The sequence below is a fragment of the Astyanax mexicanus genome, chromosome 14 (genome assembly GCF_023375975.1).
Source record: "Astyanax mexicanus isolate ESR-SI-001 chromosome 14, AstMex3_surface, whole genome shotgun sequence".
Taxonomy (NCBI): Eukaryota; Metazoa; Chordata; class Actinopteri; order Characiformes; family Acestrorhamphidae; genus Astyanax; species Astyanax mexicanus.
In genome coordinates, this window is record NC_064421.1 from 34,005,524 (window position 1) to 34,077,612 (window position 72,089).

At 40.4% G+C, this 72,089-nt stretch overlaps 2 protein-coding genes across 2 annotated transcripts; one reads left to right on the plus strand and one right to left on the minus strand.

The window, feature by feature from the left end:
* Positions 1-221: 221 nt before the first annotated feature.
* Positions 222-49,080, minus strand: tbc1d12a (TBC1 domain family, member 12a). Its single transcript, XM_007238106.4, has 13 exons — positions 47,324-49,080; positions 40,886-41,012; positions 19,912-20,033; positions 18,258-18,340; positions 17,244-17,361; positions 16,159-16,265; positions 15,912-15,992; positions 14,925-15,019; positions 14,498-14,569; positions 12,836-12,964; positions 11,631-11,740; positions 8,800-9,058; positions 222-3,300 (listed from the first exon to the last, which is right to left on the minus strand). The coding sequence occupies exons 1-13, from the start codon at positions 48,607-48,609 to the stop codon at positions 3,229-3,231; spliced, it is 2,661 nt and encodes an 886-aa protein (XP_007238168.3). The 5' UTR covers positions 48,610-49,080; the 3' UTR covers positions 222-3,228.
* Positions 49,081-59,031: 9,951 nt separating this feature from the next.
* LOC103026670 (D(1)-like dopamine receptor) lies at positions 59,032-61,400 on the plus strand. The gene has a single exon (XM_015602686.3). The coding sequence runs from the start codon at positions 59,420-59,422 to the stop codon at positions 60,869-60,871; it is 1,452 nt and encodes a 483-aa protein (XP_015458172.1). The 5' UTR covers positions 59,032-59,419; the 3' UTR covers positions 60,872-61,400.
* Positions 61,401-72,089: the final 10,689 nt, after the last annotated feature.

Sequence of the window (72,089 nt, forward strand, 5' to 3'; positions counted from 1 at the left end):
GTAGTTATGTATGTATGTATATGTGTATTTGCATGTGTGTGTGTTGCGATACTACAGGGTATATGACATTGGTTAGAAACATATTTGTAGACTGCTAGTGGATGAGTGGGAATTCTTGTTACAGCTGACAATTATGTACATGCATCGTGGATATGAATATCATGGCAATACTGAAATTTTAAATGCCTTTATAATAGGAAAAAAAAAAAAACAAGAGCTGGTTCAGATGGTACACAGGTTTTATTTTTTGGAAAGGTTTCTGAAATCAACACTGTCAAAATTATACACAAACCCACTCAGATACTCAGAACTTGCCAAAACCAAGGCCTCCAAAGTTCTTGTTAGTGATCATGATTGGCTACAGCTGGCAGCTTCTTTGCGACCAAATAAAATGTGTGTTTGACAGAACTTGCTGGATTGACCCACACACACAGTACAATGGGAAAGTCCAAGGAGCTCAATGAAGAATGTAGAAGGATATTCATAGATCTACACTTGTTTATACATGGTCACTTCATGTCACAGGTATCTGAATTGATATGCTGATTAGATTTTAGCTGCATGCATTTACACTTGGTGGACAAATGCGTCTCTGGTTAGTCGGAATGACACCTGATTACTGTGTGGGATGAATTATGCAAATGCACCTGTGGCATAGCAATTAATATCTGTGATTTGGTTGTACTAGGACGAGTTTTGATTGTACTGGTAGGAGCTTTGGGTGTGGAATGTGTTTTGGAGAGAGGTGAAGGTGTTTTTACACTGTTATAAACTTGTGGTTCGGATGCATCTCAGATCACCTCCTGAAATGTTTTTTTTTTTGAATGATCGGATTTAAATTGGATTTAAACATGTCCGGACGGGATTAGTTTATCAGGGGGACGTCCGTGAAAAATATTTCACACTTCTACTCAGTGATAAATTCTTGCATCCAGACTGCAATTGAAAAAACAGGAGGACCAGTGAGTTTTTTGGTTTTCTTGTTCAAGTGACATTGCGTTCAGTAGCTCCTCCATCTCCACTCGCTGTTGTTTTTATGTGGATCTCTGTAGAAATGTGCACCCAAAGTGTAATTACAGTGGGTGGCATTGGACAAATAGCTATTTTATTAAACGTGAGGTGACGAAACTCAGAGATTTAAGAACGTCTAAGAAAAGAGACACATACATGGTCATTCTGGACAGGAATAAAATCACAGAGGACCCCCTATAAAAGAGAAAATCACCCCACAACCCCCCTGAGAAACTAATCCCTTTCAAATAGGGCTTAGGTTTTGAGGTCACCAAATCTAGATGAAAGACCAGGCCTACCACAAAATGGAAGCAGTTGGTACACCAGTGTCACTGTCTGCACAATCAAACAAGATTTACAACAAAGATTTTTGGTTGAGAAATCAGCCACATCTTTAACACCGATACATTTAAGCCTTCAGCAGGAATGTTTTATTATCAGAGGAGACTTGAGAGGAGATTGAGTTTATCTGGCCACAGATATGACTAGAGGTAGGTTTGTAGAAGTAAAGATAAAGTTTAAAATGTTAAAATTCAAAACGCTATACCAACTAGGGATGTGCCATATTGTATCGTACACAATAATGTCGCCATATCACCCACCCCTAATTATCACATCAGGGTACTACTTTTTGCTGTTTTTAGCAAGAGAAAAATTTACACTGTTCTCCATAATATATCTATTAGAAACAATAGATTATATCTGTCCAGAATCATTCATTTTACAGTCCTGGATATATGGAGATATTTGGAGTGCATTAGTATTAGTATTAGTATCAGGACATTCTGGATCATTGACTTCTGTTACAAATCTTCTCAAATTCTTCTCAGTTACAAGTGATAAAATATATATTTTTTATTTCGTGTTTTGTCATATCGGCAAGAGTACGGTTATCTCCAAAATACCGTAAAATATTGTGATATTACTTTAGGGCCATATTGCCCACCCCCAGTACCAACTCTTAAACATGGTGTTGGGAGCATTATGCTTTGCATTGGGGTGGTTTTGCTGCCAGTGAAACTGGTATACTGCTCTTCAATGTTGATAGTAAAAACATCAAAGGAGGGCTATGTCAGAAATCTTCAGCGCAACTCCAAACACACATAAAAGGAGGTCTAAAAGGTATCTGTATCTGGAATGGACAAAAGAGGCTAATATTAACCTTTTGAGTGACCCTCAGGTAGTCCTGACCTCAGATCTATCAGATGTATATGTGGAATGTGTTTAAAATAAGTTCTGTGCCAGGAAACCAACACATTTCTTTAATCTCTACTCTATTAATCTATTTTTGCCTAGAAGAGAGGTCAAATATCCAAGTAGAGTGCACTGTATAAATATTTTTAATGCTATATGTATAAAATTGTGTGTTGATTTCATATACCCACCCCCCAATATTGCCATGACATTCATGTCCATAGATGAGTGTATGTAGACTTCCCACCACAACTGTATGTAGGGCTGCACCATTAACCATGTATGGTGGCCTTTGCAATTCGTCTACTGCCAAAGGCCACAATGAACGTATTGCTTTTAGTACAACGACAGCCACACTTTAATCAAGCAATTGTAGTTATAAACACTGTGTTGAGAAAAGCAATCTCTAATCAATCCCCATCATTATGTTAGTGGACTGTGTCAAGAGGGCATATCAACCTCTTGCTGGCACTGGAGTGTTTTTCCGGGATTAGTGCAAAAAAAAAAAAAGAAGAAAAAGAAATAAAGGGGAAAAAAAAGAATCATGGGAGTGGGCGGTGACTATGTATTGCACTCAATTAATAACAATCACAACAGTCAAAATGACCTCAGTTACAGTCTACCGTAATCATGCAGCCCTACAGCTGCGGCTGCGTGGATGTGCTTGTGTGTGCAGGAATGTGAGTCTATGTAAGTGTGTGAGTGTTTTACTGAGAGCAACATTGAAAAGGCTGGCACATTACATGAGAACCTGACGCACACAACTCTCACTCAAACACACCCACACACACACACACACAAAGTTATTTTCAAAAGAGATGGACCATGAGCTGAGTTCATTCAAGCAGTCCAGATCAGCATGTCCTCACTCAGGCGTCTCGCTGCCACAGAACGACCGGTGGTCTGCCTCCTTAATACTGCAGAGCACAAGCTGAAGGCAGGCGACGGCCATCTCCCCTCGGATTTTAATCCATTGTAAAAACAAAGTGACTTTGTATGCAGTCCAAAGGCAGCTGTTAGCCATTAGCTTCTCAACGCAGGACTGGCTGTTTTATCAGTCTCTTTAGGTCCATCTTTTATCAGAGCAGAGAACACCTAAAAGAGAAAGAGAAAGATTTAAGGCACTGCCACTTTGATCAGTCGATCTTAAGATTCGTTCTGCTGCAGCCAGCGTACCATCAGCAGCCTGAGTCTGAGAGAGGTCCTCTGCACTGGTTGGTTAGATGGCTCATCACTGCTAATGTGATGTTGATCTCCACAGCACCAGTTAGCTGTTAACCTGTCTCTGTGTAACCCTGTCTCCTACAAGTGCACTCACTGGCTTCCAAGCAGGCATGTATAAAGTACTAGAGAGATTTGAGATTTGAGTAGAAGTTGAGTACAAGTGCTGTATTAAAAAAGTGACTTGAGTAGAAGTGTTCTTTACAATTAGAAGTTCTTTACAATTACAACAATAGTTGTACTAAAATATTTAATATCTGAACAAGATCTCGTCAAATAAGTTGAATATATATTAATTAAATTTAGGCCTGGACAATATTTCGATATCGGTATTTATCGCGATAAGAAATGTTTCAATAACGGTGATATCATTTTTGTGATATATCGATATGTATTATTTACAACATAGCCGGGCTACGTCAGTGCGTGATGACGCAATCATACAGGCACGTAGCCAGATAGGCTAGGCTAGGCTAGGCTAGGCTAGGCTAGACTAGACCTGGGTCGCCTCCTCTCCGCTCCGCACCTAAAATCTCCAGCGATGAAGCGAAACCGACTCTAACTGATCGGATCTCCGCTCCGCACCTAAAACCCGCCTGCGATGAAACGAAACCGACCCTAACCCGCTCGTTTTCATCGCAGGACATTTTAGATGAAGAATGAGCGGATAGTTGGGGGAGGCAGGTCTAATTCAGTGGTTCGGCGTTCAAAGGTTTGATAAACTTCAGACTTCAGCTTGCTCCAAATTGTTCTGGAGAGTGGAGCCGACCAGCAACAGTAATACATCCGTTCCTCCACCTCAAGCAGATTCACTACACACAATATCTTCCTTATTCTGGCTAAAACACTTTTGTAGTTTATGTTGTATATAAGTTATTTATAGTTGATATAGGTTTGTTTATTTGACAGGGATATCATGTTCCCTTCCCTATTCTGGTTGAAGCACTTTTGTTTTGATCTGTTAAATATGTTTACAAAAGAATAAGAAGCTCTGCCTCTGTTGTAATGTAAAGTTATTTATATTGGTAATTTGTATATAGATTATAGGTTTATGTTTGACAGGGATGTCATGTTTTTATTTTGCTACATGCAAATTAAAGTGAGTATTGATTTATTCTGATCATTTTTTATTTATAAAGTATTACAGTTTTTTTGTGAGAGGAGGCTTTAAAGACTTCAATTTAAAATTTCAGACAGTAGTGTACAGATTTCCATTGCAGGGATTCTTAGCAGTTTTTCTGAGGCCTACAAAGTATTTATATCGTTATCGAAATTATATCGTATCGACCGAAATTAAGGAATATATCGTGATATAAATTTTGGCCATATCGTCCAGCACTAATTAAATTATAATCCATATATTTACTTTTTAATCTGATTAATAATCTGTGATTATCAAAATAATAGTTACCAAATATAATCCGGTGCTTTGTATGTATGAATTTCATCAGTCAGTTTTGTAAGCAGCAGTAAAGCCACTCCGCTGAAGTGCAGAGTTATACAGGCGTTTCAGTTTAGTTATCCGGCATTATTAGCATTAGCCACTAAGCGCTAATAAAGGGCCGTCAAAGTCCCATCACCTCCTCCTCGTGGCGACGGCTGGTAACGGGACCCTTGGGGTCTCGGCAAACGGTGAGGGCTTCCAACGTCAGATGGAGCGACGCATCGGTTGGAGAATTGTCGGTCGCACCAAAATGGACATGCCAGCTCGAAATTTGGTAGCAACAACTAGGGCGTCCCCCGGAGGCGATGTGTGCTGTCCTCACCTGAACGGCGCGAACAGTAAGCGAGGGTCCCCCGCCCACGGGCGAGGCGGGCCAAAGAAGTTAGCCCAACTTCGAATTGGAACCATCAACATCGGTACAATGACCGGAAGAAGCCGCGAATTGGCCGCATCCTTGAAGAACCGCCGCATCGACATTGCGTGCGTTCAAGAAACAAAGTGGAAGGGATCAAAAGCCAGGGACATCGGCGAAGGCTTCAAGCTCATCTACAATGGCCACAACTCGGCTCGGAATGGCGTAGGAATTATCGTAAATGAGAAGCTCAAGGACAGTGTGGTCGAAGTGAACCGAACATCAGATCGGCTCATGTCAATCAAGATCCATTCAGGCGAGGTGGTCCTGCAAGTAATCTCATGCTACGCCCCGCAAACCAACTGCACCTGCGAGGAGAAGGACAAATTCTGGGAACAGCTGGATGCTGTGATCCAATCAATCGGACCCGAAGAGCATCTGGTGATCGGTGGAGACCTTAACGGCCACGTCGGATCCACGAGGAATGGCTTCCATCAGTATCACGGAGGCCAAGGCTACGGCACCCGTAACAACGATGGCCAGCGCATCCTGGAGTGTGCCGAAGCACACAACCTTGCGATCGTTAACACCTTCTTCAGGAAGAATGCGCCTCACCTGATCACCTACAGCAGCGGAGGAAGGTCAACCCAGATCGATTATATCCTCGTCCGGCGTCAACATCTCAAGCTCGCTATCAACGCGAAAGTGATTCCATCAGAATCAATTGGAGCGCAGCACCGCCTCCTCGTATCGGACATGCGCCTCGACCTCGGTCAACACCGTAAGCTGCGCACGACCCTGGGATCGAGAATCAAGTGGTGGCATCTACCGGAATGCAAGCAACAACTTGCCAATGCCATCAGTAACCTCGGAATTGACACCGACCAGCCGGCTGACGCCATGTGGAACGACATGGCGTCACGGATCCACTGCGTGGCGGAGGAACTTATGGGACGAACAAAACCTGGCAGAAAATTCATCGATAAGCAAATTTGGTGGTGGAACAAAGAAGTGCAACTGGCGGTCAAGGACAAGAAGGCGGCCAAGAAAGTATGGTTCGCCTCCCAGAACACCGCCGATCACCAGCGCTATCGTGCCCTCAAGTCGGCGGCAAAGCGAGCAGTCGCAGTGGCTAAGGCCGCCCACTACCAACGCCTCTACGACGACCTGGACACTCGAGAAGGGGTGAACAAGATCTATCGACTGGCTAACGCCCGCCACCAGGCGACACTTGACATCAGCCAAGTCAAGCACGTCAAGGACGAACAACACCAGACGCTCCGGGGGCCGCGAGAAATCTTGCAACGATGGGGCACCTACTTCGCCAAGATCTCTAACGAGGAATTTCCCCACCCACCAATCGAATCTGCTGATCCAGTCTCTGGCCCCGTCCCACTGATTAGCACCGCCGAAGTCGAAATTGCCATAAAGAGGATGAAGAATGGAAAAGCCCCAGGACCGGACGATATCCCTGCGGAGGCATGGAAGCTTATGGGCCGCCAAGGTGCTGCACTGCTCGCCAGCCTTTTTAACCGCACCGTCGAAGATGGAGCCGCCCCTAAGGCTTGGCTGACCAGCACCACGGTGCCCATCTGGAAGGGCAAGGGCAACGTCCTGGAATGCGCCAACTACCGACCCATTCGCCTCTTGTGCCACGCCATGAAGATCTTCGAACGAGTCATTGATGCCCGGATTCGCAAGATAGTCGAGATCACACCCAACCAGTGCGGATTCGTCAAAGGCCATGGAACAACCGACGCCATCCATGCAGCCAGGCTGCTTATTGAACGCCACCGAGAAAAGAACCTGCCGATCCACATGGCGTTTCTGGACCTGGAGAAGGCGTTCGACCGAGTGCCTCACAACCTCATCTGGCACGCCCTGCGGTCCCACGGAGTACCCAAGATCTACGTCCAGTGGATCCGGCTACTCTACCAAGACGTCAGCAGCGTCGTCCGAAGCCCAGTGGGAATCTCACCACCATTTCCAATCACGGTGGGAGTGCACCAAGGATCGGCCCTGTCTCCGCTCCTGTTCAACCTGTGCATGGACACAGTAACTGCTGATCTCCAACACCCGCACCCGTGGACGCTACTGTATGCCGACAACGTGGATATAGCTGACAAAGCCCGAGGACAACTGGAGGCCCAAGTGCAACAATGGGACGCACGGCTGAGTGAGAATGGAATGCACCTAAACATCGCGAAGACTGAATACATGGAATTTGGCGAGCAAACTGGTGGAACCATCAGCGTCAAAGGCGTGCCCCTCAAGAAGGCCACGCAGTTCAAGTACCTCGGATCCATCCTTAGCAGCGATGGCGACACGCTCCCAGATGCCCGTGCCCGAGTCAGCGCGGCCTGGGCCAAGTGGCGCCAAGTGACGGGCGTACTCTGCGACCGCAAGATGCCAGTATGCCTCAAGGGCAAGATATACAAGACCATCGTACGCCCTGTCGCCCTCTACGGTTGCGAATGCTGGCCCGCAACCGCACGACACGAGCAAGCGCTGCACGGCATGGAGATGAGGACGCTCCAGTGGAGCCTCGGCCTGACGCTGCATGACCACATCATGAACGAGGACGTCCGAAAACGAATGGGTGTGGCCCCGATTACCGACAAGATGCGAGAAGCACGCCTGCGGTGGTACGGACATGTTGCCCGAAGCGATGAGAACTCGGTGGCCAAGACAGCGGTGCGCCTCAGCCCACGAGGGAGGAGGCCCCGAGGACGGCCAAAGAAGCGGTGGCTTGACCGGATTAAGGAGGACATGAAAAACTTAAATGTTGCTCCTGAGGACGCCATGGATCGCACCAAGTGGAGACTGGCATGTCGATACGCGGACCCTGCGACTTAAAGCGGGAATAACGCGAGGAAGAAGAAGAAGACTAAGCGCTAATAATAATAATTATAATAATAATAATAATTAGCTATAATTTGCTGCTCAGAGATGAGCATTATCAGCATGTAGCCTGCTGCTAACCCCAGCTAGCACTGCTGGAGAAGGATTAGCATCAGTCGCTAGCTCTTTCTCAGTTCAGAGGTGAGTATATATGTTAAAACAAGCTACCTCAGACGATCCGCTAGCTACTACCTTCAATACCGGAACACTCAGGAATTCTCATTGTAGTGCTAACGGTTAGCATTAGCCGCTGATGCTTATGCTGCTGTAACAAGCCTTAATGGAATTCTGGAAATCTAAGCTTACTGTAAATCAATTGAAGCACTTTACTCACCCAAATAAACAGTTTACAGGAGATAAATCTGTGGAGATTAACATCCAGCACTCGTTTCACTTTAAAATATTATTATTATTCTTTTTTTTTAAGAATTACAGTTAGCTTTACAGATCTCGACACCCAGTGGTGAGACCTGCTGAATTAGAAGAAAAACATGGCGACACCCCAGAAAATAGTCTAACCAGTTGCAGCCCTAGTAAACTGTTGAATGTTCTTGATTGTGTAAACAGTCTAAAATAAACATTTGGTGTTGGTTAGATGCTGGATTTGGTGTGAAAATCAGATTTGGGCCACTTTTACCTGCTGTGAAAGATATGTGCATGTGCACAAAGTGCTCACCTGGTTCCACCTCCGGTTGTTGCTGATCATGTGTGTGTTGGCAATGCAGTTGAAGAGTGTGTGTGCTGGAGTGTTTTCTGGGAGACGGGACAGGAACTGTGCGCTGTGAATGAAGTCCATTTGCAGGAGTACATCCTGATACAGGCGAAGGATTCCCAAGCCGGTTCGGAATAATGCCTCTTCTCCGTCCCGGCAAAACAGGTCCCACACGCGGCAGGCCACGTCCAACGGCAGCGACTTACTGTACAGCGTGAAGATCCTGCGTGTGAAACACAGTTATGTATTAATATACATTAGAAAACTGATGTCAAAGTCTTCAGTGAGTGTGAACACACTGTGGAGGGAAAAAAAATCACAGTTTCTAGTAGTTTCAGTAGTAAACACTGTAGTTCACTATTATTAATTTCTTCTGTGTAAATCCTGATTCTGAAATTCTCAGTAGGAATACTGTATTAACCAGAAACAATAATCAATCAAACAACTTACCATTATACTAAACTTACAAACTGAAAATAGAGCGGGAAAGCTCCACCCAACATGTGAATAACAATTGGTGAAAGATATGACGACATGTATTGCTGTGTATAGACAAGCGTAAGTCTGTGGTACATGTGTTCCTGTGAAATGGCTTGTATATCTACTGTTATAATATGTCCAAAGTCAGTTCAGTCTTTTTCCGGAAAATCTTACAGCACTTCATGCTTTCCTCTGCTGACAAACTTTTTTGTAAATGCGGATTTCATTTTCCAGCAGGACTTGGCACACTGTCCACACTGCCAGAAGTACCAATTGGCCTTATATAATATTTAAATTTTCCGAGACACAGATCTTTGGGGTTTCATTGGCTATAAGCCATAATAAACAACAATAACAGAAATAAACGCTTAAAATAGATCACTCTGTGTTAGGCCTGTCGCGATAACTATGTTATCGATCTATCATACCGTAATTTTTTTTATCACAATCATAGACTGTATATAAAGATGGACGCTGTGTCGCCGTTCCCATTCATTCAATGAAAATGAAGCCAAAATCTTCCGCCATTTTGGCAATTCAGAGACCAGAGTCTGCGCAGTAGAGACCAGAGGAGGGAGAAAGGCTGTGGAGAGACCGCCTACTCATTTAAATAACCCCGCCCCTGAGGGCTGCATCGTGGTCACAGACTGCAGAGCGGGGCGGAGCGGAGCTGACGGTCTGTTATTGGTCCCGCCCATAACCAGCCCTTTTACAAAAACCACACCTTTTTTGAATAGAGCTGAATAACGTTTTAAAAAACGAATTCTGTGGGGATATAAAAATTTGACAATATAAGCAGAGGTTACACTAGCTGCTGCATTTAAATAATGGAGGTAGAATTACAGCATATTAGAAAAAAACGTGATTGAAAGTTGTCTGTTTTGCCATTGAAACCTATGGGGATGGGTGGAGTTACACAGCTTTCTGCAGCCGAACAGCAGGGGGCGCCCGACCTGTGGTGGCTTCACTTTTGAGAGACGATGCTCTGTCCAGCTATATACAGTCTATGATCACAATTATTTTGCCGACAGTCGTTTGTTTCCACATGGATTTGTTTACATGAGAGCAAGTCCCGCTGCTCTCTCGCTGGCTTTCGCCGGATCGGTCAGACAGCGACATCTATCGGTTAGGAACTGTAGTGCACGCAGACTTTATGCAGCAGTGAGAGAGAGCAGTGACGTGCCGCTACACACTCACACACGCACGCAAAACTAAACAGCTTTAGAGAACGTTTAGAGAAGTTCAGTCCGGGATGGGCTGTGTTTTTCATGGTTCCGGTGCGGGAGTAATTTGGCTTTGTGCCAAATGAGCGAGGAGAACCATCAGCGCAAATCAGACCGTATGTTTACAAGGTTTCACAACAGTGGAAACAAAAGCTGGCAATACTACTAACCTGAGATCTTATTTAAAGCACAACCATCCAGCCCAATTCACCCAGCTGAATATTGAATATAAAGAGAGATCCTGCCTCAAGCCCCACACGGTAAACAAGCTGGTGTTTCTTGCTCAGAATTTGTCTGACAGTTACATTGAAAAATACATTTATAGCAAGAGCTCTGGCCTGCTGAGCTATCTGTGTCTTTGATCATATGGACTAAGCTAATGTGTGTTTTACAGCATATACATATATGATCAGAAAAAGGAATCTGCAAGTGCCAATGTGTTCAGAGTTTTTAAAAAATAATTAATGTAAATGTTACTTTAATATATTTGTTGTTACTTTTTTTTTAATAAGGGTCTGTTTAATATTTAGTGCAGTTTTTCAGAACCCAGGGTGGTTGTACTTTATTTGTTTTAGTTATTTAGGATATTCAAATATTTGTATATTGGAAGCCCAATGTCTGCTTTTAATATTATACATTTGGTTTAACTGAAAAATGGTGTAATATTATTATGCTATTATATTCTATAGTGGTGCTTTAAAATGACAATATTATTGTTTATCGCAATAATTTCTGGGACAGTATATAGTCCTGAAAATTTTGTTATCGTGACAGGCCTACTCTGTGTGTAATACATCTATATAATGTATGACCTTTACATTTGGACTGAATTACTGAAATAAAGTAACTTTTCAATGATATTTGAATTTTTTGAGATGCACCTGTATATTATAATATGCTCTACATTCCATTCCACAGATATCTCCCTTCACCACCAGGGGACACTGCTGAACAACTTAGTTGTCGCATTCATGACTGGTGCCTAATCCTGTGGACAGCACTTCCAAAAAGGGACTTGCAGGGAGAAGGTGTAATTAAGAAGAACAGCTTGTCTCCTGTCTGCTCTGATGTGTAAGCTCTGTCTGGACTCACCAGTCTATGAGGTAAAAGTCTGGAGTTAGACTGTTGTTCTGGAAGTGCTGGAATAATTTGGGCAGATTCTCCTCAAAGAAAACCTCAAACGCTGCAAAGTACTTCAGCATCTAGAAGAAAAACACAAAAGCAGAACACAAAATCAGGAGCGAGTGTGTTTATATGCACGTCCAAAATGAGATTCAGTAATCTGTCTAAGCAACTGAAGCATTTACATTTAATATTAATAATCTTCAATATGAGCTGTACAGGGCTGGCATTGTAATGTTGGCTGATTAACTCTGCTGTAGCATCTTTAGATTTGTTGATTTGTCTGCTGGGATGTTAAAGTTCTCAATAAATTGTAGTTTTGTAATAGGTTTTTCTTGGTAGAGCACGGCAAAAAATATTTTATTCATTTAAATCAAAATGTTTCATTTTGGTGGATTCCATTTGCCTTAACTAAAAAGTTCCTTGCTCTTTAGACAAGTGCAATTACTTTATACTCAGATTACATTATCATTATATTAGTATCATACATTTTTTTACAGTCTTTTTTGCAGTTAACTCTGCTACAACATAATCGCCAAACTATAGAGCATATCATTATATACTTTAATAATATCGTGACATATTAATAAGTAGAAGAGAAGATATAATGTGATGATCTTGACATGATTTAAAACATTACTGTTGAGGGTACAGAAAGTTGTTTTGCCACGATTTGCCATTGTTTATGGAACAAGAAGAAAGCACATTATTTGACCATGTTGACACAGGAAGGAAAATGTTTGGATGCATCAGGGCACTCATCTAATATGATCAACTGAGCATAAATCTTTTTACATCTATACCACAAGTAATATAGTGAATAATTGTGCACTTATGTACAGAAAAATGTTATGGTCATACTGAGGTGTCATGCCTTTGAATGGATATTTTTAGTTGTAGAATGAGTTACACTATTCATTTTTATTAGAATTTTTTTTTACTTTAAATATGTTGTCATATTTAAGTTGAATCTGAAGCAAAATTAGAGCAAAAACTGTAGATTTAGTAGAGTTTAATGAAACACCTACCGTATTCACACACACAACTGGGTCACAGATGGCCAAAAACATGCTGACCACACACAACTTCACTGCTATTTCTGTGAGTGTTTTACCAGGGCATGGTGTAAGAGGTTTTATGAGGAGGCTAAGTGTGTGTGTGTGTGTGTGTTTTACCAGATCGTGGTCCACCCTGAAGAAGGCCATTTGGCAGGGTTTGTTGAGGAGGTTGGCAAAGGCAATAAAGGCGTCCGCCTCCTCAAGGTTCAAAATAAGGACAGCAGCAATGAAGGACATTCCCTGCACCTGAAATTAACATACAGAACGAACAGTCAACCCCTGACTTGCTTAGACGTATATTTTTACTAATATACGCTGATCAAGCATAACATTATGGCCACCTCCTTGTTTCTTTCTACACATATTATCCTTTTAATCAGTTCCACGGATGTATTACATTATAATATGTATAATTACTCTGTGTACTTTATTATTCCCCTTCTTTCACACTGTTCTTCAATACTCAAGACCCCACAGGATAGACCACCACTTAGCAGCTGTTATTTGATTGGTGGGTGGGGGGTCTCACAAGATTTCAAACAGTTTGGTTCGTTACAAACAGCAGAGATGTAGTAACGATACGATACAGGACGCAGTCACACATTACAAATATGGGCTTTCATAATAAAATACTTTGTGTTATGCTCTTTAATAAAGACAGACATATGATATGACATGTTAATAATTATTATTAAGTACACACACACACACACACACACACACTCGTAACAATAAAAAATAAACGTATTTGTAATGTGTGACAGCGTCCTGAATCATAACTACATCTCTGCTGTCTGTAACAAACCAAATCGTGTTAAATTGGGGTACAAATTGGTAGAGTTGTGATTATTTTAGGTGTAATGAACACCCCCCTTAGTTTAAATAAATGCGCTGGCTGCTGGCTGCTATGCCAGGAGGCAGGCTATGCGGAGTCTATGTATATATGTCTGTCATTATCAGTAAAATGATGGCGGCGCCCAGAGCTGAAAGCTAGCGGCATGGGATGTTAACAATGTTTTTTAAAAGCTTCTTATGCACTTTTTTAAGTTAATAATGCCTTGTTTTATATGTCAGGGCTCTCCGGATTCTACTCGAGCGCTGGGCAAAAAGCACAAAATTACCGGAATCTTAGAAAGCTGTGGGTGAACGGAGGTGTTCAACAAATTCAACAGTTAAGTACTTTTTATCATGTTTTACTATACTCTGGAGTTCTCCTTTAACATTATACTTTATCAACAATTAACATTTCAAAGTTAAAACATATATGACTGAAAATCTTTATGAAAAGGCGGTTTCAACCACATGGCAATTTAAATAAATGGTGCTTTGCCTGGTTAAACTGCATTTTAGACTTGAAAAACGTAGAACAATGTGAAACAAGATTTTCACCAATCCATGGAACCTTTTATCAAGGAAAATGAAAGCCTAAAGCTTCTAAATGGTACTGTGAGTTGTCATCTTTAGTTCATTATAGGCTTATTTAATTTTATAAAGAACATTTGAAAAAGAAAAAAATCTTAAGCTTGCCTCTAACAGCTAATAAGCTTTAAAATGAGACGTCTTTACTTAAAGAGACGCACCAACTGCCTTTTAGCCCCAGGGTTCTAGAGGAACAATCACTAATCGTGGTTACGTAATCATGGGCAGGACATTTTACACAAACCCCTCCAGGACTGCTGCCAGCCACTGCTGCTTTATCGCTTACATTCTTCATATTTTACTGAACTTCCTGCTTTAAAACCTGAGTACAGGGCTGGAAGGGCAGTACGAAATACTCACATATCCTACATCTGGTCTATAACAGGTGTACGCTCCCAGAACACTGTGCAGCAAGTCGTGGTAGGGTCCACCCTTCCGAAAGAAATAGAGAAAAACAAAAAGTTATAGAATAACTCAGATCGGCTCACGGTTACTTCAGGCAATGCTCTATAATCCATTTAATCGTCTGTAAATATTAACCTCAGCATTCATGCAAAAAAGCAGCCTGACAGTAGTAAAAGTATTTTTTTATTAAAGTTAATTGCAATTAAGTCCATTTATTATTTCTAAATTATTTATTAGTATTCATACCCTGAAGCACACCTCACCAGAAAGGAAACTGTGTACTTCACTACCATTGGTACCATAACATTAACTGATTATTAATTTATTAATCTCTAAAGCCTAAAGCCTACAGACCCTATATGGTGCCAACTTGTCCTCTCACCTTCTGGAATATGTAGAGAGAGGGGAAGGTCCTGAAGATGTCCAGCTTGATCAGGTCCAAACTGGACTCCCTGTCTGCCAGCGATGCACCACAATCTGAAAATACAAAGATAAATAAAACTGTGTATCAAAAGTGTAACAAGCTGGGCTTAACAATGGATTAAAAAAATAAATACTACCGTATTTTTTGCACTACAAGGCGCACTTAAAATCCGTTCATTTTCCCAAAAATCGTCAGTGCGCCTTATAATCCAGTGCACCTTATGTATGAATTTTACCAGTCAGGTTATAAGAAGCAGTAAAGCCACTTCACTTAAGTACAGCGTTATACAGGAGTTTCAGTTTAGTTCTCCAGCACCGGGTCCAGCGGTCTAAAGTGTTGCCACTAAGAGAAGGTCACAGGTTCGAACCTCCGCTCATGCAGCTTTGCCATCAAGCTGCCGGCGCTCAGAGGGAGCAAAATTGGCCCTGCTCCCTCCGGGTGGGTAGATGGCGCTCTCCCCCCACATCACTCCTAGGGTGATGTCTGCAGCACAGGGCGTCTGTGAGCCGATGTACCGGAACCGAGCCGCTGCGCTTTCCTTAAGCGCACTGTGATACTCGGTAATGCTGCATCAGCAGCAGCTTGAAAAGAAGCGGTGGCTGACTTCACATGTATCAGAGGAAGCATGTGCTAGTTTTTACCCTCCTGGTGTGTTGGGGCATTATTAGTGATAGAGAGAGTCCTAATGAGTGGGTTGGGTAATTGACCGTGTAAATTGGGAAGAAAATTGAAAAAATTAGAAAAAAAAAAAATACAAAAAAAAAACATACAAAAAAAACTTACTTACTTTTTTGTAAATATTAGGGATGCACTACATATTCAGCAACTGAATTGTTCAGGTTCAGTCAAATTATTTATTTTTGGGGCATCTCTAACTAATACAACCTTTAAAACAATCTGTCACTAAAGTGACATGGAGTAGTAATGGAGTCCATCAATACAAACCTTCATTCTCATTGACCGAACTTGTCTCGTTAAAACTTCGCCATTTCTCTTTGGCTCTAGACAGGAAGATCTCATACAGTTCTGCAAATACAAACACACAATTACACCAGTCTATCAATACAGTGTAAATCCAGCAGTCCCTGTTCAGCACAGTCAAAGTTTAAATCAATTCAATTCAACAGCTGTGGTTATTAAGAAAACTGTAGTGTGTAAGGTGTGTATAGTGGTCAAGTTCCGGCATATTTACCAGGAGTTATGTTGAGCTCGTTGCCAATGGCGAGGCTCCAGACCTTTCCACGAACGCTGGGGGGTAGGCCCTGCCACCACAGTTCTCGAACCCGCCGGGTGTTTTTCCTGCACATAAATACATAAATAATATTAAATACGTCTATAACCACTATTTGATTAAAGAGATCATTAAAATAATTGTAAATTTATTTGGTTGGTTTTCAAAACCATTATTAAAAGGAACAGTTGTTACGCTCTGGAGCCAGACTCGGTTCAGACTTCCAGATTCCTGACATATGCCCTGCACGTCCCATTAAAAACAGTGTTTGAAAACACTATTTGGCAAATTTTAATTTTCAGCATTCTGTGTCAAAGCAGCTTTACACTGCACAGATATACACTCTGGAACACAGAATCTTCTCACTATATTTTCATTTTCATGCTCCTGCACCAGGCAGCTCCGACCAATCAGAGGAGAAAACCTACTCGCATGTTTTTTTGCTGTGCATTTCCGTGCATTTAGGTTTATGCCTGTGTGAAACCAAACCAAACAGAGGCAGAAAACTCATCAATTGATCCGGACCAGAGAAACCAACTACAGGTGCTCTTTTATAAAAAAAAAAGTTTCCTCTATCCAATTTATCATGCATTCTTTATTCCAGCACCCCAAGTTGGCTTTATCTCCCCTCAAACCTACAAGTATATACTAATATTTTAATTACTCCAACTAATATAAATATAATTGCATTTTACATTTCTGACATTAATTTTTTTAATTTACATTTGAATATTCACTATAAAAACTTGCGTCTTAAGAACAAAAGCAATTAATTGTAGTTAATCACAGAATATTGTTGTCATTAATTTGATTCTTTTTTGAATAGATAACACCACTATACAAAAAGTAAACTTTCCTTTTACTTCGATTTTTATAAATATGATGCTGTTTTTCCACACTAACAGTATTTTCAAAATTTTGATTTAAACAATCGCAACACATCACCATATTGCAATATATTGAGATAAATTGAGCCCTGTATTGTATCACCACGTTCTAGCCAATACACAGCCCTAGCTAAGTTTGTTAGCTACCCAAACACTCACATGCTTTCCCAGTTGGGCAGAACCTCCGTGTTCCAGATAACCATGGCATGAGCGATGTTCTCCTCCTGTCTGTATCTCTCCTTCATCTGCCTCTTTTTACGCTGAGCCTCCTTCATTTCTGGCAAAGCAAGAAAAAGTATGACAAATAAATTAGCTATGAAATGCATGGTTAACTAAATTAACATAGAAAATGCCCCGTAAAAACCTTGTATCTCCATTTATGCAGTTTTCAGTTATGACATAATGGTAATCTGGCAGTTGTCCTTCACATTGTATAAAACAATTATGAGGAGTGGAACAACAGAAATGCTCTAAAATTACATTGAAAGTGTAGATTGAATTATATTAAAATGTTTTATATATAACAGCTTGGTAATAGACAACAATGTTATGACAACATCTATAGAATATGCAAATATTACGAAAACGTTAAGACAATAACAATAAGATACTGATACCAATTTTAAGGTGTTATAAATTTGGCTTATTTATATCAGTAAAATAATTTAAAATAGCCAGGAACTAATAAATAGCTTTAGTTAAACAGTGCTTTTCTGCTGTTCTCTCAGCTGTGAGAATTTGCAGATATGACCATCAGACCTTTAATGTGTAAAGCTAAAATAACAACCCTTACAATGTCAAAATCAAATGACCTATCTCAAACCCATATCTAATCTGTGCTCTCATAGATCAGCAAATTTAAAGGGTCACTCTGACCTTCTGCTTCTTACAGAAGGTGTTCACACTGCTCTGAAAAATATATATCTGGATCATAGTTCCCACAGCCCATCAAATAGGAGTTAACAATCTATATCATTATATCCCAACTATTCAGTTACTGATTTTAAATATGAAAGCTTAGAAAGTTGAAGGTGAGGCTGGTGACCTCAGCTTTATACAACAAGTTGACGGAAGAGAAAATGTAAATTTACCAAATTGTACCAAATTGAAGTAAACTGGGGATTTTAAGCAACATTATAACATTATTGAATAAAGTCAGTTGTTGACACTCACCTCTCCTCTTGGCTCCTGCCACCATCTCATTGTACTCCTGTCTGTGTCTCTGAGCTTCTTCTTCAGATTTTGCTGGCAAATTCCTGATACAGAAACAGTTAAATAAATAAATAAATAAATAAATAAGTAAATGCATACATTCACAGGGTTCTTGCACCATTAACAAAAGGTCAAATTTAATGCTTTTATATGCTCAATACATAGAATTTAAGACCCAAAAAATTTAGTCAAAGTATCTTCTCTGTAAATAATTATCAGTGTTCATTTTTTATCATCTGATTTTGCCATATCTTTAAAAATAGTGCCTTATAACATAAAACCCCACAAAAATAAACTTGTAAAGCGTGCAGAACTGCAGTTGTAAAATGCAGCATAAAATTATTTGTTAATTATTATAGTCTTAGTCAAGATTTATTTTGACCCTCCAGTTACCTAGGTCGCCACTAACGTTAATATGTTAGCATTAGCTAGCTTGCAGCTAATGTTAAGATGTTAGCTAGCTCACTGCTAATGTTATCTAGCTCTCTGCTAACCTATGTTCTCTCTCCGGTAACATTAGCTAACTCTCTGCTAAAGTTAGAATGTAAGCTAGCTCACCATTATTGTTAGCTAGCTCTCTACTAACCTTAGTTCATTCTCTTGGCTAACATACTGACTTTAGCGGTGAGTTAGCCAACACGCTACCTTTAGCAGCCAGTTAGCTAACTAGAGTTTTCTTACATATTCTTAAAACTACCACCACTCTTTTATGAACATGGTTCTTTATGAAAAGTTGTCCTTCTCTGGCATCACTCAACATTGTTTTTACGAGTGCATATTTCTAACAGTGAATGCGTTTATATAGTCTTTAAGGAGAAATCTGGTGCGAAATGGACTGGTGTGAAATATGAACTTTTGTGGTATAGCCCACCTCCTTTCACCCCCAGCTTTCCGAAATAAAGCACTTTTAGCAGATGCTCCCAACAGACTTACAATGCTAGCAATAGGGGTATAGCTTGAAAATTTATACAGATATTTCAACAACAGCCGGACCTATTTTTTTAAATATGTTCCCATATCCTACCTTTTGGTTTGTGCTTCCCAATGTCACACTCATCTTGCTTAAAAAGAAGATTTTTTTTGGCAGATATTAACTATTAACAGATCAGAACAGATCTCATCAGAGCTGCTCAAACACTTACATACTGCTGAATTGGCTACAGACCAAATAAAGATGTGTTTTTATCACTGAGGATTTTGGAGTCATGTGGACACCGGTAGCACATTCTTTCATGTGGGTGGAAGCCAAAGCTAGTTGAGAGTGAGAGACTGTGTGTTTGTGTGTGACAGAAAGTGAATAAAGAAATCAGACTGCAGTATTACATAACAGATTCTGAGGTTTGCAGCAAACTATTCAGCAGCTATCTATTTATAATGTAATTTTACATTGGCTAACATTTTTATTTTTATTTTTTTTTTAAATAAAAAGTATCTGGTTGTTTAGTTTACTGTGCTAAAGTGAGATTCGTAGGTCATCTGGTCTCTTAGGCCTCGTTAAAAACACACAGCATGTGTGTATAAATATGTGTCTATGTGGCACCATGCAGGCACGTAGCACTACTGTGTGAAAGCAATGAATCATGGGGGATGTAGTTTAAGCCTGCAAGACACTTACGCAGGTCTGTCCTCTAGGATGAGTGCAGTGGTGGAGGAAGGCTCAAACTCTAGATTCTTCCGTCTCATTGGCTGTGCCAAGGGGTTTGGTTCTGTCCCTGGCTCCGCCCCCACCTCACACTCCTTAAGAAAGAAAAAGGAGGAGCCGTAAAAAAAAAAAAAACACAACAAAAAAAACTAAACATCAAAAGAAAAGAAACTCAAAAACAATAGAACAGCTGGTTTGAGGCTTCACAAGATCCACGTCCACAAAAAAAAACAGCATGTGCTGGTCTGAAGAGACAGGATGAGAAAGGAAGAGGAGGAGGAGGAGGAAGAGAAAACGAGGGGAAGAAAAACGAGACTGGCATGTGTGAAATGTGTGAAATCTGACAAATCTAATGTTTACATAGAGTAGAAGTAGATAGAGTAGAGTTACATAGCGTTAAGACATTAAACTGTTAAGTATCGCAGATGGAATTCCTATAAGGGATTGGCCGATATTGTTAGTGGAAAAAAAACATTATATTCTTTAAAAAGAAGACAAAGTTTTATTTGACATAGAATCATATCAAACAGAGCGATTTATTTTATTGAAGCAAAAGATCAATATTCTTCAATATTTGAACAAGTTTAATGATGCAGATTTCTTTTTGTCAGTTTCTCTCCGTATTTCTCTCTTTAGCCCAATCCCATTTCACCCCTTGGCCCTACCCCTTACCCCTAACCCTCTGTTTTGGGTAGGGGTGTCACGATTCCTGGAAGGCTGGAAGGGTAGAGGAAAAGGTTAGGGCTTGTTAGCCATTCATACGGAGATTTTTTAGAGGCTTCAAACTGAGGTGGTATGAGAATCACTGGTAAGATGGGGTAACAAGCGACTAACGAAACGCACAAATTTAAGTATTTTCCTGGCTAAAAGTGACGATTAGTTTTATATACCATAATTTAATATGTAGTTTCAATGTTTATGGCAGAATTCTTCATAACAAGCATACAAAAGATAGCTAGTAGTTTGTCTCAGTAGCTAGCTAGCTAGCTAACTTTCACGTTCCACATTAAATGGCATTTAAGGCAGAACAGAAAAAAATAAAATAAAAACTAATAAAGCTAATTTCAGCTCCCCATCATAGAGGAATTAAGGAATGGACAATAATAATACATTTCTGCACCATCTCCCCCCTTTCTGAAGACATACAATGCCCTAAAGTTCACTAGTTAACCAGCAGCTAGGTTACTGAACTTTATCAGGTGCTTGAAGGGAGGATTTCACCCCATACCCCTGTAACTCTGTTCAAAAAGAAGGAGAAGGGGTAAGTGGTAGGGCCAAGTGATGAAATGGGATTGGCCCTCTTTCTCTCCATCTTCCGTTTTTGACGTGTTTTCCAGTTAAATTAATCATGCTAATTGTTACAGTGTGACAGGCTATAAATCATAAACATAACCGCAGTGGTTTTATTGTATCAGGGTTGATGTGGAAGAGAAAGTTGTTTAGGCAGTAGGATTTTGAGCTGCAGTTGGATTTGCATTTACTCTCTCCTGGTTTGCATGTTCGTGTTTAGTAGAATGTGATCATTTTCACAGACGGCTGTCCGGTATTTTAAGGTTCTGAGAACAGCAGAGTGTATTTCATTTCCCAAAATAGTGTATCTTTCCAATCTTAGTGTATACTTTAATTTTAATTTAAATGTCCTAATTTAGTCTGATTTTCAAAACACAATAATGGAGACATCCAGAATTATGGCTGCAAGATATTGGGAAAAAAAATGCAAATGATCTTTTTTTTCAACTATATACACATTGCATATAAAATTTTGCATGATGTCACCAGCCCTGCACCCACCCGCCCGGACCAATCAAGAGCTGATTCAGCACAGAGAACTCAAAACCCAAGGAAAACACAATCATAATCAGCCCTTTACTCAGGCAATTAAATGTTTTTTAAATAAGAGCATTTTTCTGAGATTAAAAGCCTGAATTCAGCTGTAACTGGAAATATCTGCGCAAAACTGTGCTGGACTGAGGTCCACAGCTTTCAACATGTGCATTTATAAGCACATGCCCAGCCATGTGGATGGAGGCCACGTGGTTACCTTGTGTTTACTCCTGCCCCCACCCAGTTGAACAGGTATAGGTAAGGGATTGAGGAGGACAAACACTTGTAGTAATACAAAAACTTTATTTTGACTTTTTACGGCAGCTCCACCTGTACAGGTCTTTATTCAGGAAGGCATTTATATGTTCCAGAATGATCCACAATGTCATGATATAAGTAGTATCCTGATGTGATGATAGGTGGAAGAAATGGCATGATATTTGTAGGGTATAATATCGTTCACGATATTCAAAAATGTTGGCGATATTATCATGTACGATACGATATGGTACACCCCTACTGATAAGTGGTTAATAGTTTCCATTTATTCCATTGCTAGACATGTTATCATGCTGTTTCTGTCACACAAAAACCTTTATCTCCAAAACAATTTTAAATCTACTCTGCAGCAAGTCATTGAATTCAAACATTTCTATTGGCCAGTTCATTGTGGAAAAACAAATCAAATGTAACAAACAATTGAATTCAAACTGAGTAAGAAAAAGCGAAAATCTGAGGAAGTGGATATTCTTTTAGCGTGACAGTGATGATACTCCTTCCACATTCTGCCAGAAAAAGACACTTTTTCCTGTTAGTAAGCAAAGCCTTTGACTCAGTCCTGAGTTGCAACAAAATGTGCTGCTCTGACTATTTCTAATGACTCAACCACAATCCCATTAAACACTTTCTCTACCAGTAAGGATGACCTACAGAGTTTTTAGGAAACTGGGTCTAGAACAGTATAAACCCGTTTTACAACTGTGACAACATTGTAGCAAAAATACTGTTTATATCGGCAACATGTGACATAAGCTTTAATGCAAGGCTCTAGAGAGTAACTAAAATGTTTGCAATTGCGACAACAAATAACAATTTGCAAGTAATACAATGAATTACCTCGTCTGTGGCGACACGTGGCAAAGTTGGGTTATTATTTTTAATAGGTAATCACTTATTTATTACTATTTTTAATTTTTTAGTTCAGTTAGGTTGTGTCTTAAAAGGTAATCGATACATTATACTGCAGTGCCCAATCACATTGACATGTGGCCAAAAACGTGGCAACCTTATTTGTCGACAGTTATTTAAAAAGACCACACATTTTTTCGTAAACATTAGATCTCAGCTATCGTTACTATTAGGGTTGCACGATATTGGAAAAAAATTACATTGCAAATGTTCTTTTTTCTGTGATATTTTGCGATATTATACAACGCAGGGCCCATGACGTCACCAGCCCCGCCCCCACTGTCTCGCGTGCGGACCGATCAAGAGCTGAATCAGTGCCGAGAACTCAAAACACAAAGAAAACAGCGAAAACAACAGTAATCAGCCCTTTAATCAGGCATTTAAATTGCTTTTTAAAAGGTAAATAATAAGAGCGTTCAGCTGTAATTGGAAATATCTGCTGGACAAGCAGACAATTGGAAAAGTGTGCTGGACTAAAGTGCACAGCTTTCGACACGTGCGTTTACAAGCACATGCCCAGCCATGTGGATGAAGGCCATGCGGTTATCTTGTGTTTACTCCTGCTCCCCCTAGCGCTTCTTAGGCAGCAGCAGCCAGTCACTCACACAGACACAGAGGCAACGCTGTTTATATTCTTGTATATCTTGTGTCAAAAATCAAAACACTGCAAACATAACGTGTTCGATTTAAGTGACATTGCATGTCCTGCGAGTATTGCACATGCGCACACGTGATGAGGATACTTAAACCATATATCGCGCAGCTCTAGTTACTATACTAGCCCTGTACAGCTTGAAAACAGACAGTTTGTGAAGAGAAAGAAACATATAACAAGCATGATGAGTAAGGCTGAACCATTAGTTTTATTTTATTTATGTGAGTAGAGCACAAAAAGGTATGAAAATTCATGAAAACCAGGTTCTGTTAATAACTAAAAGACTGACAAAACAACTAGCAAAGTTAATAAGATACAGCTTCGTCAAAACCCAGGCTCCAGACTAAAAAGTTTCCACCGTCCCAGGGACAGAAATCTGTGGGTGGTAAAACAGTTATGAGTCTTTATCCTCAAATGCTGAGCACAGAGGCTGTTTACAGATCATGTCACACCTTTCAACATAGAGCCAATCAGCATATAGTAAAGTCCAAACAACTGATTACAGCATGGCTATAAAAAAACATAAATAAATACAGCGGTAATGGTTGATTTCACAATTTCACATTTGGGACGATGCCAGAAAGCCTTGTGAGGTTCTGGGATGGTTGTGGGAAAAAAGTTTGTCTGGAGCCCTGCTGCTGAGGTGAAAGATTGCAAGCAGGCCTTCTAGCTCTTTTTTGTTGTTTACACTTAGCGCCATTTAGCGTACGCTAAGCTTAGCTATTAACATTGCTAACTTTCTAATGGCTTATAGATTAAAGGTGTCTTGTTGTATTACGCTCCATATTGTGTTTATCAATATTTGCAGATGGGCCACTGCACGTCCTCCATATGAATGAAAGTCATAGTATGGACATAGTACGGGTTGAGACAAGCACACTTACCGGTTCTCTCCTACTCGGTGCCATCAGTTCTTGGTACCACATCACTATGCTAATTTTGCCCCTGTTGCAAGCAGGCAACACATAAAGCTTCCAGTCATCACAAACCAGTAGAAGAGAAGGGGAATGCAAAAGAGAATGGAATGGAGAGACAACAGAATGAAATGCACAGGGGAGAAAGAGGACTCACTGCAGTGCATTATCACATGGTGTGCACATGCTCGAGGGAGTTATCAGTCTCTGTAGTGCATTCATGTCATCAGAGCATTCATTATCCTTTGTGATTTGGGCTCCAGTGGTACATTCTATCAACAGGAAGTTCTTCATAATTCAATTTAGTCAATACCAACTCCTTACACTGTGTGCAAAATACATACGATACATGAGGGTTATTCTATGAGATGCTTTATGCTTTAGGTCGGCAATAATGTAAAGCAATAGTTTGATAAATGTAAAAAAGAGGCTAATTTTTAAATGAATGAATATTTATATCTATCATGAATCCATATCATTATAATAGCTTCATTCTGTACTGAAAGCAGTCTATGTTGCAATTGTTTTGCTATGTACTGTGAGGCTTTAAGGGGATTTTTGTATGTTTTTATGTTTGTAGTTTGTATGCATGTATTAAATATTTGGCACTTTAGTATTAGTTAACTGGTGATGTCACGGGTCCTGCATTGTTTAATATCGCAATATATAGCCTTTTCCAATATTGTGCAGCCATATTATGTCACATTATCTTAATAAGTTACTGCTGTTAAAGCTGGGCCTAATTCAGCGAAACACTGACGAAGGAAGGTGCCTGCCTGATGACCCCTGAGAAGAGCTTGCACTGAAGTTTGTGTTAAAGTTTGGATGAAGGGGATTGGTGTGGTCCTGCTCTTGTAATAATTTGTCTCATGAGTTTTTGTAGACGTCTGAGTACTTGGCAGTTGAGGCACGGACCATGAACATAGTTCGCTATGCTTCTGGATTCTTGTCGAGCCAGTATCAGATGGTAGTGGTTGCTGTGTTCTGCTCACACAACTTATAATGTGATTTATTGTGTGTGATTGTGCTTAGGTAAGTGTGTTGTTGCCATAGTTAAAGGAAGTGATTAAGGAGGGATTCTATGTGTTCATAGGTTATTTTTTGGTAGGTCTGTTACTTGGCAGTTGAGGCAATGGACCATGAACATAGTGTTAGGCTGTGCTTCTGGATTCTTGTCGAGCCAGTATCAGATTGTGGTGGTTTTGCTATTGTTGTTAGTTGAGTGAGTAGTAGATCCTGGCTGAGCCCTATGCATAACCCCAGCTGTTAGGTGCAGGATTTGTCAATTTCCTGTATTATATTACTTGATATCTAGTTAAGCTAGTGACTGCTGTGAAGAGAACAGTTGACAACAGAGGAAAGACCCTGTGACAGCATGGAAAGACAGCTGACAAGAGGGAATAGACCCTAACGGTGCTGCCATGGGCTGGCAATCCATGGTAGCAGCCACCATGGTTAACCATGTGTGTGCAACCAAGCAAGCTACATTGAAAAAGAAAAAAGCAATACCCCAGGAGTCAGCGAGAGCAGGGGTGGAAGATGACTCACAGGCGGATAACATGGTTACGGACTCTGGAACGGACATGACTACGAGAAGTGGGTTAAGCATAGAGGCAGGTGGGATGGTAAGTGGAAAGGAGTTGCTGACCTGTGTGTGTGGGTGGAGCAAGGTCACATCAGTGAGAGGGCTGAGGATACACCAAGGAAAGATGAGGTGCTTGAGTGAAGGAGTGCAGGGGCCCCGCATTGAACAATACTTTGAACAGAATTGTTTGAGTCAGTCGGCTGAAGTCCAGCGGCAGGTTACGTGCCACAGTCCGCAGGATATCAATACCTTTGATACTAGGGAGGCTAACTTAAGCACAGAAGGAGTGGAGGATGAAGGAGGTGTTGATAGGTCAAAGGCTAAGGGAAAGCAGATGGGTAGGGAGAAAGGAATCGGTCAAAGATCCAAAGTTAAATGGCCAGGCACAGGAGACAAGATGGCATGGAGGAGTATTAATGATGATTTGAAAGGTATGCTTGAGGGTTTGAAGGGAACAGCAGAGAGTAAATTGAACAGGCTAGGTAAAGTCATTTATGATTATGGAATGGCAAGATTTGGTGTTGTGCAGAGGAACGTAAAGTGTCAAGATGTAGTTAAATCAAGGCGGCAGGTAGAAATAGAAAAACTGGTTAAGGAATCAAGGTTACTCAGAAAGAAGTGGAAGAAGGGGAATGAGGCAGAAAGAGAGGGCATTGAGTTATTGCAGGAGGAGTTGAGAAGTAAGTTGGTAAAATTGCGGAGAGCAGAGGCTATGAGGAAAAGGAGGAAGAAGAAGGAGCGTGCTAGGATAGAGTTCTTTAGAGATCCATTTAGGTTTGTTAAGAGTCTGTTTAGTAAGGAGAAATCAGGAAATCTAAAGGTCGGAAAGAGGGAGTTGGAGGAGCACTTTAAGAGTGTTTACACAGAGAAGGAAAGGTCTAGCGACCTGGACCTACCAGCAGACATGCCGCCGTTAGGTGATATAGAGTGGAAAATGGATGTTAACCCCCCTAGGTGGAGTGAGGTTCAGGAGGTGGTGAAGGCTGCAAAGGCAGGTTCTGCCCCAGGGCCAAATGGGGTTCCATATAGATTATATAAAAGTGCACCAGATGTTTTGAAGTTTCTATGGAAACTAATGGCTATAGTGTGGAAGAAGGGGATTATTCCAAAGGAGTGGCGCAGAGCAGGTGGTGTTCTTATCCCAAAAGAAAAGGATTCTGTGGCTATTGATCAGTTCCGTCCCATAAGCTTGTTGAATGTGGAGGGTAAGATCTTCTTTAGTGTGGTTGCACGTAGACTAGCAACGTACCTGAAAAGAAATAATTTAATTGATACGTCTGTACAAAAGGCAGGAATTGCAGGTTTTTCTGGTTGCATAGAGCATAATAGTATGATTTGGCATCAGATTCAAACAGCAAGAGCCGAGAAAAAGGATCTACATGTGGTGTTTTTAGATCTGGCTAATGCTTTTGGTTCGGTACCGCATGCATTGTTGTGGAAGGCATTCAATTTTTTTAGGGTTCCAGAAGAGATTTCAAGGTTAGTTAAAGCCTATTTTGAAGACATACAGTTTTGCTTTAGTGTAGGGGAGTGTGTCACATCTTGGCAACGACTGGAAATAGGTATAATGGCAGGTTGTACAATTTCACCGCTAGCGTTTACGATGGCAATGGAGGTGATTATTAGGGCTTCTAAGTGGGTCGTAGGCGGGGAGAGGCTGCATGATGGCACCCGGCTCCCACCAGTTAGGGCGTTTATGGACGATATGACAACATTAACGACCACGGTGCCATGTACCCGGCGACTGCTAGGGAAGTTAAATGATAATCTTAGGCTGGCTAGGATGAAAGTTAAACCGAGCAAGTCTAGGAGTGTATCAGTCGTTAAAGGGAAATTGATACAAGAAAGGTTTATGATGGAGGGAGAAGTCATACCATCTATATTGGAAAAGCCAGTTAAGAGTTTAGGTAGGTGGTATACTGCAGCACTGAATGATAAAGAGCAGGTGGAAGGGTTGAGGACAGAAATGGTGGAGGCCATTAATAGAATTGATAAGTCTTTTCTGCCAGGTAAATTAAAATTGTGGTGTCTGCAGTTTGGTTTGTTGCCTCGTCTAAGGTGGCCACTTACAGTTTATGATATTCCGATTTCTGAGGTTGAGAGGTTAGAAAGGGTTATGAGCAAGGCTATAAGGACATGGTTGGGGGTGCCGCGTTGCCTTAGTAGTGTGGCGTGGTGTGGGAGAGGGATGCTGGAACTGCCGTTGACGAGCTTGGTTGAGGAGTTCAAATGTGCTAAGGTAGGACGTGAAATGCAGTTGTTAGGGTCAAAAGACGGGCTGGTTAAAGCAACAGCACCAGTGACTAGGTCTGGGAGAAAGTGGAATGCTCGAGAAGCTACTCAAGCCGCAAGGAGGGCACTGGAGCACAGGGATGTTGTGGGGCAGGTGCAAAATGGGAGGGCAGGATTAGGTTTAGGTGATTCTTGGAAAGCATTCGGCAAGGCCACATCACCTGAGAAAAGGCGTATGGTTACAGGGTTTATTCGTGAGCAGGAGGAGGAAGCAAGGAGGGCAAAAGCAGCAGGGCAGAGTAAACAGGGGCAGTGGATGAGATGGGAAAGTGTAGAGAAGCGGAGAATCACCTGGCGAGAGTTATGGGGATTGGATACAGGCCGTATAAAGTTTCTTTTGGGAGCTACATATGATGTTCTGCCAACGCCACAAAACCTTGCTCAGTGGGTGGGTGAGGATCCAAGTTGTAAGCTATGTGCAGGAAGTGGCACGCTGAAGCACATTTTGTCGGCATGTAAGGTGAGTCTATCCCAGGGGCGCTACACATGGAGGCATAATCAGGTACTTAGATCTCTTGCAGGTGCACTTGATAAGAAACGGTTAGAAGTTAATAACATGCCCGTGGTAGGTTGCAGTAGGGTAATAACGTTTGTGCGTGAGGGGCAGCATAGTGGAGAAACAGCACAGTGCTTGAAAACTGCTGGTAAGTGGGCCAATGCACGAGATTGGAAGTTATTAGTGGATGTAGGTAGTAAACTGCAGATCCCACAGTGCATTCTGGTTACAACCTTGAGGCCGGATGTAGTGTTGTACTCTGAAAGTAAGCGGATAGTGTATTTTATAGAGCTGACTGTTCCGTTTGAAGACGAGGTAGATGGAGCTTATGAAAGGAAAAGGCTGAAGTATACAGACTTGGTGGCTGAGGTGAGAGAGCGTGGGTGGCAAGCGTATATTAGACCGGTAGAGGTAGGTACTAGAGGCTTTGTTGCGAAGTCTGCCACAAGACTGCTGTCTGAATTCGGAATTAGAGGTCGTGTGCTAAGGACTGTAGTGAAGGAGTTGTCAGATGTAGCTGAAAGATCTAGTCAGTGGTTGTGGTTCAGAAGGGCTGAGGCTGTGTGGGGAAGGGAGTGAGTTTGTGCTTCTACAGCAAGCTTGGAGGGGGGTGGGTCTGGGACGCCAGACTTCACTGTTGAGCCTTCTGGAGGTGTCGTGGGCCTAATTCAGCGAAACACTGACGAAGGAAGGTGCCTACCTGATGACCCCTGAGAAGAGCTTGCACTGAAGTTTGTGTTGGAGTTGTTAGATGTAGCTGAAAGATCTAGTTAGTGGTTGTGGTTCAGAAGGGCTGAGGCTGTGTGGGGAAGGGAGTGAGTTTGTGCTTCTACAGCAGGCTTGGAGGGGGGTGGGTCTGGGACGCCAGACTTCACTGTTGAGCCTTCTGGAGGTGTCGTGGGCCTAATTCAGCGAAACACTGACGAAGGAAGGTGCCTGCCTGATGACCCCTGAGAAGAGCTTGCACTGAAGTTTGTGTTAAAGTTTGGATGAAGGGGATTGGTGTGGTCCTGCTCTTGTAATAATTTGTCTCATGAGTTTTTGTAGACGTCTGAGTACTTGGCAGTTGAGGCACGGACCATGAACATAGTTCGCTATGCTTCTGGATTCTTGTCGAGCCAGTATCAGATGGTAGTGGTTGCTGTGTTCTGCTCACACAACTTATAATGTGATTTATTGTGTGTGATTGTGCTTAGGTAAGTGTGTTGTTGCCATAGTTAAAGGAAGTGATTAAGGAGGGATTCTATGTGTTCATAGGTTATTTTTTGGTAGGTCTGTTACTTGGCAGTTGAGGCAATGGACCATGAACATAGTGTTAGGCTGTGCTTCTGGATTCTTGTCGAGCCAGTATCAGATTGTGGTGGTTTTGCTATTGTTGTTAGTTGAGTGAGTAGTAGATCCTGGCTGAGCCCTATGCATAACCCCAGCTGTTAGGTGCAGGATTTGTCAATTTCCTGTATTATATTACTTGATATCTAGTTAAGCTAGTGACTGCTGTGAAGAGAACAGTTGACAACAGAGGAAAGACCCTGTGACAGCATGGAAAGACAGCTGACAAGAGGGAATAGACCCTAACGGTGCTGCCATGGGCTGGCAATCCATGGTAGCAGCCACCATGGTTAACCATGTGTGTGCAACCAAGCAAGCTACATTGAAAAAGAAAAAAGCAATACCCCAGGAGTCAGCGAGAGCAGGGGTGGAAGATGACTCACAGGCGGATAACATGGTTACGGACTCTGGAACGGACATGACTACGAGAAGTGGGTTAAGCATAGAGGCAGGTGGGATGGTAAGTGGAAAGGAGTTGCTGACCTGTGTGTGTGGGTGGAGCAAGGTCACATCAGTGAGAGGGCTGAGGATACACCAAGGAAAGATGAGGTGCTTGAGTGAAGGAGTGCAGGGGCCCCGCATTGAACAATACTTTGAACAGAATTGTTTGAGTCAGTCGGCTGAAGTCCAGCGGCAGGTTACGTGCCACAGTCCGCAGGATATCAATACCTTTGATACTAGGGAGGCTAACTTAAGCACAGAAGGAGTGGAGGATGAAGGAGGTGTTGATAGGTCAAAGGCTAAGGGAAAGCAGATGGGTAGGGAGAAAGGAATCGGTCAAAGATCCAAAGTTAAATGGCCAGGCACAGGAGACAAGATGGCATGGAGGAGTATTAATGATGATTTGAAAGGTATGCTTGAGGGTTTGAAGGGAACAGCAGAGAGTAAATTGAACAGGCTAGGTAAAGTCATTTATGATTATGGAATGGCAAGATTTGGTGTTGTGCAGAGGAACGTAAAGTGTCAAGATGTAGTTAAATCAAGGCGGCAGGTAGAAATAGAAAAACTGGTTAAGGAATCAAGGTTACTCAGAAAGAAGTGGAAGAAGGGGAATGAGGCAGAAAGAGAGGGCATTGAGTTATTGCAGGAGGAGTTGAGAAGTAAGTTGGTAAAATTGCGGAGAGCAGAGGCTATGAGGAAAAGGAGGAAGAAGAAGGAGCGTGCTAGGATAGAGTTCTTTAGAGATCCATTTAGGTTTGTTAAGAGTCTGTTTAGTAAGGAGAAATCAGGAAATCTAAAGGTCGGAAAGAGGGAGTTGGAGGAGCACTTTAAGAGTGTTTACACAGAGAAGGAAAGGTCTAGCGACCTGGACCTACCAGCAGACATGCCGCCGTTAGGTGATATAGAGTGGAAAATGGATGTTAACCCCCCTAGGTGGAGTGAGGTTCAGGAGGTGGTGAAGGCTGCAAAGGCAGGTTCTGCCCCAGGGCCAAATGGGGTTCCATATAGATTATATAAAAGTGCACCAGATGTTTTGAAGTTTCTATGGAAACTAATGGCTATAGTGTGGAAGAAGGGGATTATTCCAAAGGAGTGGCGCAGAGCAGGTGGTGTTCTTATCCCAAAAGAAAAGGATTCTGTGGCTATTGATCAGTTCCGTCCCATAAGCTTGTTGAATGTGGAGGGTAAGATCTTCTTTAGTGTGGTTGCACGTAGACTAGCAACGTACCTGAAAAGAAATAATTTAATTGATACGTCTGTACAAAAGGCAGGAATTGCAGGTTTTTCTGGTTGCATAGAGCATAATAGTATGATTTGGCATCAGATTCAAACAGCAAGAGCCGAGAAAAAGGATCTACATGTGGTGTTTTTAGATCTGGCTAATGCTTTTGGTTCGGTACCGCATGCATTGTTGTGGAAGGCATTCAATTTTTTTAGGGTTCCAGAAGAGATTTCAAGGTTAGTTAAAGCCTATTTTGAAGACATACAGTTTTGCTTTAGTGTAGGGGAGTGTGTCACATCTTGGCAACGACTGGAAATAGGTATAATGGCAGGTTGTACAATTTCACCGCTAGCGTTTACGATGGCAATGGAGGTGATTATTAGGGCTTCTAAGTGGGTCGTAGGCGGGGAGAGGCTGCATGATGGCACCCGGCTCCCACCAGTTAGGGCGTTTATGGACGATATGACAACATTAACGACCACGGTGCCATGTACCCGGCGACTGCTAGGGAAGTTAAATGATAATCTTAGGCTGGCTAGGATGAAAGTTAAACCGAGCAAGTCTAGGAGTGTATCAGTCGTTAAAGGGAAATTGATACAAGAAAGGTTTATGATGGAGGGAGAAGTCATACCATCTATATTGGAAAAGCCAGTTAAGAGTTTAGGTAGGTGGTATACTGCAGCACTGAATGATAAAGAGCAGGTGGAAGGGTTGAGGACAGAAATGGTGGAGGCCATTAATAGAATTGATAAGTCTTTTCTGCCAGGTAAATTAAAATTGTGGTGTCTGCAGTTTGGTTTGTTGCCTCGTCTAAGGTGGCCACTTACAGTTTATGATATTCCGATTTCTGAGGTTGAGAGGTTAGAAAGGGTTATGAGCAAGGCTATAAGGACATGGTTGGGGGTGCCGCGTTGCCTTAGTAGTGTGGCGTGGTGTGGGAGAGGGATGCTGGAACTGCCGTTGACGAGCTTGGTTGAGGAGTTCAAATGTGCTAAGGTAGGACGTGAAATGCAGTTGTTAGGGTCAAAAGACGGGCTGGTTAAAGCAACAGCACCAGTGACTAGGTCTGGGAGAAAGTGGAATGCTCGAGAAGCTACTCAAGCCGCAAGGAGGGCACTGGAGCACAGGGATGTTGTGGGGCAGGTGCAAAATGGGAGGGCAGGATTAGGTTTAGGTGATTCTTGGAAAGCATTCGGCAAGGCCACATCACCTGAGAAAAGGCGTATGGTTACAGGGTTTATTCGTGAGCAGGAGGAGGAAGCAAGGAGGGCAAAAGCAGCAGGGCAGAGTAAACAGGGGCAGTGGATGAGATGGGAAAGTGTAGAGAAGCGGAGAATCACCTGGCGAGAGTTATGGGGATTGGATACAGGCCGTATAAAGTTTCTTTTGGGAGCTACATATGATGTTCTGCCAACGCCACAAAACCTTGCTCAGTGGGTGGGTGAGGATCCAAGTTGTAAGCTATGTGCAGGAAGTGGCACGCTGAAGCACATTTTGTCGGCATGTAAGGTGAGTCTATCCCAGGGGCGCTACACATGGAGGCATAATCAGGTACTTAGATCTCTTGCAGGTGCACTTGATAAGAAACGGTTAGAAGTTAATAACATGCCCGTGGTAGGTTGCAGTAGGGTAATAACGTTTGTGCGTGAGGGGCAGCATAGTGGAGAAACAGCACAGTGCTTGAAAACTGCTGGTAAGTGGGCCAATGCACGAGATTGGAAGTTATTAGTGGATGTAGGTAGTAAACTGCAGATCCCACAGTGCATTCTGGTTACAACCTTGAGGCCGGATGTAGTGTTGTACTCTGAAAGTAAGCGGATAATGTATTTTATAGAGCTGACTGTTCCGTTTGAAGACGAGGTAGATGGAGCTTATGAAAGGAAAAGGCTGAAGTATACAGACTTGGTGGCTGAGGTGAGAGAGCGTGGGTGGCAAGCGTATATTAGACCGGTAGAGGTAGGTACTAGAGGCTTTGTTGCGAAGTCTGCCACAAGACTGCTGTCTGAATTCGGAATTAGAGGTCGTGTGCTAAGGACTGTAGTGAAGGAGTTGTCAGATGTAGCTGAAAGATCTAGTCAGTGGTTGTGGTTCAGAAGGGCTGAGGCTGTGTGGGGAAGGGAGTGAGTTTGTGCTTCTACAGCAAGCTTGGAGGGGGGTGGGTCTGGGACGCCAGACTTCACTGTTGAGCCTTCTGGAGGTGTCGTGGGCCTAATTCAGCGAAACACTGACGAAGGAAGGTGCCTACCTGATGACCCCTGAGAAGAGCTTGCACTGAAGTTTGTGTTGGAGTTGTTAGATGTAGCTGAAAGATCTAGTTAGTGGTTGTGGTTCAGAAGGGCTGAGGCTGTGTGGGGAAGGGAGTGAGTTTGTGCTTCTACAGCAGGCTTGGAGGGGGGTGGGTCTGGGACGCCAGACTTCACTGTTGAGCCTTCTGGAGGTGTCGTGGGCCTAATTCAGCGAAACACTGACGAAGGAAGGTGCCTGCCTGATGACCCCTGAGAAGAGCTTGCACTGAAGTTTGTGTTAAAGTTTGGATGAAGGGGATTGGTGTGGTCCTGCTCTTGTAATAATTTGTCTCATGAGTTTTTGTAGACGTCTGAGTACTTGGCAGTTGAGGCACGGACCATGAACATAGTTCGCTATGCTTCTGGATTCTTGTCGAGCCAGTATCAGATGGTAGTGGTTGCTGTGTTCTGCTCACACAACTTATAATGTGATTTATTGTGTGTGATTGTGCTTAGGTAAGTGTGTTGTTGCCATAGTTAAAGGAAGTGATTAAGGAGGGATTCTATGTGTTCATAGGTTATTTTTTGGTAGGTCTGTTACTTGGCAGTTGAGGCAATGGACCATGAACATAGTGTTAGGCTGTGCTTCTGGATTCTTGTCGAGCCAGTATCAGATTGTGGTGGTTTTGCTATTGTTGTTAGTTGAGTGAGTAGTAGATCCTGGCTGAGCCCTATGCATAACCCCAGCTGTTAGGTGCAGGATTTGTCAATTTCCTGTATTATATTACTGCTGTTAAAGCTAATGTCCATACTTTTTGGGATTAAGGACCCTCTCTGGTGAGAATGGGCATTTGCACCGAGCGTGCAAATAAACTGGGAGGGTGCGGTGCGGATGAATCCGATTCCATGTTATGTGTGTTTTTTTACTATGAGTAAATGAGCTATTGAGCTCTGAGTTTCCCCTTCTGAAGTCTCCATTGCTCCACCAGCCACTCATGTTCAGTAAAAATGAGCCTGATCCTCTTCCAGAAGCTGTACATGTGACGTAAGTACATAAAGACGTGTGACGTGGCCTGAAGAACTCCCGCGAAAAGCGACCTGAGACCCCAGTTTTTATTATTTTAGGAGGCATAACACCCACCACTATTCTATACCAATATTAGCATCTTTCCTTAAGTCATTTTATAATTTGCGACTAAAAGCTAATTGTCACAGTTAGGACAGGAGAGATATTAGATTTTAATGAAAATAGAAAAAGACAAAAAAGGGGTCATTAGGCCTGTCGCGATAACTATGTTATCGACTTATCATACGAGATTTTTTAACCGCGAGTATTTTTACCGACATCGATAACAGCCAACGGGCACGTGAGTTTGTTTACATGAGAACGAGTCACACTGTGCTGCTCTCTCGCTCACAACGAATCTGTGAGACAGCGACATCCATCTGTTAGGAAATCAGTGAAGTGCAGGTGGAGCTTATGCATCAGTGACGGGACCTACACACATGCACGCACGCACGCACCCACCCACACACACCTAGGCTAAACTTGAAAAAAGGGGGGAAAAAAGGACTGAAATTTGGTACACAGGAAAACTAGATAAGCACAACTGAAAATCACGAGAAACAAGGCACAATAGGGTCAATACACAACAAACACTGACAAAACAAGGGCTATATATACAAGGGAACACAGGTGGAAACAATTAGGCAATCAGAGCAGACTGGGGAAGAGTCACCTGACATGTGGAGTAAGAGTCTGGGGCATGCTGGGAAATGGAGTTCTTAGATAATAGTTGTCATGAGGTTGGTTCTGGCAACGTAGCAGTTTACAGTTACAGGCCATCGTTACTGGTCTGGCAGACAGAATTTACAAGCCCATTTCAAGAGTCTTCTGGGTAATATGCAGAGTAGAGTATGTAACGAGGTACTGGTAGTGAAGATAGGAGGCTGAATCAGCATTAGCAAACGTAGCCTCCTCCAGAGCTCTTCAGAAGACCGGATGAAGCTGCAGGACGCAGCGCTGTCTCCTTAACGAGATCAGCAGAAATAGAGCTGAGATTTATGTGCCGCACCTCTGGCTACGAGAAGAACAGAACACAACGGTCTATGGCTGTGTGTTCCTGTGCATGCCAGACGCCTACACCCCAAACAGAGTTCATTTAAGCCAAATCTCTGCTCAACTCCACACGAGACAGTCTGACTCCTGCGTCAACTACAGTTTATTGTCTGAGAAGATACTACAACGTTCACCAAACTGCTTAAAGTAAAGAAATGTAGCAAACAGTCAATCTGGTGGGGGTTGACTTGACATAAAAATAAAAAATTTGCTTGCCAGAGAATCTCAGAATTTTCTAATTATTATTGTTAGCATTACCCCAGGTTAGTCCTGCTAGTGATATTAGTTGATTACATTGCATAACGCAGTATTTTGTGGATTTAATCGCCATGTAAGTATGTCCACAGACAGACGTTAGACACTATTGTGTGTATTAAATGAGAATAGAGTGATAATAAACAGTAAAATACTACTCTCCTTTTAATACTGCGGACATGGGAGCAGTAGAGATGGGAATTTCTAGGCACCTTCCGATTAGATTTAATTATGATTCTTGGGGTGCTGGTTCGAATCCCGGTCTAGCTTGCCATCAGCTGCCGGAGCCCTGAGAGAGCACAAATGTCATTGCTTTCTCTGGGTGGGTAGATGGTGCTCTTCCCCTCATCACTCCTGGAGTGATGTTGGTCAGCACAAGGTCGACCAACACCAAAAGTCGACTGTGAGCGGATGTATCGGAAACGAGTCGCTGCGCTTTCCTCCAAACGCACTGATGCTATTCGGCAATGCTGCATCAGCAGCAGTTTGAAAAGAGGTGGTGGCTGACTTTACGTGTTGGAGGAGGCATGTTCTAGTCTTCACCCTCCTTGTGTTGTGGCATCACCAGTTATGGGGGATATACAGATAAAACTGAGTAGCAAATGAATGAGTGGGACAATTGTCCTAGCTTAATTGGGAGAATAACCGGAGAAAAATAGAAATTATTACTTCTATACATACAGCCTATACCTTTAGTAATTCAGCCTATAGTAATTTAGTAAAAGTAATTGGGATGCAGCCAGAGTCTTTGATATACCCATATATTACTTTTGTGTGATTTCCTCAGTCTTAAAGCCCCCCTTTGTGCTGGATTAGGTTCCACTGCATAAGTCAGTGTATTCTCCACCCAAACACACCTGCCCCGACACACAAAGAGCTTAATAATTAATTTACGAGGTGAAATGGATCAGGTAGCACAGTCAACACATGAAACCAGAGAGGGCAAACACTGGTATACAGTTGTGGTCATATGTTTAAATACACTCATCATTGACATGAATGTCATGACATCAGATCTGTCAAAATACTTTATTAAAATAATTATCATACAATATATGGACATACCTGCAATACGTTTAATTGACTGATGCTGCTTGCTGTGTTTAGTTTGCAAAAAAAAAATAAATAATAATAAGCCTATTAATGTAAATGAGACAGAATATCGAGTTTATCTATAAGTAGTATGATGTGCATAAAAACCAATTCTGGTATCGAACCAAAACCATTGCCTTTTACTTATAATCATAAAAGTGAATGAGACTCAAATACCAATATCTGATATATATATATATCAATTCCCTATCGCCCTGCGCAAGTATTCACGCATCCTAAAGTGCATATCACTGTATTTTTTTATATTCTGACGGTTTATGGTATATCACAGTACTTTTTTTTTTTTTTTGCATGACTGGGCTTTAATATAGGGTTGAGTTACTGTACTGTTAGGAGTACATATAATTTAAAACAAGGCTTTGACACTATTGGGTTTTACAATTTTAACACAACTTTTTTTTTTTTTTTTTTTACAAACTATTAAAAATATTTTTAATAGTTCCCTAAACACTATAAATTGACATAAAATACTAAATGTTTAAGTATTTAAAGAGATATTTCTCAAAAGCTCTATTGCACAAGTAAGACACAAGTTCAATATAAATTTACTATATGTTATTCCTGATGCCATTAGAGGCATTACAGTATTTAAATCAGCCACAATTCCCCTTTCTTTATTAAAAAAAATACATTCAAATCATCCTCCAAGCAACAGTATTAATATATTTAAAGGGCTGTAGTTACTGCTCTATTTTACTGAGATGAAACACTCATACAGTGATTAACAGAAGCAGGAGGTGTTCTGATTTCTCTGCAGGCAGGACGGCGCTAGACCAGCGTTTGGTTCCACACGGCTGCATGTGGTTCTCTGACACTTTAGTTCCACACGGCAGTGCCTCCTAGCAGTACAGCTGTATGAGAGAAACGTTTCTAAAGTACTCTAGGTTTCTATAGGTCTTCTCTCATTTTATCTCTGAAGAAGCACATCTCCAAGAAATCACAGTAATCAATGTGCTGTGTGTGTGTGTGTGTGTGTGTGTGTGTTTCCCCACAGGAATACAGAGGGACACCTGTGGATTGCGTGGGGTGAATCCCAAGCAGAGTGCTAATCCAGAGCGCAGAAGCAGACAGCTGCCGACAACAGCCTCTCTGTCAACTCTGAGGCTGAGGGGGGGATCAGAGAGGGGAAAGGGGGGGGGGCAGACCGCTGGTTAGACAGCAGCTGCAACACACACACACACACACACACACACACACACGCCCCCGCATATCCCATACTGCTGTGTCTCTAAGCTGACACATCCAGTGACACACACTTTCCAGTGTTTTCACTCTCTCTCTCTCTGTCTCTCTGTAGATGTAGATCTATCAGCTCTGAGAGCACTGCTGCGACTGCTGTCTCCATTCCTGTGATAACGATATTCTGGGCGATATTAATAAACACTAAAAATTATTGTATTCATTTCAAGGTTATAATACTGCAACGACTTTTCGTATCAACTTTTTAACCGCCGTATTTTTTGCACTACGAAGGCGCACTTAAAATCCTTAAATTTTCCAAAAATTGTTAGTGCACCTTATGTATGAATTTCACCAGTCAGGTTGTAAGGAGTTTTTGTTTAGTTTTGCAGCTCCGAGACTCGATACTGAAGCAGTATTAGCATTAGCTGCTAACCACGCTAAGCTATAGCTCTTTCGCAGTTCAGAGGTGAGTATTTCAAACTGCAGAACGTGGGAAGAAACTGCTAGCTAATATCGCCCCCCAGGCTTACCAGAACACTCAGGGTTCCTCAGTGTAGCGCTGTCAGGCAACATATATTATTTTTTATTTATTTTTTTTATTATAGTTTTGTTTACCGAACTTGGCTAAGCTTTACAGGTCTCGCCACTGGGTGCTGAATTAGAAGGAAAACATGGCGACACCCCTGTTCCATACTAGTGTCTCATAAAATACGCCTTAAAATCCAGTGCACCTTATGTATGAAAATAGACCAGAAAATTGATAGTGCGCCTTATAATCCATCACTTCAGACCTCCAAACTTCATGTAGAGCGTAGAGATCTTCATGGAATGGGTTTCCAAGAGAGAGCAGCTCCATCTAAGCCTCACATCACCAAAAACAATGCAGGCAAGTGGAGACTTTTGTCAATATACTCTTAACCAGAGTATTCTGGGAGGATTTCTCAGACTGTGCAGCAGTGAAAACAGACTGTGCTAGCAGAAATAAACGAGCAGTGTGTTTAACACAGCACCAGTGAGAAGTAGACCAAACATTTTTAGAGTGATTCTGAAACCAATGAATTTGCAAAATGCTTCTGAAATCACTAACCTGCAATGTTTCTGCAGTTGTGAAGAGGTTTCTAATCAGCTGTGCCTCTGCAGTATTAAGGGGGCTCTAAGCTGCTTTGTGAAGTCGGTGATGGTTCTGGAGTCTCTGAAGAGGTGCTATAAGTCATAAGTTATACGGAGCTATAAGTCATGTGAGTTTCAAGCTGCTATGCATTTCTGAAGTCACTGCTGAGGTTCTTACCTGTTATATGCGTCTAGATATATTTAAGAGCGTTTTCACACCAGCATCATCTGGTCCGTATAAAACTGACACTTGTTCATTGATTGCACTCAGGAGCAGATTAAAATAACCGCCTGAGGCCCACAAGAAGACGTCTGGTTCCAAACAGACTACAGAACGGTTTGTTTGTGGTGAGAACATGACCTGGTGTTGATCAAACCCAACTATCAAATATACACCTATTCGACAAATATTCAACAAAAACTGCTGTTCAGGTGCAGTTTAACCTCATTAATTACCCAGATAATTACCTTAGCTACATAATCAGCTTCATGATAAGTTTTCGCACAGAATGCTGTATGTTTGGTGCTCGTCGCTCACATCTGCGCGACACCGTTTACTGATGCAACAGCATAGACGTCACGCTACCCATCAAAAACTGTGCAGAGGCAAATTTTCTGCATGCAGTATTAAAGCCGCTTCACGTTGCACAGATATATGGGATGGTCTGGAACACAGAACCTTCTTGCTATATTTTTTATTTTCTTGCCTCCACTACAGCTCTAATTGCATAGAAGAGATGGTTTACTGATGCGCATTTAGGTTGTTGCCTGTGTGAAAACAAACCAAACTGAGGGGGAAACATTCCAAGTAAAGGAACTGATCCACTGATTTGAGAAAGGAACTAAGAAAACTCTGAGAAACAATTTAACCGGCTGAGTTTCTGCAGTTGGTTTAAAGCTGTTGGAAATTTCTGAAGTATTTGAGAAAGATCAAAGATGGTGTATGTTCCTAGAGTTTTTACATGAGCTGCTTTGGAATAACTGTGAGAGTACTAACCTGTGGTACAGTACTGGAGTCCTTGGGAGAGTTGTCCTTCGGGGAGCTTTTCCCAAACAGTCTCCAGCCTGGATTGCTCTGGGCAGCTGGAGGCTTGTGCTCTTTGGTCTTCCAGGAAAACAGACTTCTAAAGAGATCAAGCAGAAACAAACAGAATGAGGAACAGATACTTCTGAAAAAGGGCTGCTCTTAGACAAATCCTCTGCAGAGCCTCTAGTCTGGTTTCATAATCAGCCTACATCAGTCTCTCAGTCAACCTGAAACTAGGCCTGATACGATAACCATGTCTGTTTGGACGATAAGTTGCCCCAAGAAATAACATAACAATAACAGCAATGTAATTTCAACTTTTTAAACAGAAATAAAAAATAGAAAAAAAAAATAGACATTGCAATTGGCATACATTAGGGCTGCACAACCTATTGTTTGAGTATCGTAAATTAATTACTCACATCACAGCATGTGCAAGGTCACAACAAAACAAATGAAACCATACATGCCATGCTATAACTTAATACAAAATATTTGTGGTATGATCCAGATTATTTTTTCTGATCTTAGACAACAAACAGCTTGAGAATTAAACCGCATGTAAAATAGATTTAACTCAATGCGGAATTCAATAACGTAACTCACCACAACAGGCCTACTTTAAAAAGTGTTTAATAAATCAAGTCAGGAATTATAAAGACAATTAATGATCAGGCAAACTATTAGCATGCTGCTTGTGATTTATGATGGCCAGCATCCAGGATATCAATCCACCTGTCTGCACAGCAGCAGCTGCCTTCTGCTCATGAATAATACAGCTAATACAGTAGATACTTCCAGTTCGTCCTGGCATCTGTTCATCCAGAGACAGCTTATAAATAACCATAACAGTATAGTCAGCTGCGGTCTTAATTTAATTAAACATATAAATGAGTTATTCATTAGCCAATCAATATATCAGCTTTTGTTTGACTTAATTATCAAACCTGCTGGACCGGTCATCTCTAAGGGCACAGGAAGACTGTAGCAGAATCAAACACCATGACAAACAGGCTAGTAAAAAAGGGGAAACTGAGACGAGCGAAAAAGCTAACTCAGACTTGAGCAACACAAAAAGCTTATCGCAGCAGGACACGCTGTCGACCAGCTCATAAAAGCTGACATTAAAATTCCTTTGGATTCTTCAACAAGAGGAGCTCCACAAAAGCATGCAGTGAAGTACAGAATGAAGAGCTGAATGTACAGTTTGTAGAGAATGATGAATTTCAGACTGAATTAGGTCTTCCTGAATATGTTGTCTCTACTTTAGTCAAGCCTCTGTAGGAATTAAAAGATTCAGGTTATAAAACACATATTATAAACACCACATCCTTGTTTATACAGATATTAATAATTGATCTCCACTGATCATTTATGGGAGACTGTAGTCCCATATCAATTTTCTCTGCATCCATTATTATTATTATCCTCCTTTCACCCTGTTGCTCTTCAACGCTCAGGACCTCACAGGATAGACCACCACAGAGCAACTATTATTATTTGGGTGATGGGTCATTATTTTCAGCACTGATTAGCACAGTGGTGGTGTATGAGTGTGTGTTGTGCTAAGGCTAGCCACAGTTAGCGCTACACAGAAGAACCCTGGTCCAGTAAGCTAGGGTGATATTAGCTAGTGGTTCGCCCCACGTAGCTTGTTTTAACAAGGTAAATGCACAGACTACAGTCCGATATACTCACCTCTCAATGGCGAAAGAGATGCTAATGCTGCTCCAGCAGTGCTAGCAGGGGTCAGCAGCAGGCTACAGGCTGATACTACTCACCTCTGAACAGCGTAAGATAGAGCTTAGCATGGTTAGCAGCTATTGCTAATACTGCTCCAGTATCAAGTCTCATGCTGGAAAACTAAACTAAAACTCCTGTATAACGCTGTACTTGAGTGGAGTGGCTTTACTGCTCCTTACAAACTGACTGGTAAAATTCCTAAATAAGGCGCAACGGATTATAAAACACACTGACGATTTTTGGGAAAATTAAGAAATTTTAAGTTCGCCTAATAGTGGAGAAAAATATGGTAGGTTTTTTTTTCATTTGAAGGAAATACAAAAAGAGTAGGCATCAGGTAGAGTGTTTTTTTATATCAGTTTAAATAATACATTTATATGAGTTCAATTCTTATAGACAAGGTCTTTTAAACATCTTCCATAAGCATTTTACACCAAACCACTCTGTTTACAGCCATTTAATTGGACTGAAAAAAAACAAACAAAATATACAGTGTTCTCTTTACACGTTCACTTCTTCATTACAAAACCAATGGTGGCTATAACAGAAGCTTAAACAGCAGCTCAGCCACCTAGAGAAAGTGACGTCAAAGCCTGGCTGCCCTCAGCATGGAGAGTGTCACGCTGGAGCCAATTAAGGAAGGCCACAACACCACGACGCTGCCTCTATGGTAGAACTCCCAAACACAAAAGGCTGATCTAATCTGTGGGGAGTGTTTCACAGACAGAGCCAGGTGATCAAAAACCAGTTCAACCTAAAACCCTACTGTCCTCCACAGCAACCAAGCGAAATCTAAGCCTTTCAGCAACAGGGAAAGCTACATCTACACAGATCACACTGCTAACTTCACCACAACAGAGGAACTGGGAATTACTCTGGAAGTTCTACCACATACCGGGCAGGAAATGATGAGCGCAATTAGTTCTGCTGCTTATTTAAGACAACTCGAGTGCTGGAAATGTGCAAAACATCATGTCTATGGCAGCGACTGTGGAAAAGACTGAAAAATCTGGACCGTAACTCTGTCAAAACCCCTGAGAGACGCCTTAAATCAAAAACCCAGAGTCTGGAGAATGAGAGCGAGCTGTGGGCTGCACAGCTGTGGAACGAAACAATCAATTTCAGCAACAAATCCTCTACTATCTGAATTCTGCCCTGAACACACAGGCTATCAGCTCTGGCCACAAGGCCTTCCGGGTAATATAAGCTTGATAGAGGCCTGCAGGCAGGCAGGCGTAACTCACCTAACCAGCCCTGGCTTTGGCACACACTGCCAGGTCATGTGAGTGTGCCATAAGTCTATTCACACAGTTACAAAAAACCCATACCCTAATCTTTTCCACTGTATATTTCAGTATATCACGACATGGTCCAGTTCCAGAGGGCCCAAGGCGTGTCAGAAAATATCATTATATTCAAACAAAATATCTATGTTTGTCAAAACAGTACATTACCAAGACCAAGACTCAGTTTCTATAGATTAATAATAGTGTAACAAAACAAAGTAATGTAACAACAAACATCTACCACAATATTAAGATGCAGAACATTTGATGCATGCATATAAACTACTACAAACTAAAATACAAATCAGACTGCTTTCAGGAACATTGCTATTATTACTACCGTATTCGTTTTTTATGTATAATTTTTAACAGTCAGGTTGTAGGGAGCAGTAAAGCCACTCCGCTGAAGCACAGCATCATACAGGAGTTTTAGTTCAGTTCTTCAGCACAGAGAGTGGGGTAGCATTAGCAATAGCCACTTACCTCGCTAAGCGCACGTTTTTTTCCCCCCATTAAGAGAGGAGTATTATCGGCCTCTAACCTACAGCTAACCCCGGCTAGTACTGCTGGAGTAGCATTAGCATTAGCCCCTAATTAAGCCGTGTTAAAACAAGCTAAGTGGGACGAACCACCTTAGTGGAAATCTGAAAATATAAGCGGTCAATAAACAAAGGTGCTTTACTCACCCAAATAAACAGATTTAAACAGAAAAATCTGTGTAAAAGAACATCCAGCGCTCATTTGACTTGCGATGTTATTGTGTTCTAGTTCTAAATAACCAAAGCACCAACAAAAAGTCAAACGTCAACAGTTTTTTTAGTTGTATATTAGTCCTTAATACCATCATACCAGTATAGTCAATGTTATTTCGAAAGGAACCACTATTACTTAGATAATCACAAGTTTCACCAGTTTAGGATTTAATTTCATGGTAGCTGGTGTCTTTTTACAAGGGTAAAGTTGGTGAGCTCTTTATTTCAATGTTGTACTCCACTTTAAATGCTAAATTATTACTGTAGCTACATTTAAGGTGGAATGGAAAATAGAAATTAGAAGCTGGTGAAATGTTAGGAGCCTCTCTTTACTTGCACTTTTTTTCTTACTTCTGGTTCAGATTTGTCTGTAATCCTTGTTTGTTGCAGCCCCTAATCATTAGGAAAATGAAGGGCTTGGTTTCAACAGCTGGAGTTTGGGTACAGAATGGTGCAGCGTTGAGGAGGACATCTCAGGAGGTTTGTGAGTTTACTGTGGCTGGTGAGCAGCAGTGGCGTGGCATGAAGTTGGTAATTAAACAAATTCACGCTACTTAAACATGTTTCTGTACCACGTTTTTCCCTTCAAGCAAATCACAATGAAGGAACACAAAGGGGAACAGATATATGGATATAACGGATATATGGATATAACGGATATATAACAAACGATATGACCAATATTTAGGTCACAATATGTTTCTTGACTTCAGTTGATACGATAGAACACCGATATTAATATGAAGAGGTGTTAAGTAACAAAGTACAAACACTGTGTTATCTACCTTTTTACTAATATTTTACTAGAGTTATTATTTTTCAGTGCCTTTTATGTCTACTTATGATACGATCAATGAAAATGCCACCATACACCATCACACACTGGCACTGCCAGGATATGGTAGTCTATAGCCTTCTGCTGTTTCGGCTCAGCTTAAAATGCAGTGAACTGAGGAAAGCACTCTGTATTGAACATCAATCAGTAACAAATGCTGTAAATACCGCATATCTATTACAAGCTTAGACCAACTTTTTGTAGATGCACCTTCAACCGAAAGAAGATGGTCACGCAGGCAAGGGCTTATTTTCAAAACACAACACAACATAACAGCGTTTTTCAAAATGGGCAAAAGGCATGACTAGTTCTCTTAATTAATCATGGGTGTGTTTTGGGCGTGACCTATAGGAATGGACGATTAACTGTTGTCTAGGTTATTTTCAATCAGTTGCGCACCTGTGTTTCCACTGCCAAAATAACAACACGCCAGAAATTTACCTGAACACACATCCCCTCCAAACCACCACGACCATCAGTGTAGATTTATTCCTAAACTCTGACACTATTTTGATGCTGCAGGTGCAAGGTGTGAAAATAGACTGTTGACAGGGTGTAAGACAGCAAAAAGCATCGCAGCATCTCCTGCTGGGTGTACGATAGGGCACCATGAGTGCGGACAGGGTTTTTTGCTGCAGACTTTACTGCTAGTGTAAACTAAACAATATTAAACTTATCTATTTACAAGTCTATACATTCATTTCCTGTTCGTTTCTCAATGTCCCCTAAACAAAACCATTACCAGAGGAGGAGGAGGAACTGTTCACACTAATCTGTTCCTGCTTCCTGATTCAGAAACAAAGAATTACAATCAAATATTTCATTGTGGTTCGTTTTGAACAGAGACACTACTGTACTGTTCCTGCTCCTGCCCTCTTCTCTTTAAAGTCTCACAGACCTTCTTCAGCATCAACACTAGTTCAGCTCTGTGTAGGTCAGCGTTGGGAAACTCCAGTCCTAGAGGGTTAGATTCCTGCCATCCAGTTTTGTGTTTTATCTTCGCAACTGAGTGAACAGGCTGTTTGTGCTGCTGTGCCTTTAGGAAACGAGATATTCAAACAATGTGTGTTCTGACTGACAGCCCTATATTAAGCCTCATTCATAAAGCAGCTGAGGTTGAAACACTCTTTATAACTTCCATGCAAATGGGTGGGGCTTCTAACTTTATTAGAAAGAGTAGGTGAGTAGTATATGTTAAATTACATTTTTGTGACAATGGAAAAATGTAATGTTTACTTTTCATATACGAGCAGAAGTTAGAGGTGTGCCATATTTAGATGTACGCAATAACATTGCTGATATTTTGACACAATAAAAAAGGCATATTGTTGAAATTTTTACAGATTATTTTTCTACTGACTTTTTAAAACAGTTACATTGATACTAACTACAACTTATTTCTATTTATTTTGCTGTGGCAGTATATAATTGAAATTCATTTTTAAAAACTCAATGTCGTATCACATAAATACACTAAAATATAGTGTGTATATATATAATTAAATATATATATATATATATATATATATATATATATATATATATATAATTAAATATATATATATATATATATATATATATAATTAAATATATATATATATATATATATATATATATATATATATATATATATATATATATATATTTGGGGCCAAATAAACAAGCTTAGATTAACTTGACTCAAAAAACGCTCATATATTTGAAGAAAATCAAGATTTTTTTCTTCTTCCTAAGTACAACTATTATAAAAACAGTAAAGCATGCTCATGTTCTGGTGCTAGTGCAGGCCTACCTGGTCAGGAACTCGGCAATCCCATGCCTCTTGGCCACTTTCTGATCCGACGAGGAGTTAGGGTCACCACAGATGCCCTCTGGCATTGCGTCAGGGGCGCTCTGGCGACGGGTCACCTCGTAGGTATTCCCAGAGCTCAGACACCCGTCCACACCGCCCTCATCCCCGAAGAACCCTGCATCATCCTCAGGGCTGAGAGGGGTGGCATCACAGCTGAGCGACACTGTGTACCCAGGGTTAGTCCTAAGGGACTGTGGCCTAGCAGAGAAGCCCGTGTCTCCAAAGTCTTCTGGGGCATTTTCTGCCAAGGGGGACATGGACAGCTTCCCGCTGAGCTCTGAGAGGGTATCCAGTCCTGGGTCGGGGTCGCAGCTGATTGCGCCCTGCAGCTGGCTCGAATCGGATGCCTCCAGGCTGGCATGGCCGCTCTCCTGACCGGGACTCTCACAGGAACCGGGCGAGGAACGAGTGGTTTCTGGTGGACCTGGGTGTGCAACGGGTGCATCCCATAAGGAACGGGTGTTCACCACCAGGAAGCCACAGTTGCCCACTCTCACCCCTTTTTCCAGAGCAGCATTCGGGTGTAGGAACCCTTCAGGTGGGCATATCCGTGGGTCGTTCTCTAGGTCCATGCAGGTTCTGCGTGTGTGAAACGCAACAGGGCCTATATGTCCTACATTTCCATTGGGCACCTTTTTGGGCAGCTCTGGATGAGTTGAAGAAGAGCCTCTGTCTGTGTTTGTGTCTGTGTATGGACAGTTCATCTGGTTCAGTTGATGCTTACCAGCAGATACAAGAGCTGGGGCTGGAGAAAGCTGGACACACTCACTTGCCTTGGTTTCCATGACCATCTCTACACCACAGTCACCATCACCATTCCCATCCCCCATCCCCCAGTTCTCTGGACCCTGGTCTGGAGGGGCCATTGTGTCCATGTTCCCAGCAGTGGCAGGGGTCAAGCGACCATCCTCCACAGCTGCAACAATGGGTGGTGATGAAGATGGTGATGAAGATGATGTGATTGACAATGACGATGATAAAAATGATGGCTCAGGGAACCCATTTACCACCCCAACCCCACAGTCTTCTTCTTCAACAGGGCTGGTGCCCCAACTGTTGCCCACCAAACCCGGGCTGACCCTATCTTCTGCGCGGTCTGGTGAGATCCCCAAGCTGACGTCCGCCCCGGCGTCCAGCGAGCCCGGGCTCTGGCCGTTAACGGCTCCGTGAACACAGCCTGATCCGCTCACAGCGCGGGGAGCGCGAGGGGAGGTGTGGCTCGCCATTGTCCGCCTACTGCCATCTCCCTGCCCGTGGGACGGTGAAGGAAAGCCCGCTGACCCCGGGACTCCGCCGCTGCTGCTCTGATCGGTCGCGAGCTCGGTACCGGGATCTCATCTTACGAGCCAACGCCGCGCGCACGCGTCGCTCTCCACTGCCGCCGTTTGATCCCGCACGCGCTCGGACAGTCCCCTCGCGCCGCGCCGGGCGGAACGCATCGCTCGCGGCCGAACTGAAGCGGATTCAGTGCTTAGCTGGCTCCGCCGCAGGAGCACACAGCCGCCATTTTGAACTGCATGACGTCGCGTCTTTCCAGAGGCTTTTCCCCGGAAAGTGAATACAGGAGTTAAAGCGCCACCTGCCGGACAGAGGGAGTAACTACACCCACCCCACACTATATATAACCAATAATAAGAAAAACTCGCGATTTAAATACATAAACCGACTAAAAATACAAAAAAAAAAAAATGTTTGTATAAGACTCATCTACAAGACAATAATTCCAATAAATCCATTGTTAACCTTTATTTCTTTATTTAATGTATTTCAATTTACATTGTATATTGTATATTTATATTAATGCACACATGCAAACAATTAGGGCACACATGTGGAATTATGTAGTAAACAGCCAAAAAAGTGTTTGTCCTCCACAATCCCATGATCTACAGATCCGGAAAAATCAGTTTTTGAATCAGTTTCTCTGATTTTGCTGTTTATAGGTATATGTTTGAGTCAAATAATGGAAAAAAACAAACAAGTTCATATTCAGTTCAGAAATCATTATTTTGTGGAATAACCCTGGTTTTTGATCACAGTTTTCTCCTCCACTAATCTTACATACTATTTTTGGATATTCCTATGCCACTCCTGGTGCAAATTTTATATAGATTTTATTCCAGAGGTTTTTAATTTGGTAAAATCAAAGAAATTCTTCATTTTTAAGAGGTCTCATTGTTTCCCAGAGCTTTTTATCATATTTGGGTCAATATCAATATAACATGTTTGTGTTTGCAGCATAATTGTATACATTTCATACAAGCACTGTAAAACCACAAACCATTTACTCTGAATAAAAACGTTTTATATTATTGCAAATATAGAGGGATGTTAATTTTAGTTGTCTTTTATCTGTTTTTTTTTTCTTCTTTTTTTGCCATGTCTGCAGTGCTCTCTGGTTAAGATTAATAATTGTAATTTATTTAACTGAATTAAAAAAAAATCGAAGAAATTATGTTTTCTTAAAGTTTTGAAGGTGCTTGTGTTTTTTTAATTTGGGCATTTTAATTATTCATTTAGACACGTACTGTTGAATGTTCAGTAAATAATAATATTAATTTCACTTAATATTACTCATAATGTGTCAATATTCATCTTAAAGAGGTAAAGTTTAAAGTTTAACATGTCCACAATTCCAGGTCAACCACGTTTTCACCTGCTAATAATATTTGCTAATATTGTCCACCCTTTCAGGCAGGCCCGTGCATGCCAGGACGTAAAAAGTGAAAATATTTTTATTATTAAGCTGGGAACATATGATTTTAGTGTTGTCTGCAGTCTTAAAAATATATTAGTCATAAGATTAAAATATTAAAGTTATGAGGTCCAAAAAAACACAGTATTCTGTTAATGACCCATTAGGTCATGAAATAACAATTTATTTAACTGTTATGTTAAAATTACATAAACTGAATACTATGTACACAATATTACATTTTTTCACAATATTACATTTTGGGATGCTGAGATAATTTATTGAGTCTACAAAATAATAGAAAAAAATCACATTACATTATTCTTACATATTTAGGCCTTTAAATATTGTTTTATGGCCATGAGCTACAAAATAATATGCTTGTCTCTCTGCTGAAAATTCCAGCTCAATCCAGTTTTTGCTGGGAGCTGGTTTAGACGGTCTCAGCTGGTCCATATGACAAAACTCCCCTGTAGTCTGATTTTGATCATGCTTGGTCATGTTCATCCTGCTGGCCATACTGGTCCACCTGGTCCACTAGCTCGGTAATGCTGGTCATGGTTTTAGGCCACACTATGCGGATTATGTGAAAGGAAACAGACAGTTCAATAAAAATCAATAATTCATCATTACAGTCTTTATGACTTAGTACAGGCATGCCTTAGGGCTGTGTTCTGTCTCCATGGCCTTTTCCCTCACACTAATGATCTGATATCTCACAATAACTCTGTCATAATTATGAAATATGGTGCTATCACTGTAATAAGCCTATCAGAGATAACAATGATATTGGCAGGAGAAAAAGCACATCTAGAGATAAAACAAATTCATATATAATTATAATATACTTGTTTTACTTACTATACTATACTTACTATACTTGAATGTACGATTCATTGTATCAATGACAAAAAAAATACAATTTATTCTTATTATAATTGGATATCTGGCATTTTATGACCTATTTTTTTTTTTCTGTATGTCAAGATAAATAAGCATGCAAACTTCAGACAGTCAAAACTGCTATTTCCATTCTAGTAGAATTCATATAAAACCAATACTTAGTGTAGGAGTTTATTGCACAGATTTTAATTTAACAAATGAAATGCTTTCAATAGGCTTTATTACATAAGGTAGGAATTGTAAGTGTAATATTTTTGTGTTTTTATTATACTAGTAATTTATATTTTCATCTGTTATTAGTTTTTATAATAAAAAAACATTTGCTTATCAATACTTTGTGCTAAAATGAAAAAAAAAATCAATTTTTATTCTACTTTTTTCAACAGGTGGTATCTTTTTAGCATAGATGCAGAACTACGGAGTTCAAGTGCAAAATTGGAAAGTGAAGCTCTTAAAGTTCATTAATTCCTCAGATAATTTGTTAGCAGGACACACACCCCATCAGATCAGTAGCATGGGATATAATACAAAAAAACAGAAGCAAAAGCATAATGTAAATACTTTTTGCACATTTATAATGGATATTTCCAAAATATACAGGACAGACAATCAGAACAGAGATAATTTACATATATCACGTAAATGGACAGTATGAAAAACATCCTGTTCAATTCTAGAAAGAAATACAGAGAATAAAATACTTACAAAATATCCTATTAACAGTATCAACAATTTATTTAGACTCTTTTATATAATTTGGACTATTAAGATATTATTATTTATTTAAAAAACTCCAGTGCAGGTTTTGAGATGTTTGAAATCAGTTTTAAAGGCTTAAAATTTTAGGGAGTTTAAATACATTATATTTTGTTAAAGTAAAGAATTATCTTTGATCATATCATCAAAAATATTAAAAAAGATTCATACAGCTCTGGAAACAAACAATTATGTTTTTTCTTGATTTTACCAATTTGAAAACCTCTGGAATATAATCAGGAGGAAGATGGATGATCACAAGCCATCAAACCAAACTGAACTGCTTGAATTTTTGCACCAGGAGTGGCATAAAGTTATCCAAAAGCAGTGTGTAAGACTGGTGGAGGAGAACATGCCAAGATGCATAAAAACTGTAATTGAAAAACAGAGTTATTGCACCAAATATTGATTTCGGAAATCTTAAAACTTTATAAATATGAACTTGTTTTCTTTGCATTGTTTGAGGTCTGAAAGCTCTGCATCTTTTTTGTTATTTCAGCTACTTCTCATTTTCTGTAAATAAATGATGTAAATGAGAATATTTTATTTGGAATCTAGGAGAAATGTTGTCTGTGGCTTATTAAATAAAACAACAATGTTCATTTTACTATACCTAACATATACCTATACATAGCAAAATCAGAGAAACTGATTCAGAAACAGAAGGGGTCTCTTGCTGTGAAAATGTTTTTGTCCCCTTCCATTTCTTTAGTTTTTGCTTTTATAAATTTTTTTTAGATTGTGACTGGCTGATCCACATGGCAACAACTTTAGCTCAGTCTCAGTTTTAGCAGTGAAGAGAAGAATTAGAGGTCAAACGAGTTTAGAACTGCAGTAATAAAGTCATTGCTAAGATGAGAACATAAAAAAAGTATCTTGTCTGGGTCATACAGCACTGCATCTACTTGACTACTAAACAATAGGAGTGTTCTAAAATTTTTGACCAGTAGTGTATGTATCATACAGTCTAATGTTATGGAGTTTGGACTTTTGGACCTTTTGTATGGACCTTAGATTAATTCTTTTAGAAACTGCATTCAGTATGAAAACACATACACACTAGTGAAGCGTGTATCTGACTGGTTTTTTTTTTTCATCAAGGATGAAACACTTATGGTCTGTTATTGTTCATAAGGGGTCTTTGTTCATTGAATATCTATAACGGGGGTTATTTATTCCAGGTCCTGGAGATGTTCCACCCTGGAGATTTTGGATTTGTCACCACTAGAGGGTGGAAATACATCATGTTCTTATTATTATTCACGAGGCGTTCCTCTTGCCAGTGTAGAAGAGCAAAAGAAAGTGAATCAACATTATTTTTTTGGTTGCATTGCATCTTTTAATGTTGATGATGGAAAAACAACCATTATTTAACATTGCATAATATGCATTGGTTAGTGTTAAAATTCTGTCATTGAATCAACGTTCAATTAAATGCTTTGAATTAATGGTTCTGGCACTTCTACACTCCTAAACAATGCTTTTAGTTGAAAGGTGCTCCCCTTTCAATAATAAAAACAACAACATCAACATAGATGATACATAAAAAATAATAATAACCATATTTATTATTGATCAGTTGTCACACCTTAGCCTGTGTCTGTTTTGTTGTTTTCCTTTTTTCTGTCCACTGTTCTCTTGTTTTGATCTTGTCTCGGTGTTAGCCCCGCCTGTCTCATTTTTAACCCCGCCCCCTCATACATGAACATAAAAATAACAATATAGCCGCAAGCGGCAATCAGCGGGTTCAAGCACCAACTGGCACAATGGTGCCTACTAGAGCATTGAATGGTGATGTGTAAGAAGGTCTAATATGATTGGAGATGCCCTGTCACTTTTAGAAATTATCAAAAGTTTTTCACCTGTTATTAATGTTGAGCAGAGGCCTTTCAACATCAGTGCTAAAATTCAGATGCAAATCTATTGAAGTTTGTAGGATATTCATCAAGTGAGTCAGAACTAGTCAAAAGGTGTCTACATGTTATTGGTATTGATCAGGAGGCTTCAACCAGAATGTTCGCAAAGTGGTGTTCAGATTGACCTTTTGACCTTTGCAAAACAAGCTGAAATGTTTGACCAAACAAGTTTACATTAACACAAACGAGTGCATTGTCTGATATGCCGTGTAATTACAAAGTTATCCTAAATCTAGTTCTGAATTAAATGGCGCTTCATCAGAGTGATATTGTACAGAGGTCTTTAACATTGTGAGATTACAGCAAATACTGCAGAGTTACAGCAATTTAGGTCAGAAATTCCAAGTACGCACAGATAGCTTGATGCCTGGACACTATTGTATGTGAAATTTTCAGAAATGTTTTTAATGAATCTTTACCTAGAGACTCTGCAGTGTGCAACAAGACCGAAATGGAGGTGATAGGCCAAATATTTTCAATATAACTATTTTTAGGTAGGTTTCAATATAGCTATTTTTAATCAATTAGCAATTATGAATAAACAAAGCACTTTTTAAACATAGTTGTATTGACAGATTTGTCAGAGCCACTGTACTAAACAAACACTGTGCAAAAACAAATAGATGTCAAAATAGTACAGTATGAATGACACATACTAGATTTTTTGGAACAGTGCCCCCCCAGTGGTCGGATTGTTTCAGCACTTTGCAGGTCACTACAGTGTCTCCACATGAACATAACTGCTAAGTGTCATCCAGATTGGGCAAAATTCAGCCTGCCAAAATGTCTGCTGAATGCTGATTGGCTGATGGTGTTCAGCCATGTTGATTGATTAAGTTGCCCTTTGAACATCCTTTAGAGGCTGTATGATAGATTCTGCATGCAAAGTTTCAGGTTGCTAGGTTGCACGGTTGAACTGTTGGAGTGAATGGGGCATATATCCGGAAGGACTAATTTGCATATGGCGGCCATATTGTTTACAAATTTTAACATTTTTGATGAATATTGAAGGCCATGCTCTCACGAGTATTTTGATACCAAACATGCCAGGATTGGTCAAAATTCCTAGGACTAGTTCGCAAAAGTATGTTTTGCATATTATGCAAATTAGCAAAAAATCTATATAGACGGAAGTTATTGAGAAAAATGTGAAAAATGAATTTGCTTGTTTATAGCGCCACCACTTGACCAGTCGGTGCCATTTTTGTTGTCCACCGAGATGCACTGATCCTACATCTACCTACCAAGTTTCATATCTCTATGACTTACGGTTTAGGCTGCACAACTGCTTTTTCAGAGGAAAAAGAATAATAATAATAATAATAAGAAGAAAAATCTTAGCAAAAACAATACGCACCTTTGGTGCTTGAACCCTAAAAATAAGATTTGCAGAAAGACCACTGCAGTAAATACCAACCCTATGAACATGAATTAAATGTGTTTATTGTTCATTATAAACACTTGTACCTGTGGTGAGAAAATGTGTGTTGAAAAGGGGTGTAGATTGAAAAGAACATCATTTCAACTGTTAAGCAAGGTAGAGCTTAGCCCATGCAGGTTTTGCTCAAGCCCGACCGGCCCCATAAACTGTTTTTGTGAGCCAGAGCTCGAGCCTGATTTAAAAAAGAGATGTTTTTTTAGTAAGTAGAGCCCTAAAACTGAGCTTCAAAAAAAAAAAAACTTTTAGGGCTGTTTGAATGTGCAAAATCTGTTCAGAATGATGTTAATTAACATTGCAACACTGAAGAAGCATAGACCTATTATTTAAGAAAAATGTTTATTAGGAACCAATCTCTCCTTCTACTCTAATAGAATTAACAATGTTTAAGAATATAAAATAAAATATAAAAAAGAACATTTTACAATAAGTGGAAAGAATTAATTGAATTATATACCATTGTTACGACCCCTGGTCGTATTGTTTTTTCTTTGTATGCCCTCTGTGCTGTTTGTGTTTAGTTTTTGATTGTAGGACCATGATTGGCCACCGGGGGCGCACTCTGTAAAAGGGCAAGAGGAAACCTGACCTGGGAGAGACGTTCAGGGCTCCTCCCCTTTCCTGACCTGGAACAACTCCCTGCTCAGACCAACCCGGCACCTCCATTTTATATTCTGTGTGTTGCTTTAGTTTTTGCTTCAATATACATTAGTCTTTGGGTAAAGTAGGGGGTGAGTGCCATGTTGTTTTGCTACCTTTTTCTCCTGTTTTGGTGACAGGGAGTCAAGGTAGATTGTGTATTTAGTTTTCTTTATTTTCGTTTTCAGTGTGTGGTGTTTGGTCTGGCAGAGGGTCTGGGGAGAGAGCCCACTATCATTTTCTATTATGGCCTGACCCTACACTGGGTCGTAACACCATCAAATCCTGTTTGTGCCATTGTCCTTACAGTACATGTTTAACATCTGTGGATAAACATTAAACAGACCCAAAAACTAGAAGAACTTTCATTTTGCAAAAAGAAGAGGAAATCTCTTAAACAATATATGAATTAAAATAACTGAATGTCTTTCTGATGGCTGCTTCTTAGAATAATAGTTGACTCCTTATCCTTTAAGTACATTCAAGGCAATTACGCCTGTACTGTAAATCATGCAGAAAACAACCTACTTTTTGTTTCACAGCAGGCAAATTGGTCAAGTAGTTTGTACACCAATGATTAACTTAGTAAAAGGCTTTATATGTCCAATTAAACCATTGAGTTCTGAACAATATAAAGGAATGTGTTTTTAAATATGTTTAATTGGTACTCTGTTGGCTTTTAAAGTGTGTAGATGCCTCCTATATGAATTTATCATTGTCCTCTTCTCGAGTCCTTTTACATATAGTAATAAACTGGGTTTATTCTTAGCCTGTGGATTAATCATAAAGAACACAATTTCCTCCTGTGTCTGCACGATAATGAATGGTGTGCAATTTGAATCATTTACGTCACACTTTGTAATTCTGTGTTACATGGCTGATCTTGTTCACAAAAGACACAGAGAAGAAGCTGAGAACATTGTGTATTTGTTCTTCAAGACCATTATCTCTTCATTACACAAATTACATTAGGAATTAGGCATGATTGCCTATGAATATGCAGAAACCTGCTTGAGCAGCCGTTTTGATTTGGCTACTAATTTTCTTCCTAATGAAATACAGGTTTAGCATGCAGCTTATTCCCTAAAACAGAGTTTAAAATGTAGATTGTTGCTTGTTATGAATTTGTCTTTTTTTCCAGATTTCATGTCTTTTTATCTGTTTACCTTTACTACATTATCCATCATGCATTTCACCACGATCTTATACAACCACTGGGAATCCCTACAGTGCTCAACCAGACTTCTGGACAGTGACTTAAGTATAAGAAAAAACAGTAAAATGTTACAATTTTAAACCACCTTATTTACAAAAATTCACACTTTAGCAGTAATCTCAGTGTATTTTGACCCTCTAAGCTTAACACAATATTGCGCCAGACCTGAAGCTCATGTGGGTTGCAGTGGCAAGCAACAACAAGGCTTACTCTGTGTCTGATCAGTGAACATATAAATTTGCAATGTCCAAAATCCCGTCTCTACTATGCTAGTGGTGGTGGTGGTTAATTGCCCAGCTATAGTTAGCAACCTTACTGATACCCAGTGATTACCTGTTCAGCGGAAAATTATATTTATGAAACTTTGGACTACACAGAGATCATATTTTCTCAACTTAAACACTTACAAAAATGTATGCATGCATTTTGACAGGGTGCACAGTTTAAGTGAAATCTGGCATTTACTAAAAAACATAGTGGAAGACCTACAACTGGAGATATATTTAATTGTTTATTGTAATCATGTTTCAAATATACATGGAAACTTTGCTTTTCTAAAAGTGTTTTTATTATCTTGATATTTTTCCATGACGGGGTGGACATCGTAAGCTTTATCTCTGTAAGGAGATAATATGAGTAATATCAAGTGATTTTTTTTAAGGCAGCACCCCAGACATGCTGACCCAAATTAAAATTAGTTAATTAATTACAATGTTGGGGTTCATTTTGCACTCTGAATTTCTCTTAGAATCTGAAAGCATATTTTTAGCAGGCACCAGACATCATGTGTTTCTAGATATAGTATTGAAATTGAATAATTTGTTATAAAAGCATATAATTTTAAAAGTTAAATTAAATAAAGTTGATGTAAGTCAGTCCATGCCAGCCCAAAACAGTGCGAAAGTTTAAAATGTGCATGTAAGGTATGTATTATGGTAGCCATGTGCACAGCAGAGCTGGGGAAATAGCTGCTGATGCTCCTCATGCAGAGACTGAAAATTGAAAAGAAACAGGTTTTACAGCTTAATAAACATAATTTAATTATCGAATCAACAAATACACACTAGGAACACAACAACCTATCTGTAGAACAGTGTAACATTCTGGAAATTCAGACTAAAAGACTAAAAATGATCAATCTAGAAAAAAATGTACTGTATATAGACCAGATATAGACAAAATAAGATTCTAGATAAAATAAGAAAATCAAAAGATTATTAAAATAACACCACTGAAGTCTTGAGGAACACTTGCAACCATATTCTTTACGTACAGTTCTGGAAAAAAATTAAGAGAACACTTCAGTTTCTGAATTAGTTTCTCTTATTTTGCTCTTTATAGGTATATGTTTAAGTTAAATTAACATTGTTTTTTATTCTTTAAACTACAGACAACATTTCTCCCAACATTTCAAGTTCATAAAGTTTTAAGAGTTTAGAAATTAATATATGGTGGAATAACCCTCCACAAGTTTTACACACTGCTTTTGGATAACTTTATGCCACTCCTGGCATCGTGATTGTATTCCAGAGATTTTCAATAAGGTAAAATCAAAGAAAGTCATAATTTTAAGTGTTCTCTTATTTTTTTCCAGAGCTGTATGTTTCAAGTAATAGAATTAAAGAATTAAGATTAATGGGATGGAAAATGTTAGAAAATTGCTATAATTTGTTGCATATGGACCAGTTTGAAGTGGAGTTAAAAAGTTATCATATCACACCTCCAAATTCATTAAGATTTCATTATCATAGATTCAGGGTACACATTTCAAGTAATATTACTGTAGCATTTTGGAGTAATGGAAAGTCAAATTTTAGGAAAAATGTATATTCAGAATTTAAAGTCTTATACAACCAGCAAATTAAATTGTTATCAAATTACACCATTACAAAGAACACATTCCATACTATTAAAAGGGTTATAAGTGATATTACTGTAGCAATGTTGAGTATTGGAAATTCAACTTATGTAAAGTGTCAATCCAGAATATGACATACTGAATTATTGTCTGGCGCACCTTAAAGCATTTGTGCTTATAGGGCACCCAAACGACGGTAAAGCACCGGTCCTGTTCGTACGGCTTAACCAATCGAAACGCGTCAGCAGCCCAAGAAGGCGCGAGCCTGTTCTCAGAGACGCCAAGCAATCATAACGTCTTAAGAGACCAACAGAGAGAGTGCGAGAGAGAGAGCTGGTGGAGCGCGCGCGCTGCTGTGAGCGCAGCACAATACTGCCTATACAGTCTCGTAGACGACCTGCATCACCACAGACACCAAGACCACCAGCCCACCAGCCCGGATCTAAACATCTAAACGACAATGGGCAGAAACGACCCTCCCGATCACACAGAGCCAGAACCGCACAACAACACCACGCAGACGCACGCGCGCACGCTCTGGTGAGTACAGCTCGAGCGCAGACGGCGCGCATGGCCGCCGCGTAATTCTACGCAGTACGGGACTTTTACGCGCGGATGGAGCGCTCGGACAACTGGACCAACGAGACCGTGGTGCGCGCGGATGACGCCCTGTCCGACGATGCCGAGCTGGAGGGCGGCGGGAGCGCGCGCGCGATCCTCGGCTTCGTCCTGTTCCTGCTAATCGTGTCCACGCTGCTGGGAAACACGCTGGTGTGCGCCGCCGTGGTGAAGTTCCGTCACCTGCGCTCCAAGGTCACCAACTTCTTTGTGGTGTCGCTGGCCGTGTCCGACCTGTTCGTGGCCGTGCTCGTGATGCCGTGGGAGGCCATGTCGGCCGTGGCGGGCACGTGGCTCTTCGGGCGCTTCTGCGCCGTGTGGATCGCCTTCGACATCATGTGCTCCACGGCGTCCATCCTCAACCTGTGCATGATCAGCGTGGACCGCTACTGGGCCATCGCCAGCCCGTTCCGCTACGAGCGGCGCATGACGCACCGCGTGGCGTTTGCCATGATCGGTGTGGCGTGGACGCTGTCCGTGCTCATCTCCTTCATCCCGGTGCAGCTCAACTGGCACGAGCAGGGCGGCGAGGAGCGGCCGGAGCGCGATCGGGACGGCGACGACGAGGAGCGGCGCAAGGAGCCGCCGGAGCGCGACGCGCAACCCGAGGGCGCGTTCGGCGCCAACGGCACCAGCGCGTCCAGCGCGCACACCGACTGCAAGGCCAACCTGAACCGCACATACGCGATCTCCTCTTCGCTCATCAGCTTCTACATCCCCGTGCTCATCATGATCGCCACGTACACGCGCATCTTTCGCATCGCGCAGACGCAGATCCGCCGCATCTCCTCGCTGGAGCGCGCCGCCGGGCAGTCGCACTCGCAGACGGCGCACGGACACGGCCACGAGCCCGACGAGCACACGCTCAAGACCACCTTCAAGAAGGAGACCAAGGTACTGAAGACGCTGTCGGTCATCATGGGCGTGTTTGTGTGCTGCTGGCTGCCCTTCTTCGTGCTGAACTGCGCCGTGCCATTCTGCCGCTGCGTCAGCGACACCACCTTTGCCATCTTCGTGTGGTTCGGCTGGGCCAACTCCTCGCTCAACCCGGTCATCTACGCCTTCAACGCCGACTTCCGGCGCGCCTTCTCGTCGCTGCTGGGCTGCAACAGGCTGTTCGCGAGCGGCGCCGCAGCCGTGGAGGCCGTCAACTTCAGCAACGAGCTCGTGTCCTACCACCACGACACCACCTTGCAGAAGGACGCGCCCACCAACCTGCAGCAGCAGCTCCAGCTACAGCACGCGCGCGGCGAGCGAGGCGAACTCGGCGCGCGCCTCGACAAAGCCTCCATCTCCTCCGGGGCGTCGCGGAGGCACCCGCACCCTCACGCGCACGCGCTCCTGCCCCACGAGTGCGACGGCGAAATCTCACTGGACACCATAACCCCCTTCACCTCCACGGGGCTCGTGGAGTGCGAGGGGCTGCCCGGTCAAATTATGACCGACTGACTTACTGACTGACCCCCGGACCCGAGCCCGATCGAGAGGTGGTCTGTAATAAATAGCCTAATCAATATTGTTTTGATCATCTCTGTGATCAGAGGTGGGTAGCCTAGTAGTCTCGTTAGGCTATAGTGGCAGGGCAAGTCCAACAACTATTAAAGTTTGAGCTGATGCTCACTGGACTCACTGGATTTAAACTCTGTTCACTTAGCAGTATACAGGCGCAATGATAGGCGGCCAAGTTTGCCATGTCTATGAAATTACAGCCAAGTTATGTGCTATGTCAAATAAAAAAAAACATAAAATATGTTAGTTAAACACAGTAATAAAAAGTTATAATGCCACAATGCCTCCCCATATATTCAGCTTTGGCACCATTGGTCAAATTATGTATTAATTACTATTATTTAATACATGTAATTTACATAAAGATTTGGGGGAAAATAGAAAATATTTTATATATTATTTAATAGTATTTTTGTTCTTTATGAATGAACAACAAAGTATGAATGAACAAATCTGTTCAAATTGTTCTTTAAGACACTCTATACCTCTAAGAACTCCTGAAGAATCATATACACTGTAAAAAGTTTTACCCAATTAATTTGACAATATTTTCTCTGGTAAAAGTGTATTTGGAAACCATATTAAAACAAGGTTACACTATTTATTGAATTGTGTCGTGATTTTACAAGAAAATTCTGTAGCAATAGAAAGCATAGATTATTTGTTTTATTACCAGATTTAAGATGCAATTTCTTAAAAAAACATGGTATTTTTTAAAATTGTTTAACATCATACAACAGTGTTCCAATATTCAGAATATTAGGGAGCTTCCCTTTAAACACAGTAGTCAATAAATCATCTAAAATTTGCTAGATAATTACTAGCAACAATCGGTAAATCAGGTATATTCTTAAGTTTAATTCATTAAAATGTCTTAGTACATTTTACACAAAATTACTATTGATATGCTGATTACATTATAGCTGCAAGATATAATATATATATACCTAAAGACTCACCAAATATTTTTTTCAGCAGTTCCTGTTTTTAGAAAGTTAATATTTTTTTACAGATGTTTTTTGTTGGTCAAAAAAACAGAGAAGTTCTGTTATACTTCATGATTTTGAAGTATTATAACAAAGATTTTACTCACACAGTAGAGTGATTTGTTCAGGATTAGTATTTAGTAAGAAAGAAAGGATGTTTAGTATGTTTGGTAAGCATTGTCATTTTTCATTCAATAATATTCTGAAAGATGTTTGGGTGGCTGGATGTGTTATAAATAGTATTTGTTGATATAACCTGCTTTGGTTAAGTAAATATCCTTATGAAGACAGTAGTTCAGGTTTCCCGTTTTATTTTTTTTTTTACATTCTTTTTTTTTTTTTTTTTTACATAACATTTATTTATTTGTTCGCAACATGTCTGACAGTTGATATCGATTTTGATTTTTTTATCCTAACAGTAGTTTAAGTAGTTCAGGTTTCATGTTTTAGTTTTTTTTAACATTACATACATTAAGATTTTAATTAATTAAATAATCTGAATAATTTGTGGATTTTTTTGCCTAAACATAAAATGCTATTTTGACGCAGTTAATTTTACCTTTATTATATGAAATGGAATTTACTTTGTGGCCAATTAAACATATTTCATTAATTTAGCCCTTCAGTATTTTCATTTTATTTTTTTAAGATTGTAATTTTGTGTATTATTTTATTTTAAGTGTGTTCATGAAAGAAGAAATTGCTTATATTTCCAAAAAATAAAAAAGAAAGAATAATTGTTTTCTCCCAATGGGTGAAATTGGTAGAAATGGGTGATATATGATTATTCACTGGAATGACTGGTAATGCTTTACAATAAGGAACATTATTTAACAGTATTTATAACAGAATGGTTAAGTAATGTTTGTCTAATTATTAATTGACACTAGTTAAGAGATTATTAATCATTATGCATTTTGTAACAAAACTTTTAATTCATTATCATTAACAACATTCTTAAGCATTTGATTTTCATAATGTATTAACTAATGTCAATTAATAATATTAACTTCACCATAACAATAACATTACTTAACCATTTCATTACTGTTGTACATACTGTTAATTGACGTATACTTACTGTAAATAGTATTGTCAATATATTGTCAATTTGTACAATGTTTTAACCAATCTATATATTCATAATTTTAAAGGTTGCATTTTAAATACTGTAGTCATTAAGGCATCTTAGTTTCTTTAAGAATCTCTTGAAATCTGCAACAGTCAAAATGTAATAAATTGTCACTTTCCTATTTTTTTTAAACCAATATTTTAATATTCTATCTATCTATCTATCTATCTATCTATCTATCTATCTATCTATCTATCTATCTATCTATCTATCTATCTATCTATCTATCTATCTATCTATCTATCTATCTATGTCTGTCTGTCTATGCCCTTATTTAATTTTATAACATAAATATAAATCTCATGACCTCCATACATTTTATCATCAATATATTAACTGAAGGTACCATAATATGTAAAATACAGAAGTCATTAAAGCATCATAAATTTGCATAGAATAATTAATAGCAACATTGTAAATTAGAAACATTATTGAGGCTTCATTCATTTAGACAGCTGGTTAAATTCCTGCTCTCTGTGAACTGAAGTTCTGACGTTCCGTTCAATGAATGATTGAAATATAGATTATACGATTTTTTTATTTTTATTTTGTGGGGCTGTGTTCTTTAAATTCAGGTATGACAGTTGTGTTCTTTGCTTCTTTCCCAAATAATTTTAAATAATAAGACTTTCCCTCCCCACTGAGTTACTGATTGGGTTTGAGGTCGCTGTGTTCTGCTGTTCTGGAGTGTCCTGCTGCTGCTTCTTACAATTTTAGAACAGAAAGAGAAGAATAGCTCCATTAGTGCACCCCCCCAGGAACCGAACACAGTCAGCCTGTAAAATCATTAAAATCTTGCAGATCTCGCATTTCTTCAATCTTTAAAAAAAGGCTGCTACTAAAAGTTCTTCAAATTATGCTTTTTAATACAGACACAATTAAGACCAATTTACATAATTGAATGGAATGGAATTAGGTTCTGTTGAGACTGGGGCTGCTTTGTTGCTTCAGAACTTGGACTTTTGCTGAAGTTGCTGTAATTGATGGAACCATGAATTCTGCTATCTAAATGTCCACTCATCAGTTTGTGACCTTAAGCTCAGACATACTTGGATTCTGCAGCAGGACAATGATGTCTTGTATGTAAAAACTTACAAAACATTTCACAGCTGTGTCTGCATTCTGTTTAATAATAGAAAAAAAAGAAAACTAAGGTTAAAAAAATTTAAAACGTTCTTGACACTAGGTGTGTGTTGGTCACAATAATTACAATATCGATTTATCCCTAAAAATAAATAAATAAATAAAAGCCGTAAATAAAATTGAGGATTTCCCTGGAGGGTTGAGTGGCTTATATCAGAAATAATGGAATCATATAGATTCAAATTAGAGACACAAAGTATTTTCTACAGGGGACAGGTGTGTTATCTTTTCAACAGATATGAAAATGAGAAAATAACCATTGGGCGCACATTTTTACATAATTGTATCAAACGTTCCTACAGCGGCATTCTCTGTAATCTAATCATTTTACACTGTGCAATGGAGTTCTATCCTTTCTCTAACCTGAACTTTACTTAGGAAAAAAATACCAAATATCAATGGCTGACTGGCTGGCCACATACACACTTACACACAGGCTCAGTTTTGCAAGTGGCTGGTGGAGCAATGGAGACTTCAGAAGGGGAAACTCAGACCGCTCATTCACTCATAGTAAAAACAAAGTGAAGTTTCTGATTGAGTGTGCTCTTAATTTTCTGATACACACACAGACAGTGCTAGTCTAGCATCTCTATTTTAATATAAACACACAGACTGACCAACAGCACCACAGCTAACCTCCCTCACTCCAGTTTTAAACGTTTAAACAGTGGACAGTGACTGCAGCCTGACCATACCTGTCAATTATCCCGTTTTGGCCAGGAAACTACTGTATTTTACCCCTTTTTCCCGCCGTCCTCCCGTATTAGTATATTCCCGTAAATTTCTCATATTGTATTCAAATAAAATAATGTATTAATGAGGCCACTGACCGCTGTGTAAATGAAAAATCTTGTAATGCCAATCACAGTGCCGGAAAAAAGTACCGCCTTTCAGGAGAAACAGCCAATCAGCTGGTTTTGCGGCACACAGAGAATGGTTAGTGTGGGGAAGAAACAAGTGAATTGTTTACATTATTACATTGGTACATGAAGTCCAAGTTGAGGTAGTGTTTTGCATACTTTATTGAGGAATGGATTTACTGATGGAATATATCTGTTCCATGTCCTTTAGTAAAAGCTCACAATACTATTTTTAGGTCACCAACAGTCATTTTGCAGAATTTGTGCGCCCTTTGTTCAATTTTAAATCCATTGAATAAAAAAAGAGGGCATTCCTGCCAAAAAAAGTGAAGACTTAATGTAAATTTCTTAAAAAGAGTTTTAATTTAGGCTGCATTATAAGAATTACATATGCAGGAATATCCACAGCATTTCAGTGTCAACAAACGTAGACCTATCAGATTCTGATCATTTAATTGTAGTTTGTAAGTTGTTCTCACGTGGTTATTTTAGATTTATTGTAAAACTGTCTTAAAATGTAAGGGATCTTGAACTCGATTGGATTAGCGGGGGCGAAAAATTTCCCTTATTTTTAAATCAAAAACTTGACAGGTATGAGTCTGACACATAAGTTTATTAAAATTAGCAGGTATAATGTTTTATTGTAATGTTTAATGTAAAATGTATTATTGTGATTATCCCACAGTTGCATTATCACTGTTTCTAGAAAGATTTTGAGAATCTGAAAATATGATCTCTTTGGTTATAAAATTGTTTAATTGCTAATCTGTTTGTAGCTGTGCTGTTTTGCTGCATCATTGCCAATAATACACATAACATTATATATACTACCGGTACCATAATGTGTAAAACAAAGAATATAATAAAATAATAAAATAATAGAGGAGCTGCTTGGTTAACATGAACATTAAGAGTGTACATTTAGATATGGTCTAGGTATAGTGTTTTTCTCAGACCAGCACTATTCACCAAACCCAGCTAAGCATACTGAGCTGGGTGATGTATCCCAAGAGTGGGATGCAAATTGATTGCAGGAACACCCTGCTAATTATCTGTTTTCTACACAAACTGATGCGTTATGAATTATTCAGTAATATTACACACTAGTCCACCACTTATCATCATATGATAATTACTTGACCCTCAGAGGAAAGCGAAGGCTATGGGATAAGGATCTGGAACTCTCACACGGGGCACTTCTTGGTGAATTTGGATTAGATTTTTTTTTTATCACCATGCTTCGGTAGGCATATTTAGCATATTTATATAATAATGCCAACCATGTCTTTTTAAGAGTAGGAGTGTTGGCAGCATTTGTGTTCTTATGTTCTCTCTGGCAATCTCTCAGCCTTTTCCATGCACTAAAACACTCCTAAAATCATGATGAAAGAGAAATGGAAGGAGAAATAATGAATAGAAAATGAACTGTCCAGAGCAGCGCTCATCTTCTGGTCCACCTGGCAGTAGTGGGCTTTTCATCCTGGCAGAACAAAGGCTCCGAGCACCTCTGCTGTCTGGACCTGGGGGGAGCCCCAGGGATCCAGAGTGACCCCTCAACCCGGCGGAGACCCTGCTTTAACAGGTGTTGTGTCAGATAGAAAGAAAAAGGTTTGTTCAGGTGTGGACCAGGGAATGTATTTTTTTAGAGATTGTGGCAGCTATCAGACACTGCCAGGCGTTACTGCACTGTGATTGTGAAAAAAAATATTTAAAATAATTTCAAAGGCAATTTGTTATCAATTATTATGGGAACGACTTGCTTTCAGTGCATGTCAGATGTGTCCTCACCTTACTGTACTGGTGCCCTTAAATTCTTTAAATTTCCCCCAAATCGTCAGTGTGCCTTATAATCTGGAAAGCCTTATGTATTATTTTACCAGTCAGGTTGTAAGGAGCAGTAAAGCCACTCTGCTAAAGTACAGCGTCATACAGGAATTTCAGTGACGGTATTAGCATTAGCTGCTAACTGCGGTAAGCGCTAGCTCTTTTGTTGTTCAGAGGTAAGTATTTCAGCTTGTACCCTGCACATTTACCTCATTAAAACAATCTACGTGGGACGCACCGCTGGCTATTATTGCCCTGGCTTCCTGAAAAACATTCAGAGTTCCTCAGTGTAGCACTATCTGGTGGCATTAGCCACTAACTGCTAGCGCTAGCGGTTGGCTGCTAATGATATTATTATATTATTATTGCTGCACCAGCCTTAGTAAAAATTTGGAAATCTAGGCTTACTGTAAATAAATGGAAGCTCTTTGCTCACCCAAATAAACAGTTTTCAGGAGTGGAATCTGTGTAGATTAACATCAAGCACTTGACTTTAAAATATATATTTTTAAGAATCACAGTTTTGTTTACTTAATTTAGCCTAGATTTGCAGGTCTCGCCATCCAGCGGTGAGACCTTCTGAATTAGAAGGAAAACATGGTGATACCCCTGTTTCTTACCAGTGTCTCATAAAATATGCCTTATAATCCGGTGCACCTTATGTATGAGAATAGACGTTTATTAATAATGCACTTTATGGTCTGGGACGCTTTATAATGCAAAACAAATACAGTAATTTTTAGATACACTATCAGAAAGAACTGATTTATTTTTGAGTGATGCCATAAAAGAAACACTTTTGGTTCCAGAAACAGCTGTGTCTGTAAGAAATATCTGTTGTTGTGAAAAATATCTAAAAGGTTTTACTATTTATTATATTGTATGGTAATTTGTGCTCACAAATAGATAATTTATGTGATCCTGTGTTTTGGGATATCTTATTTTTGTGTAGCAGAATGTTATAATTTCCATGTAATTGTTTTCCAGAATGCCTAATTTCCATGTAACTGTGTAATTAGGCTTTAGAATGATAAAGCATAGTATGTATTTAATTTAGTTTTTACATTTTTGATTTCTGTGTTATATTGTTCTAGGTGTTCTGTGTTATGCAAAACTGTGCTCTAGAATACCCAATATGTATTTTAGAATGCTTGAATTGTTTGTAATCGTGTTCTAGAATGCCAAATTTATGTTTTTGTATGATTTTGGTCTTGGTTAGCGTTATTGCGACCTCTTATGCATGCTACTGATTTCATTTCTATAATCTATGATGTTATGTATAATTGTTTCTAGAATCTGCGATATTATATGCAAACTGATTCATATAGAGTCATTCAGAGCATTTATTTGCAGAAAATGAGAAATGTCTGAAATAACAAAAAAAGATGCAGAGATTTCAGACCTAAAATAATGCAAAGAAAACAAGTTCATATTTATAAAGTTTTAATCAATATTTGGTGGAATAACCCTGATTTTTAATCATAGTTGTCATGCATCTTGGCATGTTCTTCTCCACCAGTCTTACACACTGCTTTTGGATAATTTTGTGCTACTCCTGGTGCAAAAATTCAAGTAGTTCAGCTTGGTTTGATGGTTTATGATCATTAATTTTCCTTGATTATATTCCAGAGGTTTTCGATTTGGTAAAATCAAAGAAACTTATCATTTTTAGGTGGTCTCTTATTTTTTTTCTCCAGAGCTGTATTTTTCTATACATCTATACAAACTGGACATAACACTTGAGACTAGACTACACAACTGACCAGCACTTATCCAGCTGAACGTTTTACAGTATAATCGATTAGAAGCTCATTCCCTGACTTTTATATTCTATTTAGGGATTTATTGTAACCATTCTCTATTGAACTGTGCGTCCTTACTGGCCACTCTTTACCCATCACTCGGAAAGATCTGAAAGAAGGCTCCGGGGAAGCAAAGCCTGGTTTTACAAGGTTCTGCTGCTAATTGTGAAAAGATAGCTGTGATATTTTATTATTGATCTGACATTATCCTTTCATGCCCTCTTCATGCAGCCGCAGACAGAGTACCAGCGCTCCGTGCTGTAATTAGCTCAGCTTCTGCTCGACCCTTACCTTTAAAGTTTTTACAGGAACTGGAAATAAATCTGGGGATTAAAAAGATATCAAGCCAGTGGGCCAGAAATTAAATGTCAAATGCCAAATAAATCATACAGGGGCTCGTGAGGACTGGGGGAAGGTGGTCAGTAAAAGAAAAGGGGGGTAGTGAAACCCAGGGTTTATAAGAAAGAAATCTATAAATCTGACCATAAAACTCAGAGATAAAGAGAAATTAAAATAAAAAGGTTTGATCTTTAAATGTAAAAATTCAAAATATTGTCTAAATTACCATACTAACTAATACTAATGCTTTATCCTTACCATCAAAAATGGCCACACCCAGAAGAACTTGTGGGGTTGCAGTGTAATGCATGCATCGCACACAACCTGCCAGACATCTAAGCTAAAGTTGTAGAGGTTCTTAATTGTGTTCCGGATAATCAGTCAAGATTAGGCTTGGATTTTAGGGTTGATCCGTGGGGCTAAGGTTAGGAATAGGGTCAGTTTGTATAGAAAATCATTTCCATTCAACTTAACTTGCATGTAATAGATATCCAGATAAATGTTAGTTGATCGTTAGGTAAGCATCTATGAAGCATTAATAATGAACCATCCACATAAAATGACAGTCTATTTTTAAAGCATTTTTTGATTATTTAATTTTAAGATTAATGTAACCAGAGATTTAGTACAGTTTAATAATTCAACTGAGCCCTGTAATGCTGGCCTAAGCCAGTGTGTGTGTGTGTTTGTGTGTGTGATCAGGCGCTGATGGGACTGTTGCAGTGAGTTGTTGAGATGCAGTATTAATGTTGCTGGTCAGTCTGAAGGCTCTTCTCCTCCTCGTCAGCGATCCTCAAGTGTCTCCCTCTCTCACAGCAATCACCTCACTGATGGCCTCCATCAGCGCAAACAGAGGATAAATCAGGTGAAGCAGTGCAGTGCAGTGTGTGTGGGTGGGTGTGTGGCTGTCATTTATCTCTCGCTCTTTAAATACACTTAACGGCAATGGTGACCGGAGCAACAGCAACAACTAAAGTGGCCTTTCCATGTTGATTCCATGTTTCATATTGTTGGCAAAGCCTTTGCTTATGAGGTTCTTAACCATGATGTTTAGAGTTAAGTTTTGGCTGGAATGATGGTTAATATTACATTTGGGGTAAAGACTAAGATTAGGCCCAGAATAATGGTTTGGGTTAAGTTTTGGGTAAAGACTAAACTTAGGACCAGAATGATGGTTAATGTTAAATTTAGGGTAAAGATATCATTAGAGGAAGAACGATGGTTTATTTTAGTTTTGGGCAAAGACTAAGACTAGGGCAGGAATAATGGAAAGGGTTAAGCGGGTCGGAATGAAGGCTAGGGTTAATTTTTAAGTAAAGATTAAGATTAGGGCAGGAATAATAGTTAGGGTAAATAGGGTCCGAATGATGTTTAGGGTTAAGTTTTGGCTAAAGATTAGATAGATAGATAGATAGATAGATAGATAGATAGATAGATAGATAGATAGATAGATAGATAGATAGATAGATAGATAGATAGATAGATAGATAGATAGATAGATAGATAGATAGATAGATAGATAGATAGATAGATAGATACTTTATTGATCCCCGGGGGGAAATTCTTGGCATCCAGCAGCAGGTTACACAATACACAAAGTTAAAAAAGATAAAATATAAAGATACATATAAATACAATCAAATAAGAAATAGAATATACAGTGTAAATGTACAGTCTTCATGTGTGTGTGTGTAATGGAGATGGAGAATGGAGGTAGTGCAGTTGAACACAATAGACAGTGAACACCAGTTGATGTGCATAATGTGAGGATAACTGATGTCAGCCAAACAGAAAGTGCAAATACACAGTTATATAATAATTTAAATTAAATTAAGCAGTGCAAAAGATACGTAAACAGTGCAAAAGATACGTAAACAGTAGATGAATTAACTAGTGAATGAACTACTAGTGCAAAATATGGTAGAACTATAAAAAGTGTTCTAGGCATCAGCAAGTCTGAGAGTGTGTCCATAGCTGGGGGTGTGTCCATGGTGTGGCCAGAGTGGCCGGAATGAAAAAGTTTCACAGAGTCTTTAGTTTGCTGTGCTGAGAGGAGTTGAACAGTCTTATGGCCTGAGGAACAAAAGACTTTCGGAGTCTGTCTGTGGAGCAGGACTGGGACAGCAGTCTGCCGCTGAATGAGCTCCTCTGCCTGGTGATGGTGCTGTGCAGAGGGTGGTGAACATTGTCCATGATGTTCAGCAGCTTACTGAGGGCTCTCCTCTCTGCCAGTGGTGTTAAGGACTCCAGCTCTAATCCCAGCACAGAACCAGCTTTCCTCACCAGCCTGTCCAGTCGTCCAGCATCCCTCTTGCTGATGCTGCCTCCCCAACACACAACAGTGTAAAAGAGGACGCTGGCTACCACAGACTGGTAGAACATCAGGAGGAGTTTCTGGCAGATGTTGAAAGCCCTGAGCCTTCTGAGGAAGTACAGTCTGCTCTGAGCCTTCCTGTAGAGGGAGTCAGTGTTCACTGACCAGTCCAGCCTGTCGTCCAGGTGCACACCAAGGTATTTGTAGGATTTGACCACCTCCACGTCGACCCCCTCGATGGAGATTGGCCGCTGAGCAGAGGGCCTGGACCTCCTGAAGTCTATGCACATCTCCTTGGTTTTGGAGATGTTCAGCTGCAGATGGTTCATCTTGCACCACATCACAAATTCCTCAACCAGGCTTCTGTACTCCCTCTCATCATCATTACGCACACACCCCACAATTGCAGTGTCGTCAGAGAACTTCTGCATGTGGCATGACTCCGAGTGGTATTTGAAGTCTGATGTGTACAGTGTGAACAGGACTGGAGAGAGAACAGTCCCCTGTGGTGCTCCTGTGCTGCTGATCACTGTGTCAGAGGAGCAGTCCCTGATCCTGACATGTTGTGGTCTCCCAGTAAGGTAGTCAGTGATCCAGGTGACCAGGTGCATATCCACCTCCATCTCCATCAGCTTGTCTCTCAGTAGTAGGGGCTGGATGGTGTTGAAGGCACTGGAGAAGTCGAAGAACATGACCCTCACAGCACCTCCCCCCTTGTCCAGATGAGAGTGAGCTCTGTGCAGGAGATAGAGGATGGC

Bases quoted from the DNA above. Each gene is read 5' to 3' on its own strand.
- tbc1d12a (XM_007238106.4), bottom strand. From the start codon at position 48,609: ATGGCGAGCCACACCTCCCCTCGCGCTCCCCGCGCTGTGAGCGGATCA. The intron at 17,362-18,257 runs GTGAGTGTCAAC...TTGCTTTGCCAG, and splicing joins GGCAGGAGCCAAGAGGAGAG to AAATGAAGGAGGCTCAGCGT. The intron at 15,020-15,911 runs GTTTGTATTGAT...TTGTATTTTCAG, and splicing joins TTCGGTCAATGAGAATGAAG to ATTGTGGTGCATCGCTGGCA.
- LOC103026670 (XM_015602686.3), top strand. From the start codon at position 59,420: ATGGAGCGCTCGGACAACTGGACCAACGAGACCGTGGTGCGCGCGGAT.